At 43.3% G+C, this 65,026-nt stretch overlaps 1 protein-coding gene across 1 annotated transcript; it reads right to left on the bottom strand.

The window, feature by feature from the left end:
- Positions 1 to 13,926: 13,926 nt before the first annotated feature.
- On the bottom strand, positions 13,927 to 53,549 carry LOC109911106 (zinc finger protein 91-like). Its single transcript, XM_048619454.1, has 3 exons — positions 53,430 to 53,549; positions 35,726 to 36,983; positions 13,927 to 15,050 (listed from the first exon to the last, which is right to left on the bottom strand). Exons 2-3 carry the CDS (start codon positions 36,890 to 36,892, stop codon positions 14,412 to 14,414), a joined length of 1,806 nt encoding a protein of 601 aa, XP_048475411.1. The 5' UTR covers positions 36,893 to 36,983; positions 53,430 to 53,549; the 3' UTR covers positions 13,927 to 14,411.
- Positions 53,550 to 65,026: the final 11,477 nt, after the last annotated feature.

Genomic DNA, 65,026 nt, shown 5'->3' with positions numbered 1-65,026 from the left:
CCACCCTTATCTGCTTTCCGGAGGGACCACTCTCTCCATGACTCCCTTGTCTGCTCCACACTCCCCTCCAGCCCCACCACACCCGGCACTTTTCCCTGCAACCGCAGGAAGTGTTACACCTGCCCCCATACCTCCTCCCTCACCCCCAGCCCGGGCCCCAAGAAGACTTTCCACATCAAGCAGATGTTCACCTGCACATCTGCCAATGTGTTATACTGCATCCGCTGTACCCGGTGTGACTTCCTCTGCATCGGGGAAACCAAGCAGAGGCTCGGGGACTGCTTTGCAGAACACCTACGCTCGGTTCGCAATAAACAACTGCACCTCCCAGTCGCAAACCATTTCAACTCCCCCTCCCACTCCTCAGACGACATGTCCATCCTGGGCCTCCTGCAGTGCCACAACGATGCCACCCGAAGGTTGCAGGAACAGCAACTCATATTCCGCTTGGGAACCCTGCAGCCCAATGGATATCACAAGCTTCAAAATCTCCCCTCCCACTACCGCATCCCAAAACCAGTCCAGCTTGTCCCCGCCTCCCTAACTTGTTCTTCCTCCCACCTATCCCCTCCTCCCACCTCAAGCCACACCCCCATCTCCTACCTACTAACCTCATCCCGCCCCCTTGACCTGTCCGTCCTCCCTGAACTGACCTATCCCCTCCCTAACTCCCCACCTACACTCACCTTTACTGGCTCCATCCCCGCCTCTTCGACCTGTTTGTTTCCTCTCCACCTATCCTCTCCTCTATCCCTCTTCTATCCGCCTCCCATTCTCTCCCTATTTATTTCAGAAACCCCTTCCCCTCCCCCTTTTCAGATGAAGGGTCTAGGCCCGAAACATCAGCCTTTCTGCTCCTATGATGCTGCTTGGCCTGCTGTGTTCATCCAGCCCCGCACCTTGTTGTCTCGAATTCTCCAGCATCTGCAGTTCATACTATCTCGGATTTCCACTTGGGTTTGATTGTGCTTTTGTCGTGATTTGTAGGGCTTAGATGAACAGGACCCCTTTGAGGATGGGATGCTTGCATTGCTATGGCTGAAAATAAGAAATAGAGGCAGGAATAGGCCATTTGGTCCATCGAGCCTGTTTCATGAGTCATTAAGATTTGGTCTGACTGTGGATTCTCCCATGAGAATCCCTATGTCAGGGCGAGGGAGAACACAATATCACCGGTACATTGCTACCGACCACAGGTGTATGTCTTAGAATCCAGCGTCCAAATTAACACAGGGAGATACATTCCTTTAGCTTACCTTGGGAACTTTGTTGCTGAATTTGGCTTCTTTTTGTTTGCCTGAATCATATGTTTTGAGAAACAAGAGAGGAATTAATATTCTGTAGAAACTAAAATTGTTTGTTGTGAATTTCAGACTGAGCTGCTCATGAATGTAACACTGTCATCTTCTTGCAAACAAGAATCTGAAACCAAACACCACATCAAGATCTGACTGATTCACTGAATTCACCAGGAGCTGAATATAATCAACCTTTGAACGTAGAAGGAGAAATTATTTGTTCCGTCTGGGAAAAGATTTCAAACATCAGTATGACTGGACCGGCTCCAAGACACAGACATAAACACCCAAGTAAGAGTGTTCAATGAATTGGCTGTGGGAGGAACTTTAACCAGTTACACAGTCTGAAAAACATTACATTGTGGATGTGGCTTCAAATGATCACCAAGGTGGAGAGACACAAGGACACCCACACCACAGAGAAACTATGAAAATATGTGTTCTCTCAAAAGGAATTAAATTATCCATCTGTTTTGGGAATTCATTAATACACTCACACTAGAAAGAGACCTTTCACCTGCACTGAATGTGGGACTTGATTTTCTCATTTATCCAACTTGCTGAGCTACCAGCTTGCCCGCTCATGTGAGAATGTTTATATATTCAGACTATGGAAACAGCTTTAGAAACAGCAATGACCTGCAGAAACACCAATTACTTCGCACTGGAGGGACGCCATTTACTGCTTGGTTTGTGGAAAGAAATTAACTTGTTCATCTAATCTCCTGAAACGCTATGAGCTCACACTGGGGAGTGGCAATTTTCCTGCTGTCTGCATGTAAAATGATTCACTGGGTCATTTATTCTGCTGCTACACCAGAAAGTTCATACAACAGAGAATTCATTCGAGGTACACTCAGTCACCCCACATTCTCAAACACCAGGTAGATCATGACTGACTGCAGGGGTTGGATTCGGTGTTATTAATGTTGATAATCATATCCAGGGCTGAATGTGTGGGCTGAGGAGTGTAAGGAGTGTGTCCCAGATTCTCTCTTGCATACTTCAGAGGTGCAAAACACAAAGTGAAGGCTCCTTTATGACTGTGTTCAGAGCCCCACAAGAGGAAACATCATGTTTATATATATATTGCGAAGATTCCTCCATCCTAGTCAAGTTACCTCTAACTCTTCTAAACTACAGAGCATACAACCTGGTCTGTTCACTCGTTCTTCATACAAATACCAGCCATTCCTGTCATTAGTCTGGCAAACCTTATCTGAACTGCTTCCTTCAGGTCTGAAAATAACTGGAGTAATTTTGGTGCAAAGGTTTCAAATGTTTCTGCAACCTTCCTGGGGTCACCATGTCAGGTAACAACAACAACTTGTATTTATATAGAACAGTAAAACCTTCCACAGAACTTCATAGATGACTAAAAGCTTAGCCAAAGAGGTTGATTTTAAGAAGTATCTTAAACGAGGTGAGACAACTTGGGGCTCAGCAATTAAAAGCACAGCCACTGATGGTAGATGAATGTAGGTGAGGGATATGGAAATTGTCAGAAATCAAGGAGCACAGGGCTCATCAAGGGTTGTGAGTCTGGTGGAGATCCCAGAGACCGACAGTCATGGAGAGAGAAGCTGCCTCTACAGAACTTCAAGTATGGTCTGAAATGGATCCACTCAGGTCATGACCATGGCTGTGCAGGAAATTTCTTAAACAGAATAATAGAATATTACTAATATATTACAACTTGCAAAGTTGTCACTAATCTCCCCCAAGCTGGTCTGCAGGGACTTGCCATGCGTCAATCATCCCTCAGCTCGCTAACACCAGGTAGTATCAACACGCTGTTCCCCTGGCACACTTATTACTCTGTCTCCCTGTATACTGCTTGAGTTCTTGAACTGCCTTCCCAGTTCCTATCAGCTGAGTGTGCCCCATAAATGTTTGTTTTGTTTGCCATGAACAGGATGCTGCCATCAAGCCAGGGCAATGTTCTGTTTCTCACATTAATGTTTAATGTGGTATGTGAGTTTCAGTGCCAGCGTGAGACCATCTATGTTCTCCATGTCCCAAAACCAGGGAGATCATATTGGAAATAGCATGTCCCTACAGCTGGTCACAACAAACATGGCAATCCAACAAGCTCGCGCTTTCAAAAATCAAAATATGTTGTCGAAAATCAGATGTGATTCTGCAATTGTAAAGTTTTTACACAGATAGAGGGGGCTCTGACACTTGAGAAAGTTACAGAGATTTGGGAGGTTGTGAGACCAGGGGGGCATTATAGAGATAGGGAGGATTGTGAGGCTGGAGGGGAATCACAGTGATAGGGAGGGTTGTGAAGCTGGGTGAGGTTACAGTGATAGGCAGGATTGTGATTCTGGATAAGATTACACAAAAAGTGAGTTTTGTCAGGGCTGGGTAGGTTATGGAGATAGGGAGGTTTGTGAAGCTGGAGGGCATTACAGAAACAGGGAGTTTGTGATGTTGGAGAAGATTACAGAGCTATGGTTGGTTGCAGGGACTGAGGGAATTTACAGAGATAGTGAGAGTTTTATAAGTTAAGACGTTGTGTAGTGTATTCATGACTTGGAAGGCAGGAAGTTAGAATGGTTGGTAAAAATAATGATAGTGGGGGGACAAAAAGAGTGTCTGGTCCTTTTAACAGATTGTGTTTTGTCTGTGCTTGGGAGTTTACAAGTGCACAGAGTGTGGCCAAATTGAAACATTTTGGACCAAACAACCAAGATAACAAGTTTAAATTTGTCCAATACATTTAAAACAAGCACTCAACGATTCAAAGCCAATTGAATTTAAAATTGATGGTGTTGACAACATCAAAGCAATCCTATATAAGAAAAAATATAATGTCATTATGGGTATAAAGATGAGGGCATTTGGAAAATTAGGAGAGAGCCAACTGCCATCTGAGAGGAAAGCAGGCCCACCATCTGACAAATAAGCCCTGGGCTCTCACAAGAAATCTCTAAGCTCTCTAAGAAAGCACTATCTTATTGATAAAAGGTACCATGGAATTTTTAGCTAAGAGTCTTCACAGAGAAAAGAAAAATCCCTGATGGTAGAATCAGCAGAAAAAAGGCATTTGTGGCAGGATAACAACAGAAGGCAAAGGGTTCCAGAAGACACAGCCTGTGCAGGGAAGATGCGGTCGAGTGAGGGAGCCTTGGTTCTCAAGAGAGGTCGAACGACTGGTTAAGAGGAAGAAGGATGCTTATATAAGGTTTAGGAAACAAGGAACAGAAAAGGCTCTAGGGGGATACAAGTTAGCCAGGAAGGAGCTGAAGAAAGGGTTTAGGAGAGCTATAAGGGGGCATGAGAAAACCTTAGCAGATAGGATCAAGGAAAACTCCAAGGCTTTTTACACGTATGTGAGGAATAAGAGAATTACCAGAGAAAGTGTAGGGCTGATCAAGGATTGTAGAGGGAATTTGTGCACAGAGCCTAAAGAGATAGGAGAGGTCCTTAATGAATACTTTTCTTCAGTATTCACAACTGAAAGGGACCTAAATTGTAGAGGAGGACAGTGTGAAACAGGCTGGTAGGCTAGAGGAGGTCGATGTTAGTAAGGAAGATGTACTAGGAATTTTGAGGAACTTGAAGATAGATAAGTCCCCTGGGCCGGATGGGATTTATCCAAGGATTCAATGGGAAGCGAGGGAAGAGATCACAGGGCCTTTGGCGATGATCCTTTTGTCCTCACTGTCCATGGGTATAGTGCCGGAAGATTGGAGAGAGGCAAAAAAGGGAATAGGGATAACCCCGGAAATTAAAGGCCAGTTAGTCTTACGTCAGTGGTGGGCAAATGTTTGGACAGGGCTCTGAGAGATAGGATTTATGATCACTTGGAGAGGCACAGTTTGATTCGTGATAGTCAGCATGGATTTGTGAGGGGTAGATCATGCCTCACAAACTTTATTGAATTCTTTGAAGAGATGACCAAACACGTGGATGAAGGCAGAGCAGTGGATGTGGTATACATGGATTTAAGTAAGATGTTTGATAAGGTTCCCCATGGTAGATTCATGCAGAAAGTAAGGAGGCATGGGATAGGGTGAAATATGGCAGATTGGATTCAGAATTGGCTGACCCTTAGAACACAAAGGGTGGTAGTGGACGGAAAATATTCAACATGCTGCTCAATTACGAGTGGTGTACCACAAGGATCTGTTCTGGGTCCTCTTCTATTTGTGATTTTTGTAAATGATTTGGATGAAGGAGTGGAAGGGTGGATTAGTAAGTTCACGGACGATACAAAGGTGGGTCGAGTTGTGGATAGTGCAGAGGGCTGTTCTAGGTTACAAAGGAACATTGATAGGATGCAGAGCTGGGCTGAGAAGTGGCAGATGGAGTTTAACCCTGAAAAGTGTGAGGTGATTCATTTTGGACGGACAAATTTGAAAGCAGAATACAGGGTTAATGGAAAGGTTCTTGGCAGTGTGGAAGAGCAGAGGGTTCTTGGGATTCATGTCCACATTTCCCTGAAAGCTGCCACCCAGGTTCATAGAGTTGTTAAGAAGGCGTATGGTGTGTTAGCTTTCATCAATAGAGGGATTGAGTTCAAGAGCCGTGAAGTTATGCTCCAGCTATACAAAAGCCTGGTTCGGCCACATCTGGAGTATTGTGTCCAGTTCTGGTCACCTCATTACAGGAAATATGTGGAAGTGTTAGAAAAGGTGTAGAGGAGATTTACCAAGATGTTGCCTGGAATGGAGGGAAAGTCTTACGAGGAAAGGTTGAGAGAGCTGGACTTTTCTCTTTAGAATGACGAAGGATGAGAGGTGACTTGATGGAGGTGTACAAAATGATCAGAGGTATCGATAGAGTGGACAGCCAGAGATTTTTTTCCGAGGGTGGAGGTAGCTATTACAAGGGGGCATAGTTTTAAAGTGAGTGGAGGTAGATATAGGGGAGACATCAGAGGTGGGTTCTTTACTCAGAGAGTGGTAGGGGCGTGGAATGCATTGCCGGAGAGGGTAGTAGAGTCGGCCTCATTAGGGGCATTTAAGTGGCTATTAAATAGGCATATGGATGATAGTATAAGGTAGGGGTGGAGGTTAGATAGACCTTAGGTTTAGGGCAAAAATTCGGCATAACATTGTGGGCTGAAGGGCCTGGACTGTGCTGTACTGTTCTATGTTCTATGCAAATGTGGAAAGATTACATTTTAGTTTATTGTTGTCTTATTAATTGGGTTTGTATAAATGGGAATTGTGTTTATTTGAACAGCATTCCAGTCGAATTTACTTCAGTTAGGGAGTATTTAGTAGTCTAAGGGGAAACTGTTCAGTTTGTTAGTAATTCTGTTAATTTGGTCATTGTTAGGGTTAAATAAATAAATTGTTTCTTGTATTTAGAAAGTGGATCAGGGATTTTCTTTCCTTTAACCACTGTTATAATGGATTATGAGGGGAAAGGTGAGCTTCACTGGTTGTTTTGGGGGTAATTATTAGAAGGGAACCTCTAATCCCGTAACAGCAGATTGGGACTTGTGTTTTGGTTCAGTTATCAGAGGGGTTCAGCCATTCCCCTCCATAAAAATTGGGGGTCATCCAGGAATGTTACGAAGTTGGGTACAGTATCCGTGAATTGGAAGGCAGGAATTTAGAATGGTTGGTTTAAAAAAGACGATAGTGGGGTAAAAATGTGCCTGGTCCTTTTTAGAGATTGTGCTTTGTCTGTGCTTGGAAGTGGTTACTGGCAAGTATCTTTGTCAGAGAAAGCAAGAGAAGCTTCTGTGTTAGTGACCCTGTAACATAAGACGCAATTTAAACTAGTGCCCTTTGATATGAAGAATGCACCCGCCACATTTCAAAAACTCATGAACAGAGTTGTGGCAGGATTGACTAATTGTGCTGTCTAGATAGATGATGTCGTGATCTTTAGCCATTTATGGAAAGATTACACGGTGCATTCGGCAGAGCTCTTTGAAAGGCTACAGGAGGCAAAGCTGGTTATAAACTTAGCAAAAATTGAATTCGCAAAGGCAGAAGTGACGTTCTTGGGACGCAACATCAGTCATGGAAGGATGACTCTGAGGAATGTAAAGATGCAGGCTATTGAAGAATTTCCAAGACCATCCTCTAAGAAAGAAATGCTTCAATTTTTGGGACTGAGCATATTCTCCTGGAAGATCGTGCTGAAATTAGTAGCATGGTGGGACTGCTGATGGATTTGCTAAAGAAGAATACAAAATTTTGGTGAACAGAACAATGCCAGGAGACATTTGAGAATTTAAAAGCTGAATTAACCACCACACCAGTTTTAGCCGCACCAAATTTCCTGCAACTCTTTAAAGTTACTATCAACACCAGAGATATAGGGGTTGGAGCTGTATGATACAGGAGGATGAAGGCAGAATTGAAAGGTCAATTGGATATTTTTCAAAGAAACTCAATATTCATCAGAGAAAATACTCCACCATTGAAAAAGAATTATTGAGTTTGGTACTGCCGTTACAACATTTTAATATTTATGTTACAAATACTGTTTCAGAGATGGTTGTGTGTACAAACTACAACACTCTCATCTCTCTGAAAAGATTTAAAAACAAAAATATGAGACTATTTCATTGGAGTCTTATGTGACAGGCTTTTAATTTATAAAATGTTGTTGTAGATGAATTATCATTATCCCATCATGGCAGATTGGAGCTTGTGTGGTGATTTAATTATCAGAGGGGTTTGACCATTTCATCTCCGTAACATATGTAGCATGAAAGCAAGTTCTTTGGTCCAAATTGCCCATGCTGATGAGGTATTCTACGCTGATCTAGTCCCATTTGCCAGCATTTGGTCCATATCCTTCTAAACCCTCCCTGTTCATCTATCCATCCGGGTGCATTTTAAATGTTGTAATTGTACCTGCCTCTATCACCTCTTCTGGCAGCTGGTTCCATCGACTGTGTGAAATGTTGCCCCTGAGGTCCCTTTTAAATCTTTCCGCTTTCACCTTAAACCTATGACCTCGAGTTTTGGATTCCACTACCCTAGGAGAAAGACTGTGGCTATTCACCCTATGAATGTCCGTCAAGATTTTATAAACCTTTATAAAGCAGCCTCTGACTCATCAGGGAAAGAAAAAGCCATGGCCTATTCAGCCACCTCCTAGACCTCAAACCCTCCAAATCCCGCAACACCGTTGTAAATCATTTTTGCACTCTCTCATGTTTGACAACATGTTTTCTACAGCAGGGCGAGCAGAATTGAAAGCAGTATTCTAAAAGTGGCCTGACCAATGCCCTGTACAGCCATAACATGACATCCCAACTTTTAGACTCATTGCACTGACCAATGAAGGCAAGTGTGCCAAATGTCTTCTTCACCACTCTGTCTACCTGCGAATCCACTTTCAACAAAATATGCACCTGCAGTCTCTTTGTTCAGCAACACTCCCATGTCCATCCCATTAACTGTACAATTCCTAGCCTGGTTTGGTTTACCAAAAAGGAACATCTCAAATATATCCAAATTAAAATCCATCTGCCAATCATCGGCCCATCTAATCAAGGTCCCATTGAAATACTATCCACGACATCACCAATTTTGGTGTAATTTGTAAACCATATCTAATTATGATGCTGGAAGGGGTTACATGGTAGGGAGGTTTGTGAGACTGCATGAGATTATCATCCAAATAGCACTTACAGCATATGGACTACGCAGTTGAAGAAGACAGTTCACCACCACTTTCTCCAATTCAAATGAAGGTGAATAATAAATACTGGTCTGGGCAGCAAAGAACAAGAAGTTAAGATGGGTCTCGAACCGAAAAGTCAGCTTTCCTGCTCCTTTGATGCTGCTTGGCCTGCTGTGTTCATCCAGCCCTACACCTTGTTATCTCAGATTCTCCAGCACCGACAGTTCCTACTATCTCTCTAATTAAGATGCGTTTCTGTTTTGTGGAGAGGTAGCAGAAGCTCAGATAATTCACCTTGGAGCTGAAAAGGTTAAACAGTGATTTAGACGAGGTGTAGCTTTATTTCCAATATATTTCATTTACAGAGAGAGAGAAATTATCAACATTGTCACAATGTCTGGAAACCACAGAACACAGGTAAATAATGCAGGGTGAAAATGTGTAGATTATTTTGCTCAGCAAGTTCCAAGGATCTGGAACAGTCTGAACGGCAGCTGCAATTTAACTTTTTTCAGGAAAGATTTGCAGGCTGACGGCAAAGGACAGGGAAGTCGGGATAGATTTGCAGCGATTCTCGATTGTGCTTTGGGATACTGCATACTATCGCATTCACTGTGAAGATAACACACATCCCTGGATCGCAAAGACATACGCTCCCGCTTTTTACCTCCCGGCTGATTGACGGCAGGTCTTGACCAATAGGAGAAGGGAACTGGACAGGAGGACCAATCAGAAGCTGGTCCTCCGAACAATTTGCGAATATAGGGCGGGGCCATCTGACCATCGAAGTTGCGGACGCAAAGCTGCTGTAACAGGCGCCTGTGTGCGTGTGGTGATTTAAGACCGTAGATGGGGTGGATCCAGCGTAGATCGGGAGAAACATTGAGTCATTCTGCACTGGGAGGTTTCATTAACACCAGGTGTAGGCTGCTAGATCCCGCGGGATCAAAGGGAAAACGGCTACAGCCGTCAAACGCTGGGTACCTAGGTTAACGCCGCCATCTTTATTGGGGCGAAGAGCAGCTCGAATGCGCGGAGATAGTAGGAACTGCAGATACTAAAGAATCTAAGATAACAAGGTGTAGAGCTAGATGAACACAGCAGGCCAAGCAGCATCAAAGGAACATGAAGCTCGTTTCTGAAGACGTCAGCCTTCCTGCTCCTCTGATGCTGTTTGACCTGTTTTCATCCAGCTCTGCACCTTGTTAGTTCGAATGCGCGGATTTCTTTCCGGGTGGGCGGCGGGGCGTAGCGATTTGAAGAAGAGGATTTACACGCAGCAAACTCAAACGAAGAGTAATGTTTGCCCTTTCCCAGTTTTCTATCCTGGACTGACAATAACTTTGCGAACTCGTTTCACAGGATATTAATTGCGAATAATTTGCAGACCAGGATCTCAAAACAAGTTCTGACAGTCAGCAGTGCTATCAGGATCTGAATATCATTGGCATTTACTGTGGAAGCGAAACGTTTGACTGTTCTGTCTGTAGGGAAAACATCTCCAATATGGTTATAACTTCAAAAGCAGTAAAATGTTCAAATTTGTGGTTGAACTAAATAAAAACCGAAAGCACTGCGGATGCTGTAAATCAGGAACAAAAACAAAGTTGCTGTAAAAGCTCAGCAGGTCTGGCAGCATCTGTGAAGGAAAAAACAGAGTTAACGTTTCGGTTCTGAGGAAGGGTCACAGATGCTACCAGACCTGCTGAGCTTTTACAGCAACTTTGTTTTGTTGTGGTTAAACTACGCTTGGGGCACGTGTTCAGTTCTGGGCCCTGCAGCTGAGGAAGAAGATATTCGCCCAAGAGGGAGCACAGATTTATGGGAATAAAACCTCATCTCTGAAAGAACTGTTAGCTTTAGTCCAAGTCATATGCTTCATGATTTTAACCTAGAAGTTCCTCATCAGCTGCAAACTCCCTTTTAAACTTCCTTATGGACTTGAGCTCTTGCACCCTTACAGGTGCAGTCAGTACAGTGTCAAGCTGGAGGAGCACAGCTGATCAGGCAGCATCAGAGGAGCAGGAGAGTTGACATTTTGGGTCAGGACCCTTTCAGGTGGAACTGGCCAAATTCTCAACTCCTCTTGACTCAGAAACTGCTGAACTCCATGTTAAGTCTGGACCATCATAAACAGCTGAACTGAAAGATAAGATGCTCTTCCCCGAGCTCCCATTGAGCTTAATTTGTATACTACAGGAGACTGGGTGTGAGCAGAAAATTAAAATGACAAGGCTGCACTGTGAATACTGCTTGGCTAAATGGGAGTGCTTTGGAGTTTGGTGAAAACAGAGTTAGGTGAGACATGGAGAAGGTGAAGCTGAAAGACAGAGTGTGGTGCTCAGTTTCAGTCCAGGCAGTTTACAAAGTGACATGGTCCCAACAGACACAGCCCATTGGTAAGTGATACCTCCAGTGTATTTTCTCAGTTTTTAAATTATAATATATTTGCTTAAGCTAAGTTAGGGGCTTTCAATTATAATAGAAGAGTTTGAAACAAAGGAAAGTCCTAGCTTAATTAAAGTCTCTTAAAAGGGAGCTTTGAGTTTAATCTAGAGAGAAATCTAGATAGAAAACCTCAAACCTGTGGTGTGTTCCTTTTTCCAGTGTCCCTTTCTGCCACGTGTCCAAATGTAGCTACCGGCTAATTTCTTTTCGGAGCTGGACTTTTGGCTGCACTCCCTATGGAGCATCCATGCTGCTGAAAATGTCATAGACAGCAAATTTTGTGGGTTGGTCACACTGCAGGTGAGGATTACACAGACAGAAAGGAAATGAGTAACCATCAGATAAAGTAAAAGGCTCCGGAAGTATAGGAGTCCCCAGTGGTCATCCTCATCTCAAACAGATATACTGTTTGGGGGCGGTGGGGTGGCCATTCAGGCAAAATCAGCATCAGCCAAGTTCATGGCATCACAGGTGGCTCTGCAGCACAGAAGGGAAGGAAAACAAGCAGCAGGTCTATTGCGATAGTGGATTCAATAGTAAGGGGTGCAGACAGATGTGAATTCAGGATAATATGTTGCTTCCCTTGTGCGAACATCAGGGGTGCCATGGAGCAGCTGCACACATTCTGGAGTAGAAAGGGAACAGCTAGTGGCTGTGAAACATGTAGGTACCATTGACATAGATAAACAAATGGATAAGGACCTGAAAGCTAAATATAGGAAGAGAGAAGATACATTTTAATGTAGGACCTCAAAGTCAGACTTACACTCCATGCCATGTTGTTGTAGGGAGAAATGTTAAGGAGTCTTGAGTTCTGTGTTCAACCGTTCCAGTGTCCTTTATTCAAAGCTCTTTTCCCACACATGTGGGACAGGCCAGAGGCCACTTGGAATCTGGCTTTCATGTGGGCCCCAGCTCAGAGTGGAAGAGAGGTCAATGACGCACAAATTTTCCCCAGTTGAATACATTTTCATACCTTCCAAATTAAAGTAATTACATGCAACATTGATGTCATTGTTGGTCACATCCCCCTAACCTATACATTCAAACCAGTAAGCGCACAATCAACGACGGACAACTCTGTGGTCAGCTCAAAGTCCTCCCATAATCTCAAGATGTCTACTAGATACCTCCATCATCTGTCTTTGGGATCTTACAATGCTTCTGACAGTTTTACTCCTTCCCAGACACTTGCCAGCTGCACTACAGTATTTGCGATAAACCTAAATACTTGCTTTTCATTTAGAACTCTTCCAACTTCTGTACTAACTTTAGTAAAGGCAAATTAGGAAGGATATTAATTTTGACCAATTGTTATGAAGTCTTTATAAACAATTTAATGAAAAGTTACGACAATTCTGTGACAGAGCTGACAAACTGAGTAAATCCTCTCTCTTCCATCAGCCTGAGAGATCAAACAATTCTTCTGACTTGCAGCTGCAGTTTCTGACCCCTGCTATTTGCATGCTGAAAATGAATTTTAAAGTTTTGTTTTTCTTAAATAAATCTTTACTATTTCTGAACACTTTACAGTACTAATTAGGTTTTAATAAAGCATCTATATGAATTCCACTGATAAGGGTGAAATTCAATCACTTTACAACTTTACCAAGTCTTTAAATGTTTAGATTCCACAAATAATTAGGCAACATAACCACGTCTTCATTCTGTATTTTGTAAGCTGTCCTTGTCATGCTTCCCTTGATCCTTGGACATGGATAATTTGAACAAATTGTTACATCCGCACTTAAGTTATATTACAGGTTGTGTGTTTACACCATTTGTTGCTTTATCTTCCTTAATGATTCAGTGAGCTTCTTTTACTGCCTACAAACATTTGCTCAAGCTTTGCAACTAACTTTTTCACACCAATTTGTTCTTTGCATTTCTAATTCTACAATTACCAAAAAGTTCAGAATACTGCAGGATCAGACTTTTACTAAATAACAAACTTAGCTCTGTGGCTAAACTAGGCCTTTCAGAAATGCCCCTAGTTAAAATGCTGATGCTTAGAACTGTCTTTTACACAAACCTGATTAATTTCCCTACTGTTTCTTCCCACAGAGAATCTCATCTTATCCAGTATCTCATCATGGAGACCACAAGTCTAGCTGTGAACATCTGCTGTATGTAACTGTCAACCCCTTTCAGCCATCTTGTGTCAGTTTAAAAAAAAAAGCCCAAAATGGCCAACGTCTAGTCATGGCCACTGCAACAGCACATGAAACCCACTCCCACACCCCACCCTCACAAGGATGTTGCTCCCATTCCAGTTCAGGTGCAACTCCCATCTGCCTTGAACAAACCCTGAACAAGAGAAAAAAGACTTCTAGCCCTGTGCACTGAGTTCCAATAGTGCACTACATTTCCAGCATTACAGGCTGTCCCTTGTTCAGGTTGTGCCTTCATCCAACTGCTCATTTGAAGCACGCTGATTTTCCTTTTCTGAGGAACGAATAAGCTCCATGAGTTCCTCGCATTTGGAGTTGAGGTTGGAGGGTACAGGGGAGATGGAGAGCTCTTCAAAGTAAATCAGTCTGCATTAGAGATAAGATAAAGACTTATTGCATAATAGTTTTCACAAAAAGCTGATTTATATCATCTTTCTCCCAAATAGGTAACCAGAAATGTAGTGTTTACAAAAATCAGAAAAAGGCCCAAAAAACATGGTTTGGAATACAAACAACAGTAGCATCAAAAACAAATTCCTACAGTTACTTGGGAACTAATTGATGGATAATCAGTCTTGATGAACCAGGAAATCCCTTTTTACAGACTGTGCAGGTGGATAGTCTTTGCTCAGTGTGAATGTGTTGATGTATAATGACAATGTGATCATTTCCAAAACCTACCCTACAGATACACAATTGTTACTACCATTTTATCCACAATATCAGCAGCTTTAATTGAGCAGGGACTAATAATATCAGTCCAAAGCCCAAAGACCACAGTTGATTGTTTGGTGGGAGAAAGAGCAAAATCCTTCAACTGTGGTTCTTTGTGAATTTGCTGGTATATTAACAGTTTGGATAACCAAGTGAATCCCTTCCCACACATAGATCATAGCTTCTCTCCGGAGTGAGCTCGCTGGTGTATCAGTAGATGAGTTCTCTGAGTGAATGCTTTCCCACACTCAGAACAGGTGAATGGTCTCTCCCCTGTGTGAACTTGCTGGTGTCTCAGCAGACTGGATGACCGATTAAATCCCCTTCCACATTCAGAACAGATGAATGGTCTCTCCCCAGTGTGAACTCGCTGGTGTCGCAGCAGGCTGGATGACCGATTAAATCCTTTCCCGCACTCAGAACACGTGATTGGTCTCTCTCCTGTGTGAGCAAGCTGGTGTATCCGCAGGTTGGATGACCGAGTGAATCCCTTCCCACATTCAGAACAGGTGAATGGTCTCTCTCCAGTGTGAATTCGCTGGTGTTTGAGTAAGTCAGATGACCAAGTGAATCCCTTCCCACAATAACAGCAGGTGAATAGTCTCTCTCTAGTACGAACTTGCTGGTGTTTGAGCAGGTCAGATGACTGAGTGAATCCCTTCCCACACTCGGAACAGTTGAATGGTCTTTCTCCAGTGTGAACTCTCTGGTGTATGAGGAGACTGGAAACCCGAGTGAATGCATTCCCACACTCAGAACAGGTGAATGGTTTCTCTCCAGTGTGAACTTGCCGGTGTTTGTGCAGGTTAGATGACTGAGCAAATCGCATCCCACAAGCAGAGCAAGTGAATGGTTTCTCCCCAGTGTGAACTCGCTGATGAATTTCCAGCTGGGATGGGTAATAAAATCCCTTCCCACAATCCCCACATTTCCACAGTCTCTTCCCAGTATGACTATGCTGGTGTTTGGACATTTCAGCTGAATCTTCACAATTTTTTCCACACACAGACCATGTATTCCTCCCCAGTGTAAATGATGCTTTTTCCTTCAACGTTCAAAATCCTGTGATCATCAGCTTGTGATAAACAGAGTGACTGTCAGATCTGAATTCTCTAATTGCAAATAAACCTTTCAAACACAAAGAAAATCCAGACGAGAACACAGGTTGTGAAACTGAGATAACCTTAATCTGGTCATTTATGGAGACACTTGGGAAACTGCTGGATTATCATTAAAACTGAACGGTTCTATAAATGACCCTCAGCCAAGGCAACTCGTGTTTGCACAAAACTCCAGAAAGACAGAGGCGGAAGAGGCATGCATGAAAGAAAGGCATTTTATAGGTCCACAACTCAACCTGTTGCTGTTTTCTTCCTGTACCCTTCGATCTCTCCAAAGGACTAAAAACAAGTGCAGAAGCAAAATTCTGGAAATCTGAAATTAAAACAGAAAATGCTGGAGATGTACAGGTCTGTCAGCATCTGAAATGGTGACAGATGAATAAACCATTAGATGAGAATATAGAAGACATGGTTAATAAGTTTGCGGAGAACACCAAAATTGATGGCATGGTGGACAGTGAAGACATTTTCTAAGACGAAAAAAGAGATCTTGATCAAATGGGTTAATAGGCCGAAAAATGGTAAATGGAGTTCAATTTGGTCAAATGTGAGGTATTGTATTTTGGTACAACAAACATGGGCAGGATTTATACAATTAATGGTAAGGTCTTCGTTGATGTTGTAGAAGAGATGGACCTATAGTTCTGTTATATAATTCTTTGAAGTTTGCAGCACATATAGATAGGGTGGTTAAAAAGGCATTTAGAGCGCTTGCCTTCATTGCTCAACCCTGAGTCTAGGAACTGGGAAGTCATATTGGGGTCGTACAGGACATTGGTGATGCCTGTCCTGGAGTACTGTGCCCAGTCATATGAAGGGTATTAGGAGAGGATTCAGTAGAGATTTACCAGGATGTTGCTGAATATGGAAGGTTTGAGGTATAAAGAAAGGTTGGAACCTCTTTCACTGGAGTATAGGAGTTTTACAGGTGACTTTATAGAGGTTTATAAGATCATGAGGGCTATAGATACAGTGAATGGTAGGTCTCTGTTCCCTAGGATGGGGGGTTTCAAGACTAGGGGCCAGATTTTTAAGGTGAGAGGAGAGAGGATTTAAGAGGCATAAGGGGCAAATGTTTTTAGTCAGACAGTGGTTTGTATGTGGAATGAACTTTCTGATGAAGTGGTGGATGTCTACATAGTTACAACATTTAAAAGCCATTTAGATAAGTACATGAATAGGAAAGGTTTGGAGAGATATGGGCCAGGAGCAGGCAGGTGCGACTAGTTTAGTTTGGGATTATGTTTTGACCGAAGGTATGTTTCCATAATGTATGACTTAGTATTTAGATGATCATATTACAGGTTATATGCTGTTGCCAGGAAATGGGACTAACATAAATACATGCTTGCTGACCAGCATGCATAGGATGGGAAACACTGCATTCAACAATTTTACATCAGAAGCTCTGATCCCATTTTGATTCATGTTTCTCTATGACTCACTTTCAGGAAACAGATAGGCACGACATGCAGTGGAGAATGCAAATAATAGTTGACCTTCAAATTGAGAGGAATTGAGTACAGGAGCAGGGATATCTTTCTGTAAGGGCCTTGGTGAGACCACAGCTGGAGTATTGTGAGCATTTTTGTTCTCTTTTCCCAATGAAGTATGCTCTAGCTATTGAGAGAGTGCAGGTTCACCAGATTGATTCCTGGGATGTCAGGACTGATGTATAAAGAAACACTTGATCCTCATTTAATCCTTGTTTCTTTTGTCTTTCTGATTATTGACTACATCACTGCCTCTGATTTCCTGATCTGAATCTAATCCATCCAAGCCTACACTTTGGCTCCCATTCCCCTGCCATACTAGATTAAAACCTTACCAATACTGTTAGCAAAAGCCTCGAAGGAAATTCTCCCAGCTCTGCCCATGTGCATTACCTATCAGACATGTAAAGGTCACAACTTCCCCAGAAACAGTCCCAATGTTTCAAGAATCTGAACCCCTCTCTACTACACCATTTCTCCAAATACGAATTCATCTGATCCATCCTCTTATTTCTGCTCTCACTTGCACATTACATTGGGACTGGGCCTGACATTGCAACATTTCAGGTCCTGCATTTTAACGCAGTGTTTCCCTCTCTTCCTATAATCAGCTTTGAGGCCTTCATTCCTTTGTTCACCTATGTCATTGACACCTATGTGTACCACGACCACTGGCTTTCACCCTTCAGCTCCAGAATATCCTGTAGCCGCTCCTGATATTCCTGATCCTGGCATCAGGGAGGTAATATACCTGGATTCATGTCTACAGCCACAGAAGTGCTTGTCTGTACCCCTTACTTTTGAACACCCTATCAGTACAGCCCTGCCACTCATGCTCTTCCCCTTCTGTGCAGCAGAGTAACCCTTGATCTACCACGCCCACCACGGGTCTAAGGTCTCCTATCATGACGTCCCTCCAGATTAAGCTAGTTACTACTTAAAGAGAATGTAATTCAATCAGGGACCTCTCCTCATTTCAAAAACCTCTATTATAGTCAGAAGCCCCTACCTTTACTTAAGCTGATATATAGTACTTCAAAACATCTAAAAAAGAATACTCTGTAGGTATCACTTATGAATTGGCCATTTCTGTTTGGACCATGTCACTTTCTGAATTGCCCAGACTGAGATTGCACTCAAGTCTTTCAGCTTTACCTTCTCCCTGTTTCACTGAACTCACCGTTTTCACCCAAGTCCAAACCACTTTTGTTTAGCACTCACAGTGCAGCCTTGTCAGCATACACCCACTCTGACCTCAGCCTCCTACACTACTGCAGTGAAACTCAATGGGAGCTCAGGGAAGAGTATTACATTTGTCAGTTCAGCCTTTTTAACCCTCCGGACTCAACACAGAATTCAGCAGTTTCTGGACCTACAGACTTGTCAGTATCAGGAACCTTGCAGCTGAACGGGTGCTGGATCTCGAGTCCATAAGGAATTTTAAAATGGAGTTTGCAGCTATTTGAGAATGAGAAATTTATAGGCTGAGCATGAAGTGAGAGATTGGGACTAAATATGACTTCTTTCAAAGACATGAGGTGTTATTTGGTGAAATGTGTCCCCTTTCAGGCCAATATTTCCTTCCACAGCTGCAGGGCCCAGGCACAGGGGTGGTCTAACCACAAGTCTGCACATCTTGCTGATTTTCGAGATACAACCATATTGGAGATATTTTCCCACAAATAAAATGGACAAACCTTTTTCCTTCAACAGTAAATGCCAATGATATTCAGATTCCAAATAGCGCCGCTGATTCTGTCAGAACTTGTTTTGAGATCCCAGTCTGCAAATTATTCCCAATTAATATCCTGTAAAACGAGTTCGCGAAAGAAAACAAAATAATGTCAGTCCAGGATGGAAACCTAGGAAAGACATCTTGTTTTAAATTTGCTGCGAGTGAATCCTTAAACCCCAGTCTATTCCGCCGAGATAGGAGACCTGCACATGTGCGCTGCTGCCCCGGTCCCCAATAAAGATCGAAAAAAGAAATTGCTGGAAAAGCTCAGCAGGTCTGGCAGCATCTGTGAAGAAAAAAAAAATCAGAGTTAATCAGACCCTGAGCAAGGGTCACCGGACCCGAAACGTTAACTCATTTTTTGTTTTTCTTCACAGATGCTGCCAGACCTGCTGAGCTTTTCCAGCAACTTTTGTTTTTGTTCCCGATTTATAGCATCCGCAGTTCTTTCGGTTTTTCTTGCCCAATAAAGATGGCGGTTGCAACCCTAGGCCTATCAGCGCCCGCAGCTACTTTCCCGTGTGCTGCAAACACGGGACCGGGACTTTCTAATTCGGATCTAGCGGCCTACACTTGGTGCTTATGAAACCCCCCCCAGTCCAAACTCACCCCATTTCTCTCCAGGTCTCCGCTCTATTTCGTTCCTTTCCCCGTCTCCAGCACTCACTCAGACATAGCCGCACTGGTCACGTGTCACCCAACTGCCCCGCCCTTCCTTCACTCCCATTGGTTGGAAGACCAGGCCGAACGCACGCGGCCTGCCGGCCACACCCACCAACCTCCTATTGGTTCGTGAGCTGCCGTCAATCAGCTGGCCCCATTGTGAGATGATGAGTGGCAGGAGGTTCCCTCCCCGCTGCCCTGGCATGAGCATTCACAGTGAGCAGTGCAATCTGTAGTATCATAGAGCACAGGGGCTGCACTCTCAGTCATGCAACATAAAGCACACCCTTCAGCCCATGGTCCCAAATTAATCTAGTCCCATCTGCCTGCGATTGACCCATTTCCCTCCAAACTTTTCCCATTCACGTAAATTTATCTGCATATCCTTTAAACATTACAACTGTACATGCATCCACACATGAACCACTGTGTAAGAAAAGCTGCCCCTTATGTCCTTTTTAAAATCTTTCCTCTTTACACCCCCAGTTTTGAAGTCCCCCACCCTAGGGAAAAAGACCCTTACTATTCACCTTGTTTTATAAACATTGATAAGGTCACCCCTCAACCTCCTCAGCACCAGTGAAAAATGTCCCAGCCTTTTCAGTCTACTTTTTAACTCAAACCCTCCATTCTCAGCATGATAACGAAGTCACCTAGACGCGAAATGTTCGCTTGCTCTCTCTCCATGGGTGTTACCTGACCCACCATGATCTCCAGCATTTGTTGTTTTCAATACAGATTCCAGTGTCTGCAGTAATTTACTCCAAAATCCTGGTAATTCTTTTCTAAACTCTCTTTACTTTACAGATATCCTTCCTTTAACAGGGCAACTAGAACTGCACACAGTACTCCAGAAGAGGCCTCACCAACGTCTTGTACAACCTCAACATGACTATCCAACTCCTATGTTCGAAGGGCTGAGCAATGAAGGCAAGCATACTAAACCCCTTCATAACCATCCTGTTGATCTCTGATGCAAATTTCAAAGAACAATGTACCTGAACTCCTAGGTGTCTCTGTTATACAACACTACCCAGGGCCCTACTATTAATTATGTGTCCTAACCTTGTATGGTTTACCAAAATGCAATAACTCGTTTTTATCAAAATTAAACTCCCTCTCCCACTCCACACCCCAATAACCAATATCTCTTTGTAATCTTAGATTTACCTTGTTGTAGGGAGAAATATGAAAGAGGTGTCTTAAGTCTGGTCTCCCTCAGCACAAGTGATCTTTATTCAGAGCTCTATTACCATAGATGTAGGAGAGGCCAGAAATCACCCTGAATTTGGCTTTCATGTGGGGTATATTTGCCCTCTTGGCACAGCTCAGATTGGAAGGTCAATGAAGCTGGGAGTTCCCCAGCAAAATACAACATTTTTATATCTTTCCCCTTAACAATAATTACATGCAACATTAGATAACAAGGTGTAGAACTGGATGAACTCAGCAGGCCGAGCAGCATTAGAGGAGCAGGAAAGCTGACATTTCGGGTCTGGACCCTTCTTCAGAAATGTGGTTCATTTCAGATTCTCCAGCATCAGCAGTTCCTACTATCTCTACATGCAACATTGATGTTATTATTAGCCACATTCCCCTAATCTATACATCCAATCCAGTAACACATGATCAACGATGACAACTCTGTGGACAGCCCTAGGTCCTCCCATAATCTCATGATGTCTATCACATACATCCAGCATCTGTCTTTGGGATCTTACAATACTCCTGACCGTTTTATTCCTTCCTAGACATTTGCCAGCTGCACCACATTATTTACCAATAACCTAAATGCTTTTCACGAAGAACTCTTCCAACTTCTGTACTAACTTCAGTATGGCAGATTAGGAAGGATATTAATTTCTAACAATCATTAGTCTTTAAAATGAATTTTCATGTAAAGTTACTGTCACACAGTTGACAATCTGAGAGGAACCCCTCTCTCACTTGAGCCTAAGAGATCAAACAGCAGTCCTTCTGACTTGTAAATGCAGGTTACAAACCCTGCTATTTATGTGCCATAAGAAGATTTTAAACTAAAATTTCATTTTTAAGTAAATCTTTACTGTTTCCATTCTACACACTTACCATTATTAATTATCTTTTCTTAATTAAATCATCTATTCAAATTCCACTGATGGGGATGAAATTCAACCAATTTACAACTTTACTAAGCCATTAAACAAAACTTTAGATTTCACAAATAACCACATCGTCCCTTTATGTTTTGTAATCTGTTTTTGTCAATCTTCCATCTTCCCTTAATCTGTGGATGTAAGAACTTGTTCCAATTATCAACACCTGCACTTAAGTTGAAATTTTTTATCTTTCCCCAGTTGTGACCTCTTTTTTTACAACCTTTCTCCAGTCCCAATGGTTTTTTGGATGTTGTGTTTACACTATTTATTACCTTATCTTCCCTCAAAATGCATTGGGCCTCTTTATTGTCTATAAACATTTGCTCAAGAATGCAACTAACCTTTACACACTAATTTGTTGTTTGCCTTTCTAATTCTGCAATTACCTAAACAGTTCAAAGTATTGAAGGATCAGACTTTTATTTCTACTTTTTACTACATAACAAACATGGGACTGTGGCCAAACTAGGCTTTGTAAAAATGCCCCTTACAAGAACGTTTATAATGTTTAGAACTGCCTGTTTATAGAAACCTGATTAACTTCCCTAAGGTTTCTCCCTACGGAGAATCTCATCTTATCCAGTATACCTATGTGGAGACCACAAGTCTGGCTGTGAACATCTGCCTTACATATCTGTCAAACCCTTTCGGCCATTTTGTGTTAGCTTAAAATAAGCCCAAGCGGCCATCTGCTCAATTCAGCCATGGGCCGCTATAACAACCTTATTCACTGTCCACGATACCAACAATTCTATTATCATCCACAAACTCATTAACCATGTCTCCTATATTTTCATCCAAAGCAGTCCTTTAAATGCAAAACAAAACTGGACCTTGTACTGATCCCTGAGGAACACTGATCACACACCTCCAATGTGAAAAATAACCCTCCACCACCACCTGTCTCCTAACATAAAGCCAATTCTATATCTACTAGGCAAGTTCTCCCTATGATCTAACTTTACTAATTAGTCTATCATGCAGAATGTTGTCAAAGGCATTAATTTAAAGCAGGTATGCTTCAAATCTGTCCCAATTTCTCTGCCATTTGCCCACAGCCCTCCTAATCATTCATTAAAAAGTTAAATTTCTAATCTCTTTTGAGAATAACTGTTGAATCTGCATCCAGCTGCCATTCAGACTGTACCAGATCTTCAGCACTTGCCGAGTCAAATATTCTTCTCATTTTCACCCTGCATTATTTGCCAAATATCTGAAAGTTGTATTCTGTGGTTACCAAACATTGTAACAATGTTAATATTTTTGTCCCTCTCTGCAAACTAAACATCTTGGAAACAAATCTACAACTCGAATAAATCATTGCTTAACCTTTTCAGCTCCAAAGAGAATTATCTGAGCTTCTGCTAGCTCTCCACAAAACAGAAGCCCACCATAATTTTAATTTATTTATGGGTGTTGCGTTTGCTGCCATGACCAGTATTTACTATCCATGTTTATTTGACTTGGATAAAGCATTGGTGAACTACTTTCTTGAACCGCTGCAGTCCATATGCTGTAGGTACACCACAGTACTGTTTGGATGATAATCTCCTGCAGCCTTGCAATCCATTTTATTTCTGTAATCCCCTCCAGCATCACAATCCTCCCTATCTCTGTAAATACTTCCAGCCCCTACAAATATCCCCATCTCTGTATACTCCTCCAGCCTCACAAATCTCTGAAATGTGTACTTTCCTCTAATAACACACTTACGAGGATACCCTATTTTATCTCTCTACTTAATGGCGGTATTTTCAGATTCCTAGGCTAAGTTCCAGAATTTCCTCCTAAACCACCCTCCCCCTCCTCCTCATTTTCCTCCCAAAAACAAGGATATATCATGTTGTCCATTCTGATATTTCCTTCTCTAACCTGGTTTCAAATGTTGCTTGTGATATTCTGATCTCAAGTATCTCAAAAGTCTATGGTCCTGGAAAAGGCTCTGTGGCCCATCATTTCTGTGCCAGTTAAAAAACAACCACTTAACTATTCTAATCCCACTTTTTTAAGCAATTGGCCCATAGCCTTGTCTACCTTTGCATTGCATGTGTGCACCTAAATATGTCTTAAATGTTATCAGGATTTGTGTGTCTACCACCCTTACAGACTGTGAGGTTCAGTGCAGTTGTTACTGCATGACAACATCACACACAGGAACAAACAGCATCTAGATCTCTGCAAACCAGAGATCACCACACATTGTGAATGAAGGGAGATCCCTGAGAGGGTGCAGTGGAGATTTACCACGATGATTCAAGGAATGAGGGATTTTAGTTGCATGATAGCGTTTTTTTAACATTATTCATTCATATGCCATGGGTTTTGCTGATGCATATCGAGAACATCCATCTACAATAGATGGACTCTCCTCCTCAACCTCTCTTCTCACCTGGGGTGTGGTAATCTTCAGGTTAAACCACCACCAGTAATCTCTCTCTAATGAGAGAAAGCAGCCCGATGGTCTAGTAGAACAATGCTGACTTTATATCTTACAGTCATGCCACTGTGCCCTGGCAGTGGAGAGCAGGAATGTTGAAAGTGGTAAATAGGGCAGTGTGGAGAATGTTCACTTTCTGCAATATTGTTTAGGGCTGCACTGATGCAGGCAAATGGAGAATGTTCCAACACAATCCTGATGTGTGCCTAATGGCTAGCAAACAGACATTGGAGAATCAGGGTTTGGAGAAACTAGATTGTTCTCCTCGTAGCAAGGGAAATTAAGTGGAGCTTTGATACAGGTGTTTACAAAAGATATCCATTAGGATAATAAAACTCATGTTCAGCAGCTGATCATAACAAATTACAGGATACATATTAAAGATTTTGGGGAAGATCAATCAGAGAATGAGCTGATTTAAGGGAGAAATTTTATGCAGCAAGTGGGAATGAGCTGAAACACAATGCGAATACCCAGGTCCTGATGAATTGAGTAATTGTGTCAGAATTTAGTGTTACAATTGTTTTGAGGTTCCCACCTAATAAGTTCACTTGAAATATCCTGTAATACAAGTTCGTAAATTCCACCACTGTCAGTCAAGGGTAGAAATTCATATCTCCTCCTCCTGGCCTAGGATGACCATGCATTCTTCCTGCTGCACATTACACCTTGTGGAGGTCAGCAGTCGACCCGGGGGAATCTAAAGTGTGTTTCTATGAGTTTCCACCTTGGACCTTCATGTGGATGGACAAAGCAGCAGATCTTTGACACATTCAACAGAATGGTCCAAGAGTTAGAGAGAGGTGCAGAGCAGAATTTGCTTCCTTTTCTTTTCTTTTGTGATGCCGTTCTGTCACCTCAGTAAGATGTTCGGTGTGAAAGACTAATGCAGCTGGATGGACAAGTTGTCTGCATTCTCAACAATGGGCAGCAAGCTCCTCCCAGTCATTCTAAACAGTGTCCCCTACAAAAATAGCAATTGTCCATGCATCCTACTGCCCAGTGCTCCCAACAAACCATTTCAAAGAGCGAGGGGGATCTCATAGAAAAGGCATAACAGTCAAGTTCTGAGAGGGATACAAACAGTTTACAAAGAGATATTGTTAGAATAATTGGGTAATAGCAACAGAAGGCAATGAACTTAACCAAAAGTTTTCTTGGAGGAAATTTCTGCTCATCCAGTACTGGAAGCAGTTTTATAATTGAGTAACAATGGATAAATGGAGAGGGATGGTGGTAAGGTAGAGCTGGACACTGTCAGTGAACATGTGAAAACTAACAGTGCTTTTGGACGATGTCACCTCCTGGCAGTATCTAGGTAATAATAAGGAGGGACCAAGGATAGATCCTTGAGATACACCAAATACAAGGACTTCAGAGAGAAAAAGGGCAATGGAGATGAAGTGGGATTTTCCAAGGGTGGTGAGGACAAAGTTTTTATTTAAAAGAACAGGTGAGAAGGACATAACCAGATAAAGAGAAACAGACAAAACAAGAAACAATATCTGTGAATTGGCGTGGGGCAAGAGATGAGGAAGAGAATGAAGAGCAGGGGGGAGGGGGAGAGAGAGAAACAGAGAGTTATAATGTTTGTAGTTTAATGAGAATAAGGTAATGGTCAAGACGAGCTCTGAGAAGGCTTGACAACAGACAGGAGAAAAACTGGAGAAAAATGCAACTTCAGGACTAAATGAAGAGATACATGCAAGGTAGTTTGGCCTGGTCGGCTCATGGAAGGGAGGTAAGCAGGAGAGGCAAATGATCAGCTTGTCTCAATCTTAGTGACAAAGAAACTCCATATGCCAATTGTTCGAGGAGAGATTGCAGGAAACAGGATGATTGACAGTGTTTTAGAAGGAAATGAAAATGGAGCTGGTGGTATTTAAAAATGAATATTAAAATTATTTATTTGACTTTAATCCAGATTTTTAAAAACAAACAGCCAAAGTCTGGGTTCGAATCCCACCTCGGAAGATGGTAGAATTTGAATTTAACAAAAAAAGCTCGAAGTTAGAATCTACTGATTACCATGGAAACATTGCCAATTGTCAGAAAAAAATCCTAATGTCCCTCAGGGAAGGAAACCCGCCAAGCCTACCTGGTCTGGCTTACATGTGACTTCAGAGCCACAGCAAAATGGTTGACTCTCAACTGCACTCTGAAATGGCCCTGCTAGCCACTCAGTTATATCAATCACTACAGAGTCTCAGCAAAGGAAAGAACTGGACAGACCTTTGGCATTTACTGAGGTACCGGAAAAGGAAACCACAGAAACAGCCCTGTTAACAATGTCCTCCTTGCTAACATGTGGGTGCTAGTGCCAAAATTGGGAGAGCTGCCTCACAGACTAGTCAAGCAACAGCCAATACAGTCAAATTCAGAATCATACTTTACAGAGAATGTCCCAGACACCACCATCACTATCCCTTAATATGTCCTGCCCACCAACAGGACAGACCCTAGAGCACCGTGATATATAGTTGGGTGGGAATTGCCCTGGGAGTCCTCAACATTGACTCCGGATCCTATGAAAGGTCACAATTTAAGTTAAACATGGGCTGGGAAATCTCCTGTTGATCATCACGTAGTGTTCTCCCTCAGTTGATAAATCAATACTCCTCCATACTGAACAACACTTGAAGGAAGCACTGAGGGTGTCAATGGCGCAAAATGTATTCTAGGTGGGGGATTTCAATGTCCACCAAGCGTGGCTTGGCAGCAGTACTGCTGATCGAACCGGTCGGCTCCCAAAGGACATAGCTGCTAGACTTGGTCTGCAGCACGTGCTGAGAGAGAACCAACAAGAGGGAAAAACATACTGGACCTCATTCTTACCAATCTGCTGATGGTAGAATCATCCATCCATAACAGTATCGGTAAGAGTGACCATCTCACATTCCTCACAGAGACAAAGTCTTGCCTTCACACAGAGAGTACACTCCATTGTGTTGTGTGGCATTATCACTATTCTAAATGGGTCAGAATTTGAACAGATCAGGCAATTAAGGATTGGAAATCCATGAGGTGCTGTGGACAATCAACAGCAGCAGAATTGTGCTCCAGCACAATCTGTAACCTCATGGCGTGGTATATCCTCGACCCAACAATTACATCAAACCAGGGGATCAACTTTGGTTCAAAGGAGAGTGCAGGAGAACATGCCAGGAACAGCACTAGGCACAGCTAAAAATGAGGTGTAAACCTGATGAAGCTACCAAACATAACTACCTACCTGTCAAACAGCACAAGATCAAAAATCACATGACACCTGGTTATAGTCCAGCAGGTTTATTTGAAAACACAAGCTTTCAGAGCTCAGCCCCTTCCTCAGGTGTAGTAAGAGAGAGGGTATAAGTCATAGAAGTTATAAGCAGAAAGTAACAACCCTGAAACTGGCCGCATCATGATGAATCTTTAATCAGTTAGAACAGAGACTCCTGATTAAAATACAAAATCCACATTCCTTTCAAGTCATTGTCCCAAGATAATTAAAGGTTGTATCAATGTATACAAGAGGTAACATCTCAGGTCAGACAACGCATTTTAGGTGTGACATCTTGCTTACAATCTGTCTATGTTTTAAACTGGGGTCAGTTTTTTTTTGAGCAGAACACAGAGGGGAAAAAAAGAAAGTTGTCTGTGGGTGTGTATCTGTGCATGTGCATGAGATTGTATGTGTGTGTGGGAGTATATAATGTGGTGGGGTCACCTGTAGTGCAACATGAATCCAAGGTCACAATTGAGGCTGATAGACACTCTCACGTGCGCGCACTGTCTCACGCTTTCTCAGTTTAGGTTCCATCAGGCCCACTCAGCTCCTGACCTTGTTTCAGCCTTCATTCACAAACTGACAAATCAGCTGATTCCACAGGTGAGGTGAGAGTGACAGACCAGTCTCACACCAAGGCCATCTATTTCCACTTCAGTGGCATCATTCAACTCCATCCTAGTCTCAGCTCATCTACTGAAATTCTCATCCATTCCTGTGTTACCTCCAGACTTAAGTATCAAAACACACTCCTGGACGACCTCCCACATTCAACCTCCAAACCTCTGCTGCCCCTGTGCTCACTTTTACCATGGCTAGTTCACCCACCATCCCTGTGCTCCCTGACATACAAAGGCTCCTATTTATAGGCAATAACATTAACGTTTTTACCCTGGCTGTGATCATCCCTCTCTCCCTGCACCACACAACCTTTGAGACCTTGACAACTCATTTAGTTTCAGATTCCAGCAATGCACTCATTTGTTGTTTCACCATTGGTGGCTGTTTCTACAGTTGTAAAGACAAAATAGTCTGGAATTCCCAACATAAACTTCTTAGGTCTGCTTTCCTCCTTTGAAATATTCCTGAACACCTGCTGATTTTGGTCACCCGACCTAATACCGCCACCTGTGGCTTCATGTCAGAAGTTCCTCGATAATATTTTTGTGAAGTTAAAAACATGATGAAAATACAAATTATTGTTGACTTGGATATATATTGTCAATTATTCATGTAGTTTTCATGAAGAGTATGTATTTCCTTACCTAACTGCATTGTGGAGTCCCTTCACTACATGAACTGCAGCAGCGAAAGGTGGTCAAAAATCACCTTCTCCACAGGCAACATGACTTCAACAATGATTGCTAGTATCTGTGGAGACAGAAACAAAGTTAATATTTCAGAGAGTACAAAATGAATTACAGGGAATAAAAAATGGTGCAGAAGTTGATGGTCAGAAATGAAAGTGAAATGGACTCTCACACTGACTGTGAAAGATATTGTGGGACAATGAATCTTGCACATAGTCAGAGGGTGGACAGTAGAAAACTTGTTTAGAGGGCGGTGAAGGCAGTGTTTGGTATGCTCTACTTCATTGGTCATAACATTGTGTAAAGGAGTTGGGATGTCATCTTGTGGCTACAGGACATTGGTGAGGCTTCTTTTGGAATACTGCATACAATTTTGGTTGCCCTTTTATAGGAAGGATGTTGTTAAACTTGAGGGAATGCAGAATAGATTCACAGAGGTTTCCAGGACTCATGGGGTTGAGCTATAGGAAGAGGCTAAATAGGATGAGTGTTTTTTTTTCCACCTGGACTGGACATAAATAGGGCGAATAGCCAAAGTCTTTTTCCCAGGTTAGGGGAGTCCAAAACTCGAGGACATGGTTTTAAGGTGAGAGGGGACAGATGTAAAAAAACGACTTGAGAGGTAGCTTTTTCACACAAGGGAGTTGCATGTATTGAATGAGCTGCCACAGGAAAGCATGGAGTTAAGTACAATTACAACATTTAAATAGCATCTAGACAGGTATCTGAATAGGAAGTGTTTAGAGGGATATGGGCCAAGTGCTGGCAAATAGGACTATGTCAGATTGGGATGTCTGGTTGGTGCAGACAAGCTGTACTGAAGAGTCTGTTTCCGTGCTGTATGACTCCATGAAAAGGTCTGTGAAAGTAACATTAAAATACTAAACAATACTAAAATACACCATTAGAGACTGAGGAAGTCAAATATTGATAAACAGTTGTTCAGGGTGCACAGAGGTGAATCAGAGCAGTGTCAGCGGTTGTGATCCCACTTAAATGAATACCGGACAAACAGTTATGCTTTGACAGGTCATAATCTTTAAAGCAGGGTTTCCTACAGTGAGGCTGCAATAGGTAACGTGGAGCTCTGATAGAGTTATGAGCATTTCTCCTCCAGTAAGTATCTTAAGTTTAACAGCAACAATTATGCTGCCTGAAGTTTGGGCTTCAGGACATTGCCAGCTTCAACGTCTCTCCCAGGAAATGCACACCCTTTCGGTCAGTCTGGGAAAGAAAGCCAGAAGAAACCAGCATTTCTCTTGGTTTGAGCTTGCTCCATGTAAATCCTCCCCTTCTCGATCTCTGCCAACAAGACTGCGCATGCGAGAGAGAGACAATGAGCACTGCAGATGCTGGAAGCCAGAGTCTATAGGTGTGAGGCTGGAAAACACAAGTCAGACAGCATCAGAGAAGTAGGAAAGTCAACGTTTCGGGTCGAAACGTTGCCTGAACTGCTGCGTTCCTTCAGCTCCACGCTGTATTGACTGACTCCAGCATCTGCAGCTCTTGCTATGTCCGAGCCCGCAGCCGTTTTCCCTTTTGCTGCAAACAGCGGACCGGAAGTTTAAAATTTGTGTTTTCCAGCGTGCACCAAGTGTTTATAAAACTTATCAGTCCGTACCAGCTGTATTTCCCTCCCGCTTTCTCCTTTTCCTCCTGTCTTACCGTACCCTGCACCTCCCAAACGCACTCAGGGTTGGGTCATTGCGATTCCGGCACCTGTGCGTGAGGGCGATCACGTGGTTTATGCTAGTCCTACCCCCTCATTCACTCCGACTAGTTGGAAAACCAGCCGTCACTGCTCGGTTCACCAGTCCCGCCTCCTATTGGGCCAGAGCCAACATCAATCACAGGGGCCTCTCATTGTGAGCATGAATGTGCAATGTTTCCTGATTTTTTTGCTACTGTTCATCAGCTCCATAGTGAGGGTGTGGGTTCATTCTGAGGTTGGGAAAAATGGGTCATTCCTGATTCTCCAAATATAAGGCAATAACAACAACTACTTGAAACTGATGCAATCTTTCACATTGTCAACACTGCTAAAGTGCTTCACAGATGATCGATACACTGATTAGAGATCGATTTTAAGATATATCTAAAAGGAAAGCGATTTAGGGAGGGAATTTCAGAGCTTGCACAGCGTCAGCTGCAGTCGTCGAGTGCTGCAGATGAGGTGTGTTGAAAGGGATATAGAAAACGGAATTGCAGAGTGCACAGGGTCTCAAGGATGGAGTAATTTTCAGAGACTGTCATCGATAGTATGGCTGCCTCATAGAGCTTGAAGCATGGCACTACAATGGGTGTAGGCAAGCCATGATCACACTGGTATAGGAGATTTCTGCTGCCTTAAAAGGGGTGACAAATCTCATATCCAAGGGCTTACAAAACATCACTGATCTCCACCAAATTGAGCCCGGGAATAATGTGATTCAGCTACAGGAGATGGGACAGGGAACTCTATACAAAACTCCACCTTCTCAATATTTTCAGCCCCAAACCGTGCGATAGCTCAACACGGCAACTCTACACCCACCACAACACAGTGTCCCGCAACAGCTGTGTCTGGCCTACTCACTTGGAAGTGGAACAGTCTTTACTGGGACCACTCCAGGGATTTGAAACTTTGATTGAAAACTAAAAGCATCTGAACCATGAAGCAGAGACTTGAGAATACTGATTACACATTTGCTGAAACCTACAGGATGCACCAACCAGATAGAAGCAATAGGCAATATCTGGACGACAGACTGTAATTGAACAAGTGTGTGCGCGTCCTGGGGAGGTGCCAGGCGGTGTGTAGTTTAACAAAGAGTCATCTAGGCTCGAAACATTAGCTTGCTCTCTCTCTCTCAATAGATGCTGCCCGATTCGCTGCGGTCTCCAGCATTTTGTTTTGTTTTCAGTACAGATTCCAGCATCTGCAGTAATTTGCTCCTACATCGAATGCAAGGATTGGAACGATTGCCAACCCTTGTCAATTCTCACATCACCCGGGCCAGTTCAACCTTTCATTGGTTTCATGTTGCAAATTTATGAACTCAGCAGCAAGATAAGTTTTAACTGCGAATTTGATAATTAGAAGCCAACGTCGATTGTCATTGGAATCTTGCATTTGCAGTACAATAGGTAAACAAAACTTAGAAAACAAATCGGAAAGGTGACAAGTTAGAGGTCCTGGGATTTTAAGTCGAGTTTAGAAAAGGTTCCTGCAACTAAAAACTAAGGCTAGCTCTTGAAGCTGCTTTGTTGTTGAAATAAATAACGACAGATGTAGCAGCTCTGAGGTAACAGACAGATATGCAGAACGTGTTATGTGAGGTCAGTGTTATTCACGAACTGTGACTGGGCACAGAGAGGGGATAATCAAAGAACAAGAATAAAAGATCCTCAAGAAAAGTCTGCAGTGGTGAGCAACCAGAATCAGAAGATGAAGTCCCAAGAGAGGGAAAAAGCTTGTGAAGACGGACGCTGCAAGCTCTAGCAGATGTCCTCCGAGTGCTCTACTGTCCAGTTATTGATACAACCTGTATTACCCACGTTGAACTATAAAGCGCCGTGAGTGTATTGCTATAGTTTGCTTGACACTTTGTCTCAACAAAGCTGATAATTGATTCACAAAACAGCTCTGCTGCCAAGTCTGCTCCTGCCTGAAATTAGGTGTAAACCACACAAAATCAGAGAATGCTGAATGTCAATCCAAGCTGGAAGCTGAACTCCACTTCCTTACCACCGACTCCATCCCTCTCCCTGGTAACTGTCTGAAGCTGAACCAGGCTGTTCACAGCCTTAGAGAAATATTTTACCCCAAATTGAGCTTCCAACCACGTATATCCCATCATCACAAAGACGACATATATTTCAACCTCAGTACATCTGCTGCTGAAACTCTCATCCACTCCTTTATATTATGGAGTAGACCAGACCCCCTCGAAATATTTTAAGGTAGCCTAGACCCTAACATCTTTTTAACTTATTTTAAAGGCATCTTCAAAAAGACACATATATTTCAACCTAGTAAAATCTTTGTTTATCTGCTGCTGAAACCCTCATCCATTCCTTTGTGCTATGGACAGACCAGACCCCCTTGAAATATTTTAAGAAGCTGCCCTGGACACTAACTTTTTCAACTTCCTGAACTTTCTCTTTTATAATGCATCATCCCTTATGTATCCGAATGGAACTGAGCAACAAAACTCTATCCATCACCATTAAGAAATCAAACAGAACCTCTTTGCTCTTGTCTGCTGCCACTAATAAAAAGCCTGTGATATTACATATTGTATTAAGTACTCTCTTAATCCATCTTCCTACACAAGTACTTATGCACATATATACCCAGGTTACTCTGTTCCTGCATGCCATTTGGAGTTGTGCACTTTATTTTATATTGTTTCTGAATATTCGTCAAATCAAAATATGTGACCTGCTATTTCTCCACACTGAACTTCATCCACCTCTGATCCACACGTTCCACCAACTTAGCCATATCTTTAAGAATTGCACATTTCACTTGAATGTCGAAGGAAGGTAAGGGGTTAGGGGTGGCATCCTGGGAGAATTATACAAAATTAATAGGCATGGATAGAATGGATCATTGGAATCCTCTCTCAGGGTAGAAATGTCAACTACTAGGGGACCTAAGTTTAAGGTAACAGGGAGTATGTTTAAAGAAGATGTGAGGGGCAAGTTTTTAAACACAGAAGATGATAAGTGCATGCAATGCACTGCCAAAGGAAGTGTTGGAGGTGGATACTATTGTAATGGAGGCATCTTAACAGATTTATGAATAGGCAGAAAATAGAGGGAGACAGACTGTGTAGAGGCAAAATGTTTCAGTTCAAAAATGCATTGTGTGTTGTTGCAATCTGGGTGAGTTGAAGGGCCTGTTGCTGTGCTGTATTGTTCTTTGTTCTGATATCCTCCTCACAACTTACTCTGCTTCCAAATCCCAAATCATAGACATTTCAAAATTGTCCCCGTTCCCCAATGTTTAGAGTCTCAACACTGGTTCCTAGGAACTCCACTAGATTCATACTACTATCCTGAAAATTGTCCATGAGCTGCTGTCATGTTTCCTTCACTAATTTTGTACCTATATTGTTACTAGTTATTTTCCCATTTAAACTTGCCTCAAGAGTCAACTGTATGATATTGGATCACATACCTTCTGGAAGTCTGTTACATATTCAACATAAAACAAAAAGCTGATCACCGATGGCAAGTTAGCTGACATGATGCTTCCTGGAGGAATTTATGCTACTTCTCATGACCTATGCCAAGCAACTAGGCTTGTTTTTAATTGTTGGACATCCTTAAAACGTTTTAACAAATGAGTAACCTTTGCAATTTTCCTGTACTGTGGCTTGATAGTTTCCAAATTCAACAGGTTTTTCTTGAGTACAGACTTTGTAAGCAGACTTGGAGAACACCAGTGAACACGTCTAACACTTCCAATTAGTTCACCATCTCAAACCTGATTAGTTTATCTTTGCAGTAGGTCTGCTGAATGACACAGGATTATTGCAGCTCCACGTGCCTCACATTCAAAGCAAATTTCAAAAATTAACAACATAGACAGGACTGGCAAGCTTGGAAGTGGATAATATGCACTGAGCACATTCATTTAATTAGTATCTGGGAGAATAAGGAAGATTACATGCTCATGTCTCTTTACCTTATCATCTACAACCCCATATTATAATGCCTTATGGTGTGTATTCCTCCCTCATCTTTTCTAGGTAAACATTGAAATTATGGAATCCCTATGGTGTGGAGGTGGCCATTCAGCCCATCAAGTCCATGCTGATGATCTGAAGAGAATCCCACCCAGAGCTACACCCCTAGCCTATCCCCGTGTCCCTGCATTTCGCACGGCTAATCCAACTAGCCTACACATCCCTGGACACGATGGGCTATTTAGTATGGTCAATCTAAAGTGCACATCTTTGGACTGTGGGAGGAAACCAGAGCACCCGGATGTAACCCACACGAACACAGGGACAATGTACAAACTCCACACAGTTACCCAAGTGTGGAATCGAACCCAGGTCCCTAGCACTATGAGACAGCATGCTGCGTACTTCTGAAAACTAACATGGTGCTTTTGGACACTGTCGCCTTCCTCGCTGCATGGAGATGAGGAATAGGAGTGACCAAGGATACGTCCTTGGGGGACAGCAAGTACAAGGACTTTGGAGAGGAAAGGGAGGGTGGAGATGGGATGGGGTTCGGAATACTGGTGGGTTCAAGAATACTTTTTGAGAATGAGTGATGACTATGGGGTTAAGTATGAGACAAACATAATCAGCAGAGAAGGAGAATTGTTACCAATATGAACAAACATGAGGAAGTTTGGTGATCAATAATTCAGTGAGAACAGGGTCATGGAGAAAGAGGAAAGTTACGTGGAGAAGGCGAACACTAGGGACCAGATGCGGTCATAGGAGAGAACCCGGAGAAAGGGGAGTGCAGGTTTACAGCTGGGAGAACATTTAGAGCCGGTGGCTAGTGGAAGGAAGGAAGGAAGCAACAGAGGCAACTGATCAGGTTGTATCAATATTCGTGACGAAGAAGCTTCATGTGCTCCTTGTATTTGTTGTTGGTGAGGATGGAGGAGACAGGGGAAAGGGAGAGCTGCTCAAAAGGAACTAATTTGTCTAAGTGACATTAAAAAGATTCCTCAATCTGTTTAGCATAACACTGATTTATTTCATTTTTAATCAGAATATTAATACCCCACAACTGGGCCAGAGTTTTGAATGTCAGCCTGACAAACATTGTTGAGTCCTGGATGTGATCAACACCAAAATCCAGTCACTACAGTTAATTACAAATGCACTGGTACATCAACAAGCTGGATGATTTAGCTAATCCCTTCCCAAATTTGGAGCAGGAGAACGGCCTCTCCACATTCGCTGGTGTACAGTGAACTGGAATAATTGCCCGAACCCTGTTCAACAGTGACAGCAGCTGAACAGTCTCTCAGTGAGAACACGATCGCAGGTCAGGTGCCAGGAACTTTGAACTCATTTCTCAGTCTGTCATCGGTGCAACCTCACTGGTGTTCCAACAGGCTGAGCAAAACCCTTCTCATACTCGAGGGCCAGTGAATGGCCTCTCATCAATGTGAACTCACTGGTGTAAGCAATTTGGATGATGGAGTGAAACTTCTCCCACACTCGGAGCAGATAAATAGCTGCTGCTCAGTGTGAAGTCGTTGGTGTACGGAGAACTGGGATGATTGTTTCAACTCAGGCTCACAATGAGAGCATCTAAAGGGTCTCTCGTCAGTGTGAGCACATTGATGGGACATAATGTCCCGGGCACATTTAAAGCTCTTCTCACAGTCTGGACATTTAAAAGGTCTCTCCGTGGTGTGAACTCGTTGGTGTTCCAGTAGGTTGGATGCCCGACGGAATCCTTTCCCACACACTGAACAGGTGAATGGCCTCTCTCCAGTGTGAACTCGTTGGTGTACAGTGAGAGTATATGATTGCGTGAACCTAGCTCCACATTGAGAGCACATGAACGGTTTCTCATCAGAGTGAATACGTTGATGACGGATCAGCCCTGCAGAACTTTTAAAACTCTTTCCACAGTCTGTGCATTGAAAAGGCCTCTCATCAGTATGAACCAGCTGATGTGACTGGAGATTGGATAACTGAGTGAATCCCTTCCCACACTTGGAACAGGTGAATAACCCGTCCCCAGTGTGAATTCGCTGGTGAACAGTGAGTTGAAACGATCGCTTGAACATCATCCCACAGTCAGAACATCTGAACGGCCTCTCATCAGAGTGAACACGTTGATGGGACTTCAGCTTCCATGAATTTTTATAGCCCTTCCCACATTCTGGACATTTAAAAGGTTTCTCATCAGTGTGAACTTGTTGGTGACTGAGCAGATTGGACAAACGAGTGAAGTCCTTCCCACACTCAGAGCAAGAGTATGGCCTCTCCCCAGTGTGAATTCGTTGGTGTACAGTGAGATCATATGATTGCTTGAAGCCTGTCCCACAGTGAGAGCACCGGAATGGTCTCTCCTCAGTGTGACCCCGCTGGTGTTTAAGTAGGTCAGATGACCGGGTAAAACCTTTCCCACACTCTGAGCAGATGAATGGCCTCTCCCCAGTGTGAATTCGCTGATGTACAGTGAGCTGGGATGGTAACCTGAACCCATTTCCACAGTGAGAGCACCTGAATGGTCTCTCTACAGTGTGAGCACGTTGGTGAGACACCAAGTCTTTGGAAGATTTATAGCACTTCCCACAATCTGGACATTTAAATGGTTTGTCCCCGGTGTGAACCCGTTGGTGGCTCAGGAGGTTAGATAACTCAGTGAATCCCTTCCCACACTGGGAGCAGATGAATGGCCTTTCCCCTGTATGACTGTGTTGATGAGATTCCAGCTCAGACAAGGAAATGAATCCCCTTCCACAATCCCCACATTTCCATGGTTCCTCCCCACTGGGAATTGTGTTTTTTCCTTCCATGTTCAAAATCCGTTGATGTTCAGGTCAAGACAAAACGTGCGACTTTGTCAGATCCTGTTGTGATGTTCCTGGGTGCAAATCTTCCTGTTTCCTATGACATTGATTTGAAAAAGACAGAAGGAGTTACAGAAAACCCACAAAAAAACACAATTAACAATTCTGAAATGGAGCTGAACGAATCTGGTAATATGTGGGACTAATGCAGGGAAAAGTGATCATGAAGCCTACTCAACTGTTACAAAAACCCATTTGGTTCACTAATGTCCTTCAGTGATTGGAACCAGCTACTCAGTTTGATCCAAAACAAGACTTTGGTCTCTGTGCGAGGAGATGGACAGGGACATTGAAGGGTGGGATTTAATATATTTACAACTTGATCAGAACTTAACAATCTCGAGCACCCAGAAAGACCAGTGTAGTAGGTTCATGTCAACAATGTCAACTCCCAATTTCACATTGTGTTGACTTGTCTGACATCTAGTCTGGATGAGGAGAAATTTAAATATTGGGAAGACAGAATGCATTAGCCCCACTACAAACTCCAATCCCTTAGAAACTCCAAACCACTCTGTTGGTAAGTGTCAGAGGCTGAACCATAATGAAGTATTTCCTTTTTACTTCAGTCATTCTCTCATTAGCCCTGAACTGCCCTGCCTGCTGTTATTTCTGACAGCTTCACAATTATAAGCATGAAACATTAGAACCTAATCTCTTCTCTCTCACTGTGGTTGAAGTTTATTTGTGGTAAAGAACAGATAAACCTTGCTTTATTCCCCCTAATGTCATTCGAGTTTCTGAAGAAGAGGTTCTGTGCAATGGAATGTCTTCAACAGTCAGTGATTCAGTAACTGGAGGATATCAAATTCAAACCATCACTAAAAGAGCCAGACCCAGGGCAAAATATTGAGCAGGCAGTAAAGAAATGTTCAGGACACTCTCAGTACTTCCTGGACAGAAACCGATGGTTCCTGTAATCTCTGGGTTCAATTATGGTCTCATTGCAGTGACGGATGTCAATGCCAGGGAGTGAAGCAGACCGAACATCAGTGTCTGCTTGAAGAATTCTCCAGTCAGAGACAGCACAGGTTAGATACACCGAGAATCTCCTTTCACATTAGCCCCATCAAACTCTCTTTGGGGAGACAGATGAAGAGTAAAGCCCGTACTGCATTATTCTCCTCTCCGTCCAGATGCGGGGAGGATGCAAGTTAGAGTAAAGTTTCCTCCACATTGTTCCCATCATACATCAAATGACTGGGTCTCTTGGCATCATAAACACAGTACAGCTCGATTTACACTCCCCAGAACAGGTGAGAAATAGAGTAGATCTCCCTGACCTGAAGGGAAACAGCAACAGGGCGAGCCACGTGAAGCCCAGAATTAATGCGAATAGATACAGGGTAAATTTCTACTGTACTGAGGGAGAAATGTCATTGGCCTGGAGATTCCTAGTCCCTCACTATCTGTATCATAGGGATAGGTCATGGGTTTACTCTGTATCTAATCCATGCCATATTTGACTCAAGTGTTTCATTCTGGCTGGTAGAATGTACTGGGATAAACCTATCATCTTCCCACCGGGACACAGATCCTGAAGAACAAGGAATGTCTCGAACATCTTAGACATTGACCTTGATTATGTTCTGAACTCTCGGCACACATCTCCCATCATCCTGCTTTGTCATGATGAAAAGGCACTCAGTCTGTCTCAACTTTTGATAAGGCACTATATGCAAGGCTGCTCATGAAATAACAGCCCATGTTGCTTGGGGGCCATGTATTAGCATGGACAGGGAATTGCCTAACCAATCAAATGCAGAGTTGGGATCATGGGGCTGTTCTCAGGATGGCAAACTGTTACTATTGGAGTGTCACACAAATCACATTGTAAATAATTGTGGCCACGTAAGTTAATGATTTGAATGGGGAAGCCAATGCACTGTACCAAATTTGTGAAAGACAAAAATAGGTGGGAAGGTACACGCTGGGGATGGCACAGAGAATCTGCAGAGGGAGTTGGGAGTCCTCATTTGGGGGTATGTTGTCCTTTATTTCAAAATGGAGTGGAAAATATTAGAGGAAAATATTGCAAAAACTAAAGTACTGGTTAGACCAAACCTTGAAAAATGAAAACACTTTCGGTCATCTTCTCGAAGGAAAGATATACTAACATGGGAGGCAGTTCAGAGAAAGTTAAATCGGTTGATCCTGGGTGTGGAGAGAATGTTTTCTAAAGAGAAGTTGAAAAGGTTGGGCCTGTACTCAGTTCAGAAGAATTAAATGCAACCTTTTTGAAACTACTAAATTCTTATATGGCTTGACAGGGTAGATGCAGCAAGATTGTTGCCCTTTGTGGGACAGTGTAGGAACAGAGGGCATAGTCACCCTAAGTCGTTACCCAGTTGGGACAAGATGAGAACACAGAACAGTACAGCTCTGGAATTGGCCCTTTGGTGTACCACATCTGTGCTGATCATGATGCTATTCTAAACAAATCCTATTTGCCTGCACTTGTTCTGGAAACCTCTATTTTCTCACACTTCATGGGTCTGACTCAATGGCTCTTGAACTTTGTGACTGCATCTGCTCCTACCACCTCCCCTGGCAGCACGTTCTAGGCACCTACTTGGTGTGTTAAAAAAAAAACCCTTTCTTCTCTTTTAAATCTCTTTTTAACATCTCTTTTAAACTTAGCCCCTCTCACCTTAAGCCTATTCCCTCTAGTATTTAACATTTCCAACCTGGGAAAAAGACTCCGACTACCTGCCCTGTCTGTGACTCTCATAATTTTATATACTTTTATCAGGTTGCCCCTCAGCGTCTACGATCGAACAAAAACAATCCAATTTTGTTCGACCTCTCATTATAGCTAATCTACTCCAATCAAGGCAATATTCTAGTAGACCTGGTTCTGAAGAAGAGGGACTGGACCCGAAACGTTAACTCTGATTTCTCTCCACAGATGCTGCCAGCCCTGCTGACTTTTTTCAGCAATTTCTGTTTTTCATTGAGTCTAGGAGTTGGGCAGTCATGTTGAGGTTGTACAGGACATTGGTGACACCTCTTCTGGACTACTATTTCTGGTTCTGCTCGCTCAGTTAAAGGAAGGATATTACTGAGCTGGACAGGGTTCAGAAGAGATTTACCAGGACGTGTTGGTATGAAAGGATTGAATTATAAAGGGAGGCTGGATAGGTTGGGACATTTTTCACTGAAGCGTAGGAGTTTGAGAGGTGCCCTTACAGAAGTTCATAAAATCATGAGGGCTAAAGATAGGTGTATTTTCCCTAGGGTAGAGATTTCAAGTCTAGGGGCACATTTCTAAGGTGAGAGGAGAGAGATTTTAATAATACATGAGACACAAATTTTTCTTTACACAGAGGGTGGCTCTCGTGTGGAACAAACTTGCTGAGGAAATGGTGGATGTGGGCACAATTACAACGTTTAAAAGACATTTGGATAGTACCTGAAAGGAAAGGTTGAGGGATATGGGCCAGGAGCAGGCAGATGAGACTGGTTTAGTTTGGGATTAATGTACTGCCTGGACTGGTTGGACCAAAGGGTCTGTTTCCATGATTTTATGTCCTGTTCTGCACACTCTCCAAAGCCTGACATCGTTCTTATAATGCAGTGACCAGAACTGCACACAGTAGTCTAAATGTAGCCCGACCAAAGTTTTCTATAGCTGCAAATGACTTGCCAACAGATATACTTAGTGCCCCAAATGCTGACGGTAAGCATGCCATATGTCTTCTTTCCCACCTTAGCCACTTGTGTTACTACTTTCAGTGAACTACGGACTTGGACCCCAAGATCCCTTTGTATATCAATGCTCCCAAGGCCATTTACAGAACACATTCCTCTTGTCTTTGACCTTGTGAAATGCAACACACTTATCTGGGTTGAACTCCATTGGCCAATCTCTGCCCACATTTCCAGCTAATCTGTATCCTGGTGCATATTTTGATATCCTTCCTCACTATTCACAACTCTACCAATTCACATGTTATTTGCAAATTTACTAGTCAGACCACCAACATTTCCATCTAAATCATGTATATCTATTACAAACAACAGAGATCCCAGCCCTAATCCTTGCAAATATCACTGGTCACAGGCCTCCAATTAGAAAAACACTCTTCCACAATTGCCATTGTCATCTACGGCCAAGCAAATTTTGTATCCAACTTGTCAACTCATCGTGGATTCCATGCGATTTGATCTTCTCAATCAGCCTACCATGCAGGACCTTGTTAAATACTTTACTGAAGTGTATATCAACAATATCCACTACTTTACCTTCAATCATCTTCGTCACTTCCTCAGAATCTCAAACAAGCTCGTGAGACAAGACCTTGCCTGCATAAAGCCATATTGACTATCATTAATAAGTCCATTCTTGTCCAAATGCAAGTAAATCATTCCCCTAACAATCTTCTTTAATAATTTCCAATCACTGATTTAATGCTCACCTGCCTATAATTTCCTGGATTATCCCTGTTGCCCTTCTTGAACAAACGATTAACATTGGATATTCTCCAGTCTTCTGGGACTTCGGCTGTGGATAAACAGGATGTAAAAATCTCGCCAATTTCCTCCCTTGCATCCTTCAGTCTCCTGGGATAGATCCCATCAGGTTCTGGGGATTTATCTACCTTAATGTTTTTCAAGGCACCCAACACTACCTTCTTAATATTGTCATGCCTTAGAGCATCAACAAATCCTTCTCTAATCTTACCATCATCCACGGCTTTTCTTATTGGTGACTATCAATGCAAAGTAATCATTAAGAACTTCACTGACTTCCTCTGGCTTCACATATAAATTTCCACCTTTGTCCTGGGGTGGACCAACCTTTTCCCTAGCTAGCCTCTTGCTCCTAGTATATGTATAAAATGTTTTGATATTCTACTTAATCCAGCTTGCCAAGGGCATTTCATTGCCTCTTCTAGCCCTCCTCATTTCTTTTTCAAGTTCTTTTCTACTTCCTTTATACCGCTCTGGTTTCATTTCTGTTTTCTAACATTACTTATGCTTCCCTGTGTTTTTTTAACTAAACTTGACAACATCTCTCATCATCCAAGGTTCTAGAATCTTGCCATTGTTATTGTTCACCCTGACAGGAACGTGCTGGTCCTGAATTCTGGTAAATTGCTCTTTTAAAGTCTCTCGCTTGAGATGTTGAATTGTCTGAAACAGCTACCCCAATCCAATTTTTCCAGTTCCTGCCTAAAACTGTGGTAATTAGCCTTTCCCCAATTTAGCATTTCCACCCATAGATCAGTCTGATCATTTTTCCTTAACTATCTTAAAACTTTATGATCACTGTTCCCAAAATGCTTCCACACTGAAACTTCAATCACCCAGCTAGGCTTATTCCCCCATACAAGGTCTGATATGGCCCCTTCTCTCATGGGAGTATTTCCTGGATACATTGAACAAATTCTGCCCCATTTAAACCTCTGGCACAAAGGGAGTCCCAGTAAATATTGAGGAAATTAAAGTCACCCACTACCACATGATCTACTTACATATCTGTTCCTCTATTTCCCACTGGCTATTGGGAAGCTGATACTATAATCCCATTCATAGAAGGGATTTTTTTTTGAGGAGGTCAGGAATCTGTGGAATTCTTTATTACAGGGGGCAGTTGAGGCTGGGTCATCAAGTATATTCAAGAGTGAGGGAGAAAGATTTTTAATCAGTTAGGGAATCAACGGTGATGGGGCTAAAGTAGAAAATGGAGTTGGGATGATCAGCCACGATCTGCTTAAATGGTAGAGCACACTCAATGGGCCAAATGGCCAAACATCTTCTAAGCCTTATGGACTCAACTCACATGAGAGGGAAAAGAAGTTCCTAACTCCAGACACAGGATAGAAATTCAAATGGACGAGCCTGATTCCAAAGGAACATCACTTTATTGCAATGCAAGACTCCTAACAGGTAAGGCAGATGAACTCAGCACAGTTGGGAACATGGGACTGGGATATCATAGCAATTAGAGACATGGCTCAGGGATGGACAGAACTGGCCGCTTAATGTTCCAGGGTATAGATGCTATAGGAAGGATAGAAAAAGGGGCGAGAGAGGAAGGGTTGTGGTGTTTTTGATTAGTGATAACATTAGGGCTGTCCTTAGGATATTCCTGGGAGTACATCCAGGGAAGTTATTTGGGTGGAACTGAGAAATAGGAAAGGGATGATCACCTTATTGGGATTGTACAAAAGTAACAGGAAGCCAAGAGTGGGGATAAATGAGTGCTATTCTAGCTGGCAGTCAGTGACGAGTGGTGTGCCTCAGGGATCGGTGTTGGGACCGCAATTATTTACAATTTATATAGATGATTTGGAGTTGGGGACCACGTGTAGGGTGTCAACGTTTGCAGATGACACTAAGACGAGTGGCAGAGCAAAGTGTGCAGAGGACTGTGAAACTTTGCAGAGGAACATAGATACATGGAGTGAGTGGGCAAAGGTCTGGCAGATGGAATACAATGTAAATAAATGTGAAGTCATACATTTTGGTAGGAGTAATAGTAAAAAGGATTATTACTTGAATGGTAAAAAGTTTCTGCATGCTGCTATGCAGAGGGACCTGGGTGTCCTTGTGCATGAATCACAGAAGGTAGGTCTGCAGTTACAACAAGTAATTAGGAAGGCAAATGGAGTTTTGTCCTTGATTGCTAAAGGGATTGAGATTAAAAGCAGAGAGGTTATGTTGCAGCTGTACAAGGTGCTGGTGAGGCCACACCTGGAGTACTGTGTGCAGTTTTGGTCTCCTTACTTGAGAAAGGATGTACTGGCACTGGAGGGGGTGCAAAGGAGGTCCACTAGGTTGATTCCAGAGTTGAGGGGGTTGGCTTATGAGGAGAGACTGAGTAGATTGGGATTATATTCATTGGAATTCAGAAGATTGAGGGGGGATCTTACAGAAACATATAAAATTATGAAGGGAATAGATAAGATAGAAGTAGAGAGGATGTTCCCACTGGCAGGTGAAGCTAGGACAAGAGGGCATAGCCTCAAGATTAGAAGGAGCAGATTTAGGACTGAATTGAGAAGGAACTTCTTCACCCAGAGGATTGTTAATCTATGGAATTCCTTGCCCAGTGAAGTAGTTGACACTACTTCAGTAAACGTTTTTAAAGATACGGTAGATTTTTTTTGAACAATAAAGGAATTAAGGGATACAGTGAGAACGCGGGTAAGTGGATCTGAGTCCACGAAAAGATCAGCCATGATCTTATTGAACGGCGGAGCAGGCTCGAAGGGCCGGACGGCCTACTCCTGCTCCTAGTTCTTATGTTCTTATGTACTACAGACCCTTCCAATAGTCAGCAGGAAATTGAGAAGCAAATTTGTAAAGAGATCTCAGTTATCTGTAAGAATAATAGGGTGGTCATGGCAGGGGATTTTAACTTTCCAAACATAGACTGGGACTGCCATAGTGTGAAGGGTTTGGATGCAGAGGAAATTGTTAAGTGTGTACAAGAAAATCTTCTGATTCGGAATACGAATGTACTTTCTAGACAGGGAGCAAAACTTGACCTACTCTTGGGAAATAAAGCAGGGCAGGTGACTGAGGTGTCAGTGGAGGAGCACTTTGGGGCCAGTGATCATATTTCTATCAGTTTCAAAATAATGATAAAAAAGGATAGACCCGATTGAAAATTTAAAGCTCTAAATTGGAGGAAGGCCAATTTTGACAGTATTAAAACTTTCAAAAGTTGATTGGGGACAGATATTTGCAGGTAAAGGTACGACTGGAAAGTGGGAAGCCTTCAAAAATGAGATAAGGAGCGTCCAGAGACACTATGTTCCTGTTAGGTGAAGGGCATGGCTTTAGCTGTGGGGAATGCTGCATGACTAGAGAAATTGAGGTTTTGGTCAAGAAAAAGGAGGAAGCATGTATCAGGTATAGACAGCAGGGATCGAATGAATTCCTAGAAGAGTATAAAGGCAGTAGGAGTATATTTAAAAGGAAAATTAGGAGGGCAGAAAGGGTCATGAAATTGCTTTGACAAATAGGATAAAGGAGAATCCAAAAGGATTCTATGAATACATCAAGAACAAAAGGGTAACTCGGAACAGAATAGGGCCCTTTAAAGATCAGCGAGGCCACCTATGTGTGGAACCGCAAGAAATGGGTGAGATACTAACTGAGTATTTTGCATCACTCTTTATTGTGGAGAAGGATATGGAAGTTAGAGAACACAAGGAAATAAACAGTGACATCTTGAAAAATGTTCATGTTACGATGGAGGAGATGCTGGACATCCTAAAATGCAAAAAGGTGGATATATCCCTGGGACCTGACCAGGTGCAGCCTAGAACTCTGTAGGAAATGAGGGAAGTGATTGCTGGGCCGCTTGTGGAGATACTTGTATCATCGATAGTTACAGGTGAGCTGCCGGAAGACTGGAGGTTCGCGAACGTGGTGCCACTATTTAACAAAGGACGTGAGGAAAAGCCAGGGAACTATAGACTGGTAAGCCTGACATCAGTCACGTGCAAGTTTTTAAGGGGAATCTGAGGGATAGTATTGACATGTATTTGGAAAGACAAGAACTGATTAGGGATAGTCAACATGGCTTTGTGTGTGGGAGATCGTGTATCACTAACTTACTTTAGTTTTTTGAAGAAGCAGCGAAGAGGATTCACGAAGGCACAGAGTAGGGGATGTGATCTATATGAACTGCAATAAGGCATTCATCAAGGTTCCGTGTGGTGCACTGATTAGCAAGGTTATATCACAATACAGGGAAAACTAGCCATTTGGATACAGAACTGGCTCAAAGGTAGGAGACTGAAGTTGATGGTGGAGTGTTGCTTTACAGACCGGAGGCTTGTGACCAGCAATGTGCCACAAGGATCAGTGCTGGCTCCACTGCTATTTTGTCATTTATATAAATGATTTGGATGTGAACAAGAAGGTATGGATACTAAGTTTGCAGATTGGTGGAGTAGTAGACAGCCAAGAAAGTTAACTCAGAGTACAACGGGACCTTGATCAGATGGGCTGAGGAGTGGCAGATCGAGCTTAATTTAGATAAATGTAAAGTGCTGCATTTTGGAAAGGCAAATTAAGGCAGGACTTGTACACTTAATGGTAAGGTCCTGGGGAGTGTCGCTGAACGAAGAGTCCTTGGGGTGCACGTTCATAATTCCTTGCAAGTCGAGTCACAGGTAACAGGATAGCAAAGGCAGAGAGAGCAAGGACTGCAGATGCTGGAGTCGAGACAATACAGTGTGGAGCTGAAGGAACACAGCAGGCCAGGCAGCACACGGAGGAGCAGGAAAGTTGACGTTTTGGGTCAGGACCCTTATTCAGAAATGGGGAGGGGGAAGGAACTGGAAAATAAAGAGAAAGGAGGGGGGGGGGGGGGTGGGGTGGGGTGGGGTGGGGTGGGGAAGGTAGGTAGGATGGTGATGAGTGAGTGCAGGTAGGGAGTGGTGGGGATTGGTCAGTGGGATGGGTGGGGTGTTTGGTGGGAGAGATGATGGACAGGTTGTGTCAAGTCAAGGAGGCAGGGATGAGAGGGAGAGTTGGACACGGGATGAGACCGGGTGTGGGGAGATTTTAAAACTGGCGAATTCCATGTTTAGGCCATCGGGCTGTAGGGTTCTGAGGCAGAATATAAGGTGTTGCTCCTCCATTTTGCGGTTGGTGTCATTGTGGCGCTGGAGGAGGCCCAGAATGGACATGTCACCCAGGGAGTGGGAGGGGGAGTTAAAATAGTTGGCAACCAGATGGTGTTGTCGTTTGTCACTTACAGAGCACAGACGCTCTACGAAACAGTCTCAAGAGTCTACGCTTGGTCTCACAGATGTAGAGGAGGGCACATCGGGAGCAGCAGATACAGCAGACCAAGTTGGCAGATGTACTGGTGAATGCCTGTCTCATATGAAAGGTTTCTGTAGCACTTCCTGAGGTTGCAGGGAAAGGTGCCAGTTAATTTAGGCTATCCAGACAGCATGGATGAGTTGGACTGAAGAGTCTGTTTCTGTGCAGTACATCTCTATGACACTATGACTATGTGTGCTGGGGTAAGTGGGGACTGTGGTGCGGATGAGGATATCTTGGAGTGAGCAGTCCCTATGAAAGGCAGATGGGGTAGGGAGGGAAATCTCTCTTTAGTTGTCAGGTCGGATTGTAGATGGCGAAAGTGGCGGAGAATGATACATTGGATGCAGAGGTCGGTGGGGTGACATGTGAGGACAACATGGATTCTGTCTTTATTTTTGTTGGGGGAAGGGGGTTTGAGGGCAGAAGTGTGGGAAATGCCAGAGATGCGATTGAGGGCATTTTTGATCACTGAACGGGGAAGTTGCGATCTAGGACATAGGAAGACATCTGATGTTTGGGAGTGGAACGCTCCATCTTGGGAGCAGATGTGGCGGGGGCGGAGGAACTGGGAGTAGGGGATCGCATTCTTGCAGGAGGGTGGGTGAGAGGAGGTGTAGTGCAGGTCGCTGAGAGAGTCAGTGGGCTTGAAATAGATATCAGTTTCAAGGTGGTTACCAGATATGGAGATGGAAAGGTCCAGGAAGGAGAGGGAGGTATCAGAGACGGTCCAGGTGAATTTGAGGTTGGAGTGAAAGGTATTAGTAACGTGGATTTTACCAGTTTCAAAATCTCCCCACCCCCAGCCTCATCCCATGACCATCTCTCATCCCCACCTCCTTGACCTGACACAAACTGCCCATCTTCTCTCTCAACTATCCACCCCTCCCACCTCACTGACCAGTCCCCACCACTCCCTACCTGCACTCACCTATCACCATCCCACCTACGTTCCCAAGCCCCACCCCTCCTCTCTATATTTTTTTCTGAGCTGCCTTTCCCCTCCCCATTTCTGAAGAAGGGTCCCAACCTGAAACATCAACTTTCCTGCTCCTCTGATGCTGCTCCAGCTCCACACTGTTATCCCTGACTCCAGCATCTGCAGTTCTTACTATACGAGTAAAGCTGAACTATTCAAGCTCCTCGTGGGAGCATGAGGCAGTGCCAAAGCAGCAGTGAGGGCCTCCTCTACATTGGTGAGAGGTGACCATTTTGTCGAGCATCTGTGCTCTGTATGTGACAAATGACAACACCTTCCAGTAGCCAACCATTTTTACTCCCACTCCCACTCCTGGGTGACATGTCCATCCTGGGCCTCCTCCAGTTCCACAATGACACCACAGGAGGAGCAACAACTCATATTTTGCCTCGGGAGCCTACAGCCCGATGGCCTAAACATGGAATTCACCAGTTTTAAAATCTCCCCATGCCCGGCCTCATCCTATGTCCAACCCTCTCTCTCATCCCCACCTCCTTGACCTGACACAACCTGTCCATCTTCTCTCCCACCAACCACCCCACTGACCAATCCCGACCACTCCCCACCTGCACTCACCTATCACCAACCTACCTACCTTCCCCAGCCCTATCCCTTCTCTCTCTATTTATTTCCCAGCTCCCTTCCCCCTCTCCATTTCTGAAGAAGGGTCCTGACCTGAAATGTCAACTTTCCTACCTGGCCTGCTGTGTTCCTCCAGCTGCACATTGTGTTGATAGTGATGAAGGTGTTTGGTATGCTTGACTTCATTGGTCAGTGCATTGAGGTCATGTTGTGGCTGTACAGGGCATTGGTTAGGCCACTTTTGGAATACAGTGTTCAAATCTGCTCACCTTACTATTGGAAGGATGCTGCAAAACTTGAAAGGGTTCAGAAAAGATTTACAAAGGTGTTGCTAGGGTTGGAGGTTTGTAGTTATAGGAAAGAGGCTGGGGCTATTTTCCCTGGAGTGTCGGAGGCTGACGGGTGACTTTACAGAAAATCATAAGGGGCACGGAAAAGGTGAGCAGAGTCCAAAACTAGAGGACATAGGTTTAAGGTGACAGGGGATTTAAAAGGGACCTAAGGGGCAACTTTTTCATGCAGCGGGTGGTGTGTGCCAGACAAAGTTGTGATTGTACCAGCTTCCACAATATTAAAAGGCAGCTGGATGGATACAATAATAGGAAGGGTTTAAGAGGGTATGAGCCAAATGCTGGCAAAGTGTTCGGCACACTGCAATGGAACAACATCTCATCTTCAGACTAAGCACTTTACAACCTTCTGGACTTAATATTGAGTTCAACACATTCAAACTGGACCCACTCCCATTCCTTTCTTTTAGCTTCACTTGTTACTTTCTCTGTCAACATATCCTCTCTTGCCTCCCTCCACCCCAGTGGGACTGTCTGTTCTTTCATGTCTGGCAGTTAGACACACACATTCTGCTATTCTCACATGCCAATCACTTAGTTCGAACTATCAACATCCTTTCACCTCCAGCACTCCACACACGCCACCAACCCACTACTGCATAAACGCTGCCGACTCCACACTTCACATCAGCTCTGATGAACGATCATCTAGACTCGAAACATTAGCTTGCTTTGTCTCCATGGATGCTGCCTGACCTGCTGTGACTTGCAGCAGATTTTGGTTTCAGAACCGATTCCAGTATCTAAAGTACCAAAAATAGAAACTGCTGGAAAAGCTCAGCAGGTCTGGCAGCACCTGTGCAGAAAAATCAGAGTTAACGTTTCGAGTGGAGTAACGTTTCCTAATAAACCTGTTAACGTCGATTTCGTTTCGGATCGAGTGACCCTTCCTCAGAACTGATGGTAGCTAGGTTTATATGCAGAAGATTGTTGGGGGGGTGGTGGTGGTGAGGGGGTAAGGAGTAAACGTTAAGTGGCGATAGGACCCAATGAGAGAGAGAACAGTTGGACAGACAAAGGAGTGGATAATGATCTGGCTAGGAGGGTGAATATGTGTTCACTGCTAGCAGCCCCCATTAACAATGTGTGGCGTGTAATAGCAGACTGTGACAACAAAGCCTGGTTGGAGTAAGGACATGGGAGAGCTCAAGTCCTAAAATTATTGAATTCAATATGGAGTCAGGAAGGCTGCAGGGTCCCTAGGTGGAAAATGATCTTCCATCTTGTGCTGAGCTCCGCTGGAGCATTGCAGCAAGCATGAGACACAGATGTTGGCCAAGGAACAGACTGGTATGTTGATGTGGCAGGCAACTGGAAGTTCAGGTCTTTTTTGCAAACAGAACGCAAGAGTTCTGCAAAGCGCTCACCCAGTCTATGTTTTCTTTCCCCAGTGTAAACTAACCCACATTATGAGCAGCGAATGCAGTAGACTAGATTATGTCAAGTGCACAGAAAGCGCTGCTTCACCTGTAAGGTGTGCTTGAATACCGAGGATAGAGGAAGTAATTGGACAGGTGTTGCACCTTCTGCGGTTGCAGTGGAAGGTGCTGTGAGGTTACGTGGGGGTGTTGGCTGTGACAGAAGAGTGGACCACGGTGTCCCGGAGGCAGGCTGACAAGGGATGGGAGGGCAATATGTGCCTGGTGGTGGCATCTCACTGAAAGTTGAGGAAATGGCAGCTAATGTTCTTCTGGATGTGGATACTGATGGGATGGTGGGTAAGGACAAGGCAGACCTATCAGTGTTGCAGAAAGGAAGGAGGGGTGGCTGAGGACTGAAGTGTGGTTGACGACCCTATCAACAACAGTGCAAGGGAATCCTTAGTTGAAGGTGGTGGACATTTTGGATGCTCTCTTGTTTAAGTTGGCATCGTTGGAACAAATGCGACAGAGACAGAGGAACTGGGAAAACTGAGTACAGTCTTCACAGGAAGCTGGGTACCAGGATGTATAGTCAAGATAACTGCAGGAATTAGTTGGTTTATAGTGGATATTGGTGCTGTCCTATCCCCAGAAATGGAAACGGATGTAGAAGATGGGAAGGGAGGAGTCAGAAATGAACTAGGTGAAGGTGGGGCCCCTGCACATACCCATGGCCACCCCCCTGACCTGAAGAAAATGAGGAGTTTAAAAAAAAAGTTGTTCAGTGTGAGGACAAGCTCTGCCAGGCAGAGGAGGCTAGTGGTGGATGGAGATGTTTCAGGCCTTTGTTCCAGGAAGAAGCGGAGAGCCCCAAGGCCATCCTGGGGTGGGGTGGGGTGGGGTGGGGTGGGGGGATGCACGTGTAAAGGGATTACATCTCCATTGTAAAGGGGCAGCGGCCAGTGTCCGCAAACTGGAAATTCTGCACTGACGTAAAATGTCAGAGGAATTGTAGATGTAAGTGGGCAGGGACCGGATCAGGGAAGAAAAGCCTGAGTCAAGGTAGGAAGAGGTGAGTTCTGTGGGACAGGAGCAGGCAGAAACAATGGGTCTGCCCGGCCAGTCCTGTTTCTGAATTTTGGGGAGAAGGTAGAAGTATGGGGTGGGAGGTGATCAGTCTAGAGGCAGTTTTGGTTGGGGAGGTTTAACCCCATGAAATGAGGTTGGTGACCATGGTTAACATGGTGGCCTGATGTTCTATTGACGGGTGATGGTCCGGGGAAAGAGAGGAACATGGAACATAGAACATAGAACAGTACAGCACAGTACAGGCCCTTTGGCCCACAATGTTGTGCCGACCTATTATCCTACTCTAAGATCAAACTACCCTGCATACCCTACATTTTAATATCCTCCATGTGCCTATCCAAGGCTCACTTAAACGTCTCTAAAGTATCTGACTCCACTACCACTGCCGGCAGCGCATTCCATGCACCCACCACCCTCTGTGTGAAGAACCTACCTCTGACAGCTCCCTATACCTTTCTCCAATCATCTTAAAATTATGTCCCCTCATAATAGTCATTTCTGCACTGGGAAAAAGTCTCTGACTATCCACTCTATCTATGCCTCTCATCATCTTGTAAACCTCTATCAAGTCACCTCTCATCCTTCTTCGCTCCAATGAGAAAAGCCCTAGCTCCCTCAACCTTTCCTCATAAGACTTGCCCTCCAGTCCAGGCAGCATCCTGGTAAATCTCCTCTGCACCCTCTTGAAAGCTTCCACATCTTTCCTATGAAGTGTCGGAGTACATTTAAAAGAGAAATCAGGAGGGCTAAAAGGGGACACAAGATGGCTTGGGCAGGTAAGGTAAAGGAGAATCCAAAGAGATTCTACAAGTACATGACAGACAAAAGAGTAACTAGAGAGAGAATAGGGCCTCTTAAAGATCAACAAAGTCCTCTACATGCAGAGCCACAAGAGATGGGTGCGATCCGAAATGAATATTTCTCGTCAGTATTTACCGTCGAGAAAAGTATAGATGCTAGGGAAGTTGGGGAAATAAATAGTAATGTCTTGAAGAGGAGATGCTGGAAGTCTTAAAGCATATTCAGGAAGATAAATCTCTTGGACCTGAAGTGTATCCCACGACTTTATGGGAATCTAGGGAGGAAACTGGGGGGACTCTAGCAGAGATATCATTGAAAGCCACAGATAAAGTGCCTGAAGATTGGAGTGTGGCTAATGTTGTGCCATTATTTAAGAAAGGCTGCAGGGAAATGCCTGGGAACTGAAGACTGGTGAGCCTAACATCCGTGGTGAGTAAGTTGTGAGAGGGGATTCTGAGAGAGGATCTACAAGCATTCAGAGAGGCAGGACTCATTTGGGATAGTCAGCATGGCTTTACACATGGGAAATCATGTCTCGTGAATTTGATGGAGTTTTTTTGAAGGGGTGACAAAGAAATTAGACACGGACAGTGTGGTAGACATTGTCGACATGGACTTTAGCAAGGCCTTGGTAGGTTGTTGAGCGGGGTTAATTCTCACAGGATCCAGGGAGAGCTAGCCAATTGGATACAAAAGTTGGCTTGATGGTAGAAGACAGAGGGTGGTGGTAGAGGGTTGTTTTTCAGACTGGAGGCCTGTGACCAGCGCTGTGCCACAGAGATCGGTGCTGGGACCACTGTCATTCTTCATTTATATAAATGACTTGGACGAGAATTTAGAAGATATGGTTAGTAGGTTTGTGGATGACACCAAGATTTGTGGTATAATGGACAAAAGGTTATCTGGGAATGCAGCCAGATCTTCTTCAACTGGGGGAGGAGGTATTCCTCTGCATTGCAGAGGTCAGGCTGCAACAGCGCCACCCTTACCAGCAGGCTTAATTAGCAAAGTCAGGGTTGGATCCAAGAGCACGGAGTGCAGTCAGTTCCCGGGAGGATAAACTGGAATAGGTTGTGGGGGTGGGAAAGAGAGAACTTGAGGCGACGAGAAAAATGATACGTCGACGGCTCTGAATGAACAGACCGAGTGCAAGTACAAAGCCAGAGAGAGGAGGACAGGCGGAGGGTGAGTGTTGGAGCTGGGAGTAACGTCGGTGTTTCGGGGAGAGGACTCTTGTCCAAAGACATGGGCACAAAGGAGAAGGGATCTACATTAATTTGCTCCGGCATTGTTTGATCGGTCCTCCGAAAACCACCCCCTGTTTCCTATTGGTCCGGAGCTGCTGTCAATCACTGGCTCCCATCGTGAGCTGGAGCATGTCCAAGGAAGGCCTCACGGTTGGAGTCAAGACGGTCGGCCGCATTTGTGTGATGACCTGGTGAGGCCGCCTCAGAGAAAACGGGCATAGATTGCCTAGGATTCACACACTCTCCCGGACGAGAAGACAATGAGTACCGGGTGAAACCTACCTTCGCGGCGTTTAATCAGACAGCAGCCTCTAGGATGGCTCGCTCACAATAACCGAGCCCAAGGCCGGCCCCTTCACAGGAGCTGGTCAATAACGCCGTGCATGCGCAACGTGGTAATGGTACCGCCTCTCGGTCACTCCCATTGGTGGGAGGACCAGCCGCCCCAGCTCGGTCCTCCAGGCCCGCCCCCTCTTCCTATTGGTCGGAAGTAGTCGATCAGTCAGTTTGAATGTGAGTTGCTGATTGCGCAGTGAGATCCCTGGTGCACTGTCTCCAATCGTTCCAAATTATCTAAAGGGAAATATCCAACACACTATTGGAATTGGAGAGTGGGCATTCTGAGCTTTGGAGGGTTAGGAGAAGAAAGTGTTGCATAAAAACTGGACAACAAAAATTAAAGAACTGCGGATGCTGGAAATCAGTAACGAAAACAAAATGCAGCATCTGTGGAAAGAAAGCACACATAACGTTTCGGATCCAGTGACTCTTTCTGCAGAGGTGGTAGGAACTGCCGATTCTGGAGAATCTGAGATAACAAGATGTAGAGCTGGATGAACACAGCAGGCCAACCAGCATCGGAGGAGCAGGAAAGCTGACGTTTCGTCAGCTGAATGGACCATTCAGAATTTCTGAAGAAGGGTCCAGACCCGAAACGTCAACGTTCCTGTTCGTCTGATGCTGCTTGGCCTGCTGTGTTCATCCAGCTCTACATCTTGTTATCTCACTCTTTCCGCAGAATTTTTTTTTAAATTTGGCTCACCAGCAGCTGGAGCTGGACACACTTCCTGCACCTGTGGGCACCAGGGACAACTGAAGCTTCCATTATTTGCCCCAGAGCACAGATATGAGATGTGCTGCCATGTTTGTTACAAGTGAACTCGCTTTTGTAATTTTTTGACATCATAAATTAACGTACCGCTTTCCTGTGATGTCACTGTTTTGATTTGTTTCCCAGTCATCGGTCCCCGGAAGGCGCAAGCTGTAAAACTAGGAATCCTGTCTCTCTGCTCAGTTGAAGATGAAAAATGTAGCCTTACAAACAATAAACTCTGTAAAATGACCTTACAAATCATGGACAAGATAAAAAGAAACAAAAAATACCTCTTTCCCTTGTGCATAGAATTCGAATTGTTCTCTCGATTTACAGCAAATCCTACTCACAAGGGTAGTACCTAATTCTGGATGTGCCTTCCCCTAACTGCTTATGCAAAGTGTAATGATTGTTTTGTTCTTAGTCACAAAGAAACTCTGCTCCTTGTACTTGAGTAGGCAATAAGGTAGATCATATAATCCCTACAGTGTGGAAGCAGGCCATTCTGGTCATTGAGTTCACACTGACCTTCTGAAGACCATCCCACCCAGACTCATCCCCATTCCCTCTACAATATCCCTGTGACCCTGCTTTTCCCATGGTTAAACCACCGAGCCTGCATATCTTTGGACTCTAGCCGAAACCCACGCACACGGGGACAATGTGCAAACTCCACAAAATTACCAAGGCTGGGATTAAACCCAGGTCCCTGGCACTGTGAGGCAGTAGTGCTAACCACTGAGCCACTGCGCTGCCCAATGAAGCCTTGAAGACTTTGAGAGATCTTCAAAATAAACTAATCTTAGATAATGACAAAGACTTGATGTTTAATAGAAAACTAATTTGTATAATTTTTATCACAAAAAGCTAACCAGACTTGTGCTGTTTATAAATCATAAGACATCATCAGAAAACAGACTCTAGAAAATGTGGTTTGGAGATGGATGTCAGTAACTCAAACTCCAACTCCTAAGTTACTTGGGAACTCATTGGTGTTTAACCAGTCCTGCTGAACCAGAAAATCCCAATTCACACGCTGTGCAGGTGGATAGTTTATATCCAGTGTAAATATGTTGATTGTAAAATGATGTTGTGATCAATTCCATGACAGATACAATATTAACATGTTAACCACGATATCAGCAGCTTTAAAAAAGCAGAGTTTAGTAACAAACAGATCAGTGCTGATCCATTTTTTTTGCATTTATATAAACGATTTGGATGTGAAGGAATGGTTAGTAAGTTTGCAGTTGACACCAAAATAGGTGATATAGTGGAGAGTAAAGAATATCTCAGAGTACAACGGGACCTTGAACAGATGGGTGAATGGGCCATGAGTGGTAGTTTAATTTAGACAAAAATGAAGTTGCATTTTGGTCAGGCAAACCAGGGTAGGACTTCCACAGTTAATTGTAGGGCCCTGGGGAGAGTTGCCAAACAAAGACACCTGGGGTGTAGTTGTATAGTTCCTTGACAGTGGAGTCACAGGTAGATAGGGTGGTGAAGAAGACTTTGGCATACTTGCCTTCATTGGCCAGTGCATTGATATAGGAGTTGGGATGTCATGTTTCAGCTGTACGTGACATTGGTGAGGCCACTATTGAAATACTGTATACAATTCTGGTCCCCCTGCTGTAGGAACGATGTTGTTAAACTTGAAAGTGTACAGAAAAGATTTACAAAGATTTACAAGACTGGGGGGGGTGCACATTGAGATATAGGGAGAAGCTGAATAGGTTGGGGCATTTTTATTTCCGAGCATCGGAGGTTGAGGGGTGATTTTATAGAGGTTTATGAAATCATGAGGGGCATAGATAAGTTGAAGAAGGGTCTAGACCCGAAATGTCAGCTTTCCTGCTCCTCTGATGCTGCTTGGCCTGCTGTGTTCATCTAGCTCTACGCCTTGTTATCTTGAATAGCCAAAATCTTTTTCCCCAGGGTAGGGGAGTCAAAAGCTCGAGGGCACAGGTTTAGATGAGAGGGGAAAGATTTAAAAGGGACCTAAGGGGCAATGTTTTCATGCAGAAGGTGGTGTGTGTATGGAACAAGCTGCCAGAGAAAGTGGTTGAGCCGGGTACAATTTCAATATTTAAAAGGCATCTAGATCGATATATGAATAGATGTGAAGTGTTTAGAAGCATATGGGCCAAACGCAGGCAAATGGGTTTAGATTAGTTTAGGATATCTGGGTGGCGCAGAGGAGTTGGACTGAAGGTTCTATTACCCTGCTGTATGACTCTGAATCTGATTCTTTCACTGATGTGAGTAAGAGTAAAATCTTTCAACTGTGGTCTTTGTGCATTCATTGGTATTTTAACAGGATTGGTGACTGAGGAAATCCTTTGCATACACAGAGCAAGAGAACATATTCTCCCCAGCATGATCTCACTGGCACATTAACACATTTGATGAAACATAAAAGCCTTTTGCACAGTCGGAGCAGGGGAACAGTTTCTACTGTATTTGCTGGTGTATCAGCAAGCTGGGAGCAGTTGAATGATTTCTCCCCAGTGTTTCATTGATGGTATGCCAGCAGGTTTGTTGAATCAATAAAGCTTTTTCCACACACAGAGCAGATGAATGGCCTCTTCTCAATGTGAACTCACTGGAATACCAGAAAGTGCGATGACCACGTGAGTCCCTTCCCACATTCAGAGCAGGTGAATGGTTTTTCCCATGTGAATTCACTCGTATCTCAGCAGTTTGACAACAATCTGAATTCCTCCACAGATTATATTCCTCCACAGCAAGTATATTACCTTTAATCCCGTTGCTCTGATTTTGCACACTAACAGTTATGTGGGACTTTATCAAAAGTATGCTGAAAATCCAAACTTCCCCCATCCATTGGTTCTCATATACCTATTTTACCTGTTATATCATCAAAAGCATTCAATAGGTTTGTCAAAATATCTTCCCTTTTGTAAATCCATGTTGACTTTGTGTAAACTTGTTGCTTTGCAAATGTCTGGTTATTACATCCTTCCTAATAGACTCCAGCATTTCCCTGTGATGATAGACTCATTAGCCTTTGAATCCAGGAGAAATGTTTCCCTGTTCCATCTGGAAAAGCCTGGAAAGAGGGACACACATGCATACACCCCAGTGAGTGTTTCAGTGCACTGGCTGGGGAAAGGTCTTTAACTGGTTACACAACCTGAAAAAAATTGTGATTTTAACAGTGGGGAGAGGCTGTGTACATGTTCTGTATGAGATTAAGGATTTAGCCCATCATCAAAGCTGGAGAGATAAAAGGGCACTCACCTTGAAAAAACCGTGGGAATGTGGGGACAGTGGGAAGGAATTCTCTTCATTTACACAGTGGAGGGACCATTGACCTGCTCCCCATGTGAGAATACATTCACTCAGTCCTCCATTCTGTTGACGCATCAGAGTTCACAGCAGGGAGAAACCATTCACCTTGTCATCAACCATGTTGAGGTACCAGCGAGTTCACAAATGACTATAGTGTTAGGATTTTGTGAGAAGTGATGAACTGACTCCTCTCTGTTCACTCTTCTCCATGAGTCACAACAAAGATCTCAGTTCCTTTTGCCAGAGGCTGTACCTCTCTCTGATCAAAGATTTAATTCATTTTGTTGCTCTGATAAGGACCCAATCAACAAGAATCTTTTGATTCATATAAGAAGCAGATTTATTACCTTTTTAAACCTGAGAAAAGTATTAAAAAACTCAATGTTAGACACACAGCTTTCATTCAATCACTTGAGCTCAACCACACAGCCACATGGTTAAAAGGGAACAACGTTGAAAACAAATAACAAAAAAGATACACTCCAGCATCCTGTGTTTACTTTGATGTTTAACCTCAGTTTAACCTCAGCTGATGTGGTTTTGCTGGTTTCTTGGGATGTGGTGTGATGATACTTTAAAAGGTGCTTAAAAAAAAATTTAAATTTAAATAAGTTGCAATTGATATTTAACAGAAATCAAATATTTATAAAAATAATTTAAGATATGTAATGAAGGTTGCTTTCGGTTACATGGGACTCTGAGCATCTAGTTCTTTCCAAGTCACATTTAAAGATTATTTTGTCCTGTTTTATTTTTAAAGACAGGTTGTAAAGGCAGAGGTACAGAACTGGCTACTGGCGATGGCTTCAGTAAATAATGTGTGAAGCCTTTAGGTTTTTTTAAAAAATAGTTGGAACAATGGAAGCAGCTTGAATGGGAGTGACCAGTTCTCTCAGACCAGGCTTTCTAGGGTTTTCTCAGAAAAGTTGAAAGCTTCAGTGAATGATTCCTAGCTGCTTCCTTTTTCTGAAATCTCTCTTAATGCATTTTTCCCCTCCTGGATTGGAGAACTGCTTGTAAGAATCTGTGTCTGAATTAACCTTTTTACGAAGGGGTGTTTTGAAGGGATGTTATGATATTGGGACAGTTAATTAGTAATAGTTACTGTATCTATTTTTTGGTTAAGTTTTCTGATAGTTAAGGTATTTTAACTTCCTCTTTCTTTTGTTTGTATTTTAACTATAGTGTTGTTGGAGTGGTAAAGGAAAACACAGTGGAAACTAAAAAGCTGCACCAGAATGTACAACCTGGACTGGGGTTTGCCGAGAAGAAAGTGCCAGGTCTTCTTAAACCATTTGCATGTGAGTGTAAAGTTTACTTGCATATTCCAGGCAGAGCAGGTAAAGAAATTACAATATTAAGAGATACAAGAGCATGTCAATCTTCGATGTTGTGAGATGACGAAATATATAATTCAGAAAATGTGGAAATATGTGGAATTCATGGTGAGACAAGAAGTGCCCCACTATGTAAAGTGATGTTGGATTGTCAGCTGAAAAGTGGAGAAGAGGTGGTAAGAGCACTGGAGGAGCTCTCGGCTCCAGGAATACAATTTTTCCTCGTTAATGATATAGCTGGATCAAAGCTAGGACTGCTGCCTCCAGTGATCGAAAAGCCAGTGGAAAAGTGGGCAACTGAGGTATTACAAGAAGTCCATCCTGGGATTTATCCTGACTGTGTGATAACAAGCTTACAAAGCCAGAAGTTGAAGCAGGAGGAGAAATCAAAGAATAAAGGTAAGGAAGTTGAAATACAATTTTCAGAGACTATATTTGATCAAATGGATGAGAACAAACAAAAATGGGGGAGGACAAAATGGATATTTTTAGTTCAGAGAAATTAACTGAGTTACAACAGAAAGATGAAAAACTGAAGCAGTCATATCAGAAGAAGAATCTGAATATATCCCAGAATGTTACCTTCTTAATGAGGAAATGGAGACCATCACATATTCAGGCAGATGAGAAATGGGCAGAAGTTCGTCAAGTTGTATTACCACTGGGTTGCAGAAAGGAGGTGTTGCATGTGGCACATGAATTATCATTATGAGGTCATTTGCGAATAAGGAAAACTCAAGACAAAAAAACAAAAACATTTTACTGGCCTAGACTGCTTAAGGACGCAGTTGAATTTTGCCAGACATTCAATGCGTGATAGGTAATTAGAAAACCTCAGACAGTGATAAAACCGTTACCTTTAATACATATTCCTGCATTTGAGGACCCTTTTACAAAGGTCTTAATTGATTGCGTAGGACCTCAACCTCAAACAAAATTGGGAATCAGTATTTTTGACCATAATGGAGCTGTTCACTAGATTTCCAGGGGTCATTCCATTATTAAATATTGCAGCTAAAAGGATTGTACAAGTGTTACTCAAATTTTGCATGAGATGTGGAATACCCACACAGATAAAATCAGATCAAGGGTCAAATCTTACATCAGAAATATTCAGGGAAGTTATGGATAGCTTAAGCGTAAAGCAATTCAAATCCATGGTGTAACATCTGGAATTGCTGGGAGCGTTAGAACAATGGCATCAAACTTTAAAGACCACATTGAGGGCTTATAGTCAAGACTATCCAGATGATTGGAATGAAGGAATTCCATTTGTACTTTTTGCAATTAAGTATGCACCAAATGAATCTCCCAAATTCATTTCATTTGAATTTGTTTTTGAGCATAAGATGAGAAGACCACTGAAATTAATTAAGGAGAAATTGGTGAGTCAGAGTTCAGAGGCCACATATTTGGATTATGTGTAAAACTTTAAGGAGAGTTGAAATAGAGTGGGGGGTGGGGAATGATGATATTGTCAGTTTAAAAGGTCATTTTGCACTGGGATTGGTTTTTGAAGAGAGGTTGTAAAGCCAGAGGTGCTGAACTGGCAACTGGAGATGGCTTAAGCAAACAATGTGAGAGGCCTTTAGATATTTTCTAAGAATGAAAGCACCTTGAGTGGGAGTGGCCAGCTCTTGCAAAACCAGGCATCCGGGTTTTTTTGAACTGTAACAGTCAGAAAGTGTTTGGGGTCTCAGAAGAGTTGGAAGCTTCAGTGAATGATACCTGGCTGCTATGTTCTCTAATATCTCTCAATATTTTGTTTTCCCTGTCCTGTATTGGAGAATAGCACATAAGAATATGTGTCTGAATTAGCCTTTTGCCAAGGGGTGTGTATATTGGATGTTACTGTATTGGAACAGTTAATCAGTAATGAGTACTGTTACTATTAGTCGGTTAAGTTTTCCAAGAGTTAAGTTATTCAAAATTCTTCTTTCTTTTGTTGATATTTTAACTATTTTAACTATTTAAATAAATTCTGTTTTGCTTAATATCGTGTATTTTGACCAGTTGCATCGCATCTGAAACACACCTCATATCTAGCTTTTAAAATAAGAAAAGTTATGGTCCGGGCTACCTTCATAAAATATTTTTAGAGGGTCTGGTCTGGTCCACAACAGTGGTCAGACAGAGCGAATGTTGCAAAACAATTTGCTTCTCAGTCAGTTTTCTCTTAGTGATAATCACTTTGTTTTTGCAGAACCGGGCACCACTTCCAAAGGGGGAGAGAGTCATTTTTATGGATTTAATGCAAATTTGTTGATGTTACTCCATGTTTTTCTAATATCTCCTACTGGAGCAAAAACACAGGCTTCTAAACATGGCTACTCACAAGAGGCACAAGTTTGTGTCAGGTTTTCTCATCTGACACCTATTAAATACCTTATAAAACTCTAAACCCACTCAAAATAAAATGTTTTATTTTAAATATAGCAAGGTGTTGTCATTTTGAATTTATTGCCTGAAAGGGAGTTGGGAGCAATTTCAATTGTATTCTTCAAAAGGGAATGGGACAGATTCTCAAAAGGGTGAGAAATGTAAACAATTGTAACCAGACTGAGAATGAACAGTATCAACTTGATAGAAGGAGGGATTTTGAGAAAACAACCAAGTTAGAAAACTTGTGCAAACAAAGAACAGTTGTATCAGACTGGAGAATTTAACATTGTCTGTCTATGCGCACATGCTTCTGAACCTGCTAAGTTTCTCCAGCAGGTACCAATGTAGGTCAGCAAGCACAGGGGCAATGGGTGAGTAGGACTTGGTGTGAGAAAACACAACAGGCAATGGAGTTTTGAATGATCTCACACATCCATCTGGGAAGTTGGCCAGGAATACAAAGCAATGGTCGAATCTAAAGGTTAAACAGACATGGACGCAGGTTTCGCCAGCAGATGAGTGAGGGTCAGGTGGCAATGGATAACGTTTTAGAGATTAAAATATCTGAGATGATTATTTGCATTATATGTGGTCAGGAGCTTATCTTGAGGTTGAATATGAAACGGAGATTGTGAACCGTGTGTTCACTTTCAGTTCCAAGGGTGAGGGAGGGTAAATTTGGGATCACAATTTGTGGTATTGTCTCAAGACAATGGTTTAGATTTCCCTGGTTTTTAATTGGAGGATATTTCCTCCCCCTATCCCCTCCACCCCAGTATTGGTTGTGGGTGAAGCACTCTGATGGTTTAGCAAACAGTGGAGGAATGTAGGGGTATGGTGTTGAGGTGGAGCTGCGTGTTGTCAGTGTCCATGTGAAAACTAACACAATGCTTCTGGATGATATCACCTAGTTGTGACCTGAAAAAGAAGCAGCCATGGATACATCCTTAGGGGAGACCAAGTTCAAGGTCTTCGGAGAGGAAAGGGAGATGGAAGATCGAGCAGTAGTTTGTTCAGATGGTATAGTGAATGATTTTTTTCTCACGATGGGTGATGATATGGATTCTGGGAGTGAACAGAATAAGAGCGAATCATTAACAATATCAGCTAACGTGGAGAACATGAATGGTCAGCAGTTTAGTGGCAAAAGAGTTAACGTACTATGTACTGAGTCTCCTAGACAAGACGAGTTCTGACAGGGCAAACCAGGAAATCAGAGAAAAGCTGGGGAAAAACGGGAGCGTGAGCATCCAGAGGTCATTGTGCACATTTGAACCAGTGACATTGATTGATTTGTTGTCACATGTACCAAAGTACAGTGAAAAGCTTTGTTTATGAGCAGTACAGGCAGATCATAGTAAGCAAAAATATACAGATCAAAAAGACTTAGACAGAGACACACAGGTTACATTGCACAGGGCATGCACTAAGCGAGGTCAATATTAGTAAGATCAGCATTATTTGAGGCTACAGAGTCCATTCATCAGTTTAATAACGGTCGAGAAGAAGCTGTTCCTGAAGCTGCTCATGCGTGTATTCAGGCTTCTGTATCTTCTGCCTGATGGAAGTCGTCATAGGAGATCATTACCGGGATGCAATGGATCTTTGATGATGTTGGCAGCCTTTCCATAGTAGCGAGCCATGTAAATGGAGTCCATGGATGGAAGGTTGGCTTCTGTGATGGTCTGGGCTGTACACGCAACCTTCTGTAGCCTCTTAAGGTCCTGGGCAGAGCAGTTGCCATATCAGGGCATTATGTGCCGGACAGTATGCTTTCTATGGTGCATCTGTAGAAGGTGGTGAGGGTTCTTATGAGCATACCAAATTTCCTGAGCCACCTGAGGAAGAAGAGGCATTGTTATGTCTTCTTGACTGTCGTATCTACATGGGAAGTGCAGGACAGATTGTCGGTCATCGTCACTCCGAGGGACTTGACACTCTCCACCCTCTCAACTTCAGTTCCATTGATGTAGATGGGGGCGTGTTCTCCTCCTTTCTTTCTGAAGTCAATGATCAGTTCTTTAGTTTTGCCGACGTTGAGAGAGTGGTTGTTTTCATTGCATCACTTCACCAAGTCCTCTATCTCCCTTCTGTATTTTGACTCATCGTTGTTAGATATCTGTCCCACTATGGTGGTGCCATCAGCGAACTTGTACACGGCATTTGTCTGGAATTTGTCAACACAGTCATGGGTGTATGGGAGTTCAGTAGGGGGCTGAGGACGCATCCTTGGGGGTTGGGGTGCTGCAGTGTTGGATGTTAATGTGAAGGAGATGCAGTTACTTATCTTCACTGATTTCAATCTGTGGGTCAGAAAGCTGAGGATCTAGTTGCAGAGGGCAAAGCTGAGACCAAAGTTCAGTCTGGAGGGGATAATGGTGTTGAAGGTGGAGCTGTAGTCAATGAGCAGTAGTCTGACGTAGGTGTCTTGGTTGTCCAGATGTTCCAGGGATGAGTGTAGGGCTAGAGATATGGTGTCTGCTGTGGACCTGTTATGTCAGTAGACAAATTGTAGTGAGGCAGGTTGGGAGACTGGAGTTGATGTGAGCCATGACCAGCCTTTCGAAGCATTTCATTATTGAGGTCAGAGCCACTGGGTGGTAGTCTTTAAGGCACATTTCATGTGCTTTCTTAGGTATGGAGATGATTGGGGTCTTCTTGAAACAATTGGGGACTTTGACTTGTAGGAGGGAGAGGTTGAAGATGTTGGTGAATACCTCTGCCAGTTTGTCCGTACAGGATCTGAGTGCTCGGCTGGGGACACTGTCCGGGCCTGTCGCTTTCTTGGATTGACTCCCAGGAAGATCGATCTGACATCTGCAGCAGTGACAAAGGGAACCGGTATGTCCGGGGCTATCAAGTCATTGCGCTGCTGGTGTTTTGCTCAAACCAAGCATAGAAAGCATTGAGCACATCAGGGAGGGATATGTCTTTGTCTTCTATCTCACTGTGCTTCATTTTGTATCCTGTAATATTGTTTAAGTCTTGGTATAGATGGTGGGAGACTGTTTGGTAGGTTTGGGCTTCTAACTTGGTCCAGTACTTCCTTTTGGCATTTCTGATGGCTTTGCGGAGGTCACATCTAGATTTATTGTATTGGTCTGGGTCATCTGACTTGAATGCTACATGTCTGGTCTTCAGTAGGGAGTGGATTTCCTAGTTCATCCAAGGTCTACGGTTGGGGAATACTGGGATTGACTTCTTTGGTATGCAGTCCTCCACGCATTTACTGATGAAGTCCATGATAGTGGTGGCATACTAATCTAAGTTTTCCACTGAGTATTTGAACAGGTTCAGTCCACCGATTCCAAGCTGTCCCAGACATGGTCTTCCACAGCCTCAGACCAGCATTGTACTTCCTTTTGTGAAGGATCCTCCCGTTTTAGTTTCTACTTTTAAGCTCATGTCCTCAGGGATGGGTTGCGGTGGTGGAGTATACATAGGTTGAAAGAGGGATGAGGTCCTGCAGAGTGAGTACAGTAAGTTAGGAAAGAGGCTGAAAAGCAGCACCTCAAGGGTAGAAATCTCTGGGTTATTACCAGTGCCACATGCAAGTGAGGCATGGAATAGAAAGATAGGACAGATGAATGTACAACTAAGGAGTTGATGCAGGGGCAGAGTTTCAGGTTCTTGGATCATTGGGGCCTCTTCTGGGGCTGAGTTGACCTGTACAAGAGGGATGGGTTTCACCTAAACTGGCGGGGAACCAATATCCTTGTAGGGAAGTCGCTAGTGCTACTCGGGAGGGCTTA

This window comes from Rhincodon typus, chromosome 42, assembly GCF_021869965.1.
Source record: "Rhincodon typus isolate 14 chromosome 42, sRhiTyp1.1, whole genome shotgun sequence".
NCBI lineage: Eukaryota > Metazoa > Chordata > Chondrichthyes > Orectolobiformes > Rhincodontidae > Rhincodon > Rhincodon typus.
The sequence above is the reverse complement of the archived record's forward strand: the minus strand, read 5'-3'. Positions and strand labels throughout refer to the sequence as shown.

Bases quoted from the DNA above. Each gene is read 5' to 3' on its own strand.
- LOC109911106 (XM_048619454.1), bottom strand. From the start codon at position 36,892: ATGGAAGGAAAAAACACAATTCCCAGTGGGGAGGAACCATGGAAATGT. The intron at 15,051-35,725 runs GCCCGGGACATT...CGATTTGCTCAG, and splicing joins GTGAGAAGAGCTTTAAATGT to TCATCTAACCTGCACAAACA.